The 51,175-nt window shown below is 47.6% G+C and overlaps 2 protein-coding genes across 3 annotated transcripts; one reads left to right on the top strand and one right to left on the bottom strand.

Moving 5' to 3' along the window:
* Positions 1-6,966: 6,966 nt before the first annotated feature.
* MARVELD3 (MARVEL domain containing 3) lies at positions 6,967-27,477 on the bottom strand. The gene is made up of 4 exons (XM_044269579.1): positions 27,353-27,477; positions 21,047-21,605; positions 19,305-19,414; positions 6,967-7,699 (listed from the first exon to the last, which is right to left on the bottom strand). Exons 2-4 carry the CDS (start codon positions 21,595-21,597, stop codon positions 7,089-7,091), a joined length of 1,272 nt encoding a protein of 423 aa, XP_044125514.1. The 5' UTR covers positions 21,598-21,605; positions 27,353-27,477; the 3' UTR covers positions 6,967-7,088.
* Positions 27,478-27,623: 146 nt separating this feature from the next.
* TINF2 (TERF1 interacting nuclear factor 2) lies at positions 27,624-47,311 on the top strand. Of its 2 annotated transcripts, XM_044269978.1 has the most exons (7): positions 27,624-27,734; positions 39,809-39,993; positions 41,183-41,281; positions 44,065-44,166; positions 44,534-44,641; positions 45,596-45,674; positions 46,224-47,311. In XM_044269978.1, exons 1-7 carry the CDS (start codon positions 27,716-27,718, stop codon positions 47,069-47,071), a joined length of 1,440 nt encoding a protein of 479 aa, XP_044125913.1. In that variant the 5' UTR covers positions 27,624-27,715; the 3' UTR covers positions 47,072-47,311. The 2 variants fall into 2 exon arrangements, with proteins under 2 accessions (XP_044125913.1, XP_044125914.1); XM_044269979.1 differs by lacking the exon at positions 44,065-44,166.
* Positions 47,312-51,175: the final 3,864 nt, after the last annotated feature.

The following is a 51,175-nucleotide window of genomic DNA, read 5'->3' as shown; positions in this document are numbered from 1 at the left end:
CAAAGAGCTGAATAGAGCAGCAGGGTGCATGCTCGACCTATCACCCCATCAGGATGGGAGAATGGGACCACCTTTCTTGAGACTGGTGGGGAATCGAGGAGTCGGGCCCTGGCCAGTGCCTTAGTTCTGTCCCACGATATCTGCCTGGAGAGAGTCAGCACTGCCTCTACCAATGCATGGTCACCTTATCTGTACTCTGCAGGGTAAATTTATGAAACTGGTCTAAAATAAAAACTTGCCCATAGCAACCAATCACTGTGCGGCCTTCATTCTTCAATGGAAAATACCAAATGAAAGCTGTGCTGTGACTGGTTGCTACATCTGCCAGTCTGATGGACAAGCCTGGTGTTGTTGGTGAATGCCAGGTGAATGTTACCTGTTTGGTGGTGGAGGGGTAATGCTATGGAGGTGTTCTTTAAGAGGTTGGCCTAGGTTCCTTAATTCCAGTGAAGGGAAACCAAGACATCGTGGACAGTTGTAAGCTTCCAGCTTCGTGGGAAGAGTTTGGGGAAGGTCCTTTTCAGTTCCAGCATGAATGTGCCACAATGCAAGGTGGGGGGAGTTTGGTGTAGAAGAACTTGACCTCAAGCCTAGCCAACACCTTTAGGATGAACTAGAACAGGCATGCTCAACCTGCTGCAAAACTACAACTCCCAGCATGCTCCAACAGCCTACAGCAGGTCATTGTGGGAGTTGTAGTTTTACAACAGCTGGAGGGCCACAGGTTGAGCATGCCTGAACTAGAACATAGAGTGTGGCCAGGCCCTCTCCTCCAAGATCAGCATCTGACCTCCACAAATGCTCTTCTGGATGAATGGGCAAAAATTCAGAAGAGCCAAGGGTGGTGGGGTAAAACTCCATATTAATGTGTATGGATTTAGAATACTTTTCTCCAGGACAAGACCATTTTTCTTTTAGACATTTTGGGTGTTCATCTCTCTACATTGATTAATTTGTGTGAAAGGGGCCTCAGACTGGGGGTGAATATATCATCGGATGTACGCAGTTTACTGGCATACAAACATAATTATTGTGCAAATTTTTGGATTTTTTTTTTAAGCTATGTGGGGGAGGTCCTCCCGAGCGCAGCAGATACTGGTATAGCTCACCTCTACACCAGATCGCTAGCTTTTTTAGTGCATGGACAACGCCTCTCAATATATTGCATTAGACATATGGCGTAGCTGTGGAAATACCTGTACCTTTCTTATATTTCCAATTCTGGCTCAGCTCCATGTTCTTATAACCAGATTTGCCCCAGACAAGGGCCGCAGCACGTCCAACTGATGTCGACCCCCGACTAATCCATCCATGGCTATATGCGCTCTCCCAGAGCATGCGCAGTAGAAACTTACCTAATCCACTACCTCCCTATCTATTGAGCAGCCAGGACAATTTATCAGCGCATGCGCAGTGTTTTGGGGCTTACTCTTACTGCACTTGTGCCAATATTTCATCCTAAATGGACGGGGGCGGCAGTGGATTATGTAGGTTTCTACTGTGCATGACCCTGGTCCCTGGATTTGGGCCTTGTGCATAAGAGACAGAGGAGCAGGAGCGTACATTCAGTCATGGACAGGTTGGTCAGGTGACCCATCTAGGACATGACATCACTTGGACATGGGCTTATCAGGAGAAATCTGATTGTTTACGTCCAGGGCAGCAAACAGAGAACATGAAACTGTGCTGGAATTGAACCTTAGGAAATAAACAGGTTTTTCCACTTCTACAATAGACGTCTGATGCAGTATATTTATAGGAAAGGGGCCAACCCCTCTAAGTTGTCATTTTCGCTTTCTTTACTTCACCCCATGCTCTCATCCTTGCCTGTTTTTATTAGGAAAACACTGTTAGGAGGACAGTTTTTTTTTATTTTTTCAGACTAAACTTTGGGTGAAACCAGCAGTACTTTACCATTTTTTAGAACAAATTACAACAGTTTCATCACAGTACATTTTGTGGTACTACACATTTAATCCTTAGCGTACACCTATATCACAGGCATGTGGTGGATAGAGCCGAGTCCGCTCCATACACCCTAATTGCGAACTGTGTTAGACAGTTAACGCCCTCACAAAGTCCAGGATCGGAGATAACACCAATCCCAGATGTATAATGCAGTCAATAGCAACCGTGGCATCTGAGCAGTTAGACATGGAGGGGTCTCCATTTGTCCCCCAGACATCTCAATGCAATCATTGGGGGACGATGACAGAGGTTGACATGGCAGCCAGGGACCTAGTCAATGTCCCTTCCCCAGACGTGCCATCTTTGTACTCCCATTATAGAAGTCATTATATGTTCAAGTCCCCTAAGGGGGCTAAAAGAAAAAAAAAAAAAGTGTCTTTTTAAATTATAATAAACAGATTTATTAAGAAAATTTAAAAAGTTTCACATATTAAACATAAAAAAATCAACTTAATTGGAATCAAAATGTCTGAAACATACAGTACAACTTTATTTATCCTGCAAAGTGAACGCCATGAAAAAAAAAATACCAGAATTGCTGTTTTTGAGGTCACCTCCCCAAAATAATGAAATGTAAAATAATAAAATCAAAAAGACATTCACCCCTCAATGGTACCAATAAAAAACTACAACTCGCACCACAAAGGACAAGCCCTCACAAGGCTTCATCCACTGAAATAAGTTAGACAGCAACAGCATTTTTTTTTAAAGGCTTTTAATTAAACTATATAAATTTGTTGTCGTCTTAAATCATACTGACTCAATTAACTATGTAAAAAAAGTAAAATAATGGCAGAATCTCTTATTTTGTGGACCGACATGAACACTGCTGTGCCATTCAGGGAGGGGACTCCTCGTTCTCTTGGTCAGACCCTCACAATCTGTAATTTATTATTTATCCCGTGGAATAGTTTTTATAGGATAACCCCTAATAAAAAGGGTGCTGCCTTCTCTTTGTTCAGGCTTTCACTATGTGGTTGTCTCGTCAGGGAAGCAAATCCATCATGTAGAAGTACCCTTCCTTCTAAGACTTCTGTATGTAGAGGAAGACTTCCTGTGATAGTCACCTAGTGGGAAGTCACTAGTGTGGCTCCACCTACTTTCCCACCCCTGCAGATCTGAAATTTGTGTCACCTTTATTATTCAATGGTTGGGTACTTCCACCTGTTTGTCCAAAGAGGGTTTTAGGAGAAAGTGTGGACTTCTGTCCCCTACTGCATTTTTTGAGCACTGCATAAAAGGCGTTAATACATTTCATCGTGATTATATCATGGGATAGGCATTAAACTGCCTTCCCTGCTGCACAAAGCATGAATTTAGCAAAGGACTGAAACCAAGCTTTATAAGCATCTCGATCCCTTCTGAATAGTGTAGATTTGTAAGCAGAAACAGGTTTATGAAATGCGTCTGATCTTGCACTGGTGGGGGTTCTTTTTACAGACACTGCCCCCTGGGGGAAGCCAAAGAAATTACAACCTCTAAAGCCATTATTTGTACATTTTTATTTTAGCAAAAGCAATAATGTATATATGTACAAGTTTTAATTTACACATTTCTTGATTTTTGGCTTTGCTGGTGTTGAAGAAAAAACAAAAAACAACATTTTCCCAGTTTTCCCTGAAATGTCAAATATATGCTCTTTCCCCAAAATAAACCGCTGTTCATTCTGTTCTGAAAATCTCTTCAAAATGATGTTGTAATTAAAGCGGAATCTGCTGTCTGAAGTTTCCTGTGTCAAGTTATACCTCCGAAATAGGGAGCCAGGTAAACAGTAGTGCAATGGAGTATAAAGAGGAAAGCCAGCAATCAGCATCCTCGGGGGAGGTGGCAGATAGTTAGAGGCTTGGAGCTGAGCATGTAGAGGGGGTGCTTGACTTCTTCAGTAGTGGTTGGGGTGCTCCATTGGGTCCCTTTCAATTACAAAATCAAGATAGCGGTCAAAGCAAACAACCCCCATCAGTGTTTTCCCTTCAATGTCTGTAGGCAGGGGGCTCTGTAAAATATTCTTGTATATTTCTGTATATAGGGGGTGGTATTATTGCAGCTATACTTCTGTACAATGCGGGCGGTATTAGTGTAGTTAACGTTTTGTACATTGGGGGCGTAATTAGTGTAGTTATATTCTTTGAAATAAGGGACAGTATTATAAAAAATTTCTTGTACATAGGAGGAGTATTATAGTAGTTATATTCTTGTACAATGTGGGCGGTATTACTGTTAAATTTCTCTACATTGTGGGGCATTGTTAGTGGAGTTAGAGTACTTTCACACTAGCATTATTCTTTTCCAGTATTGAGTTCCGTCACAGGGGCTCAATACCGGAAAAAAACGCTTCCGTTTTATCCTAATGCATTCTGAATGGAAAGCGTTCCATTCAGTATGCATCAGGATGTCTTCAGTTCAGTCCCTTTACGGTATTTGGCCGGAGAAAATACCGCAGCATGCCCTTGCCAGAATGCCGGCTCCTATTGAAATGTATTAATGCCAGATCTGGTACCAAGTGTTCCGGAAAATCGGACCCGGTTTCCCAGTCTGCGCATGCGCAGACATTTAAAAATGCAAAAAAAAAATAAAAAAAAAATACCGGATACGGAATTTCAATGCATTTGTCAGACGGATCCGCATCTGGATCAGTCTACAAATGATATCCGTTTGCATACGGATTTCCAGTTCCGGCAACGGAACTGCCTCCTGGATCCTCACAACGCAAGTGTGAAAGTAGCCTTAGTCTAACAAATACAAACAGTATTAAAATAATGTTCTTATATCTACTTGTACATGGGGGGGGCAGCATTATGGTAGTTATATACTTGTCATTAGGGGGGCGGTATCAGGGTAATCATATTCTTGTAAATAGGACAGTATTATAGTAGTTATATTCTTCTACATGGGGGCGGTAGTGTACTATAGTAGTTAGTTTTATCCATAGAGCCAGCACTTCAGTAAGTTATATTCTTCTACATGGGGGCGGTAGTGTACTATAGTAGTTAGTTTTATCCATAGAGCCAGCACTTCAGTAAGTTATATTCTTGTCCATAGGACGCAGTATTGTAGTGGTGATATTCTTCTCCGTGGGGGGCGGTATTACCTAGTGCTGGTTTACTAAGCATACTATCCTTGCAGGAGTGAACCCGTCTGCAAATAAAGTGCGTTAGAAGTGACAGCGATGTACTTGGAGCAGTTGTCCAAACACAAAGTGCGTTATTCTGCAGGGGCCACCAAAGAGCACAGGTTAAATGTTAAAGGAAATCTGTGTGCCGTCACTTGACATGATGGGAGTGATATTCATGATACAACATTTTTAAATGTCTTTATGAAGAGTGACAAAAATTGCCCTCAAGGAGCAGGTAGCACATTGCATACTACATATCTATTTTATAGTATATGTTGTACACTATGGATTTTGGCTGCATTTTCCTTTATAAGTGTTATATATATAATTTCAGATTAGTAGACGTCATCCTTTTGTCTGGGTGTGCGGAGTGACAGGTGGTGACATAAAGTTCACAGTAGTATTGCAGATGACTGCTGTAGAGCCGCCTTTTCCTTGTATGCCCGGGCCGCCAGCACAACGCTGACACCATATAATATAATCAGTATGATGGCAAAGGTTGCTGCTCCCCCGTCGGTCCCAGCCAGATAACAGTTCATCCAGGTGAGTCCATTTCTGGCGTACAACCTCTCTCGCCTCTTGCACACGTCTGTGGAATTTATTTGGAGAGCGAAATGTAGAAACACCCCCACCGCAGCTCCATAGCCCAGTGACGCCACCGCGCTGAAAGCAGCCTCAATCAGGAGCCATTTCTTAGATAGATCCAGTAGGTGCCTGGATCCGTGAGCCAGGATGGCAAGTGTCAAGGTCCCCATCAGCAGACACACCGTCAGGCCTCCGTATATCAACGGAGCGCGCAGGAGTGTGAATTCCTGGTCCAACTGACGCACATCCTGCAGCTCCTGACCCTCAAAGGGGTAATAACCGCCTCCGAACCCACCACTTGCCATGCCGGCACTGAACCCAGATAGGGTGAAATGGGAGGAGACTACACAAATCAGAACCAGAGCGTTGAGGATCACCTCCAACATCTGCAGAACACCTGAGTGAGAAAGAGAAGAGGCTGAGAACCCGCTTTCCATGTCTTTCACCAAGAAATACCTTGAGAAGGCCAAGAGCTTGGCAGAGGAAGGAAGATGATTTGTAGACACCAGTAAAGTTCTGTTTAATATTCATTTTATACACATGAACCAATCTGCACCACCCTTGAGGTTCTTAGAAAACCTCCAATCCTTTAAGGGAAGGTTCATCTTCTAAAAAATTTTTACAATTTTTTGTTCCAATACATCCAAAATGAAAAATAAAGCAACTTTGCAAACAGTCTTTAGTTAAAAATCTACCACCATTTTGTGTCTGCTGCATCTATGGTCACACTTCCATCTGTCCCTCTTAGGACTGATGCACATGGCCGTTCCGTGTATTGGGGACCGCAATTTGCATGGGCACCATCCGTGCGGCGGCTGCAACGGATCCAGACTCATTCAACTTGAATGGGTCCGTGATCTGTCCGCACCGCAAAAAAATAGAACACGTTCTATTTTTTTTGCAGTGCGGAGGCACGGAAAGAAACCCCACGGAAGCACTACGGGTCCCGTGCCTCCATTCCACACCGACCTTCCGGATTGCGGACCCATTCAAGCGGGCCGCAATACGGGCACGGCCGAACAGCGGCCCTGTGAACGAGCCCTTATATGCGTACATTTAGCTGGTTAGCAAGAAGTAGGGACAGATGGATGGCGGTATGACTGGAGGACCAGACTACGCAAGATTTGTTTGTAGTCTGTTACCGTGGAGACAAACAGGTAGCAGAATTTTAATTTAGACTATGGGCAAAGTCGTTTCCTTTTTCTGTAAGCGGGACCCCCTACAATCAGCCGGAGGGAGCAGATCTGCATAAATGACACCTTATTTAAAATGCAGTTTTCACTCTTTAGATTAATAATCATTGTATGTAAGTTTTTATTTTATACAGATTCTTAAAAACAAAGCTGCACAATACACCGTATAACATGTAACATGTATTTACAAGACTTAGACAACAAGGTGTGGGGGGTAAAAGAGACATGGACTAGAATTCAAGGGGGTTTACTGGCTTCTTTTTCTGGCGGCGGACTCTTCGGAAACCCTTAATGGCGAGCACAGCGCTCATGAAAAAGGCTATGATGGCCATGCAAGAAAAGAGGGCGGCAGCAATGTCAGCCCCATGTAAGGCGCAGCTAAAGCCTTGGTAGCCCTTGCCGCTATACAGAGCCTCGCGGTCTTTGCAAACCTGAGAATTATAAGCGTCCTGTAGGTGCTTGAAGTAGAAATACAGGGCCGGCATGTAGCCCACAGCAATGACAATGTCCAACCCGCACTCCACCAACAGCCATATTGGCCAGTGCCACGGGACTCTGAGAACACCAAGGAGGACCATGAGGCAACTGAAAGCCATTAATGCGCCCCCAAAGGCCATGGAAGCAGTGACTGTGGGAAGCTTCAGATTGTAAAACTGGACGTCTAGCTCCTGAGCCCTATCTCCATCTGCACCGCTAAAGCCGCTATAGGCCCCCCCAAACTGGTAATAATAAATTCCTCCCAGGTTAGTGATCCCAGTGTAGCCCCCGGTGGAGTTGTAGGACACGGAGCAGCATATCAGGATCAGCATGTTGAGCAGAACTTCCACAAGCTGACAGCAAGCTGAAAAGATGGAGAGCAGACGAAGACACATTAGATCGGGGAGAATTAACACATATTAATGCATCAGGTAAAGAGGCTCTCCGCTAAGCGCACTTTCACACTAGCGTTTTTCTTTTCCGGCACAGAGTTCCGTCAAAAGGGCTCAATGCCGGAAAAGGACTGATCAGGATTATCCTAATGCATTCTGAATGGAGAGTAATCCGTTCCGGATGCATCAGGACGTCTTCAGTTCAGTCTTTTTGACTGATCAGGCAAAAGATAAAACCGCAGCATGCTACGGTTTTATCTCCGGCGAAATAAACTGAAGACTTGCCTGAATGCCGGATCCAGCATTTTTTTTTCCATAGGAATGTATTAGTGCCGGATTCGGCATTCAAAATACCGGAATGCTGGATCAGTTCTTCCGGATGACACCGGAAAGACGGATCCGGCATTTCAATGCATTTTTTGGACTAATCAGGGACTAATGCCATCGGTTGGCATACGTTTTGCCGGAACTGCTTGCCGGATCACTCTGCCGCAAGTGTCAAAGTAGCCTAAAATGTATCATCAAAAAAATCAGATTAATACTGCAGGCTACTAAGATGTATCTTAAAAAAAACAACTGAGTAGTAGCCTGCAGTATTAGGCCTCTTTCACACGGGCGTGTGCGCCTCGTTGCCGTATTGCGGATCCGCAATACACGGGTGCCGTTCCGTGGGCATTCTGCATCACGGATGTGGACCCATTCACTTAAATGGGTCCGCAAATCCGGAGATGCGGAACGGAACCCTATGGAAGCACTACGGAGTGCTTCCGTGGGGTTTCATCCTGCAAAAAGATAGAACATGTCTTATCTTTTTGCGGAACGGCCGGATCGCAGACCCATTCAAGTGAATGGGTCCGCAATCCGTTGCGGCTGCCCCACGGACTGTAATCGTGCATTGCGGCCCGCATTTTGCGGGCCGGGGCACACACGCACGTGTGAAAGAGGCCTTAATCAGATTTTTGGAAGATACATTTTTATTCTGCATGTATCTCCACAAAAATCTAATACTACGGGCTAGTAAAAAGTATAAAAAAATCTAAAGTGGTTATCCTGGTCAATATAATGATGACTGATGCTCCGATCAGAGGTTTAAGAGAACCGCCGTGCTCACAGGAGCTCTGGCGAGTACAGCGGTCTCCCGGAAGCTTTATAAGCACAGCGCCGTACATTGTATAGTGGTTGTGCTTGGTATTGCAGCTTAGCCCTATTCACTTCAATGGGGTTGAGCTGCAACTAGACCATGTGACCGATGTACAGCGACGGCACATGGCCTAGGAAGAGGCATCGGCATGCATAGAGCAGCGCCTCTTCTAACAATAGATCAGTGGGGGTCCCGGGTGTCAGACCCCTATAGGTTATCCGTTAATACTAATTAACAGATAACCCCTTTTTGGGTCCATTCACACGTCAGTAGTGTATTGCGGATCCGCAATACACCCGGCCGGCACCCCCATAGAACTGCCTATTCTTATCCGCAATTGCGGACAAGAATAGGACATGTTCTATTTTTTTCCGGGGCAGAGGACTGGAAGATCAGGGGCGCACTCCGGAAATGCGGATGCGGACAGCGCAATGTGTGCTGTCCGCATTCATTCCTGCCCCTTAGAGAATGAATGGGTCCGCACCCGTTCCGCAATTCGTGGACCCATTCTGCGGACAGGTGAAGTATCGTCACAAAAATCTGATTAATACTGCAGGCTGAGCCAGGCAATGGTATAGCATCAGAGCCAGGCTGGTTACTATTAATACACTGCTTAGCAACCACACTCCTTACAATGGCGTTGTCAAGCAGCACATGCCTAGCAACGAACTTAGGGCAAAGACTTGGCAGGACATGAACTGCTGCTGTTCCCATCTTTCAGGGCAACATTAAACATTTTGGTATAAATATATTTTGGGGGAGAATCCCTTTAAGAGCTGAAGGTTTTCTTACTTGAACCTTAAAGGGGTTGTGTCACTCCAGCAAGTGGCATTTATGTTGTAAAGAACGTTAATGCAAACTGCTGACCAGGGGCGTTGCTAGGTTAAAACATTCAGGGCCTGCGCCCCTGATGTTTTATCCCAGGCCCTGAATGTCCTGCCTGCCAGCTAGATACAACTGTATTGTGGTCCTCGGGAGGCAATACAATTGAATCTAATGCCCTGCAAGAGCCGAAGGACCTGTGATGACATCACAGTCCATGTGATCAGTTCTTAATGCAGTAGCTGAAAAGGACCTGCGATGATGTCACCATCATGTGACCAGTGCAGGAGAGGACAGCAGTGAAGAGGAGAAGAAGCTGTGGTGAGGTCTGCTACATGAGGAGAGGTAAGTGAAGAGAGAGGCAGAGCAATGCTGGGAGTTGTAGTTATTTAACTGGGACTGTATGTTAGGGCTGAAGGGAAGGAAGTTATTTACATAAGTCAGTAGGGTGGAGTGATGTAAATTACATGGGACTGAAAGTTGAGGGGGTGATGTTATTTACATGGGAATGCATGTTGGAGGTGGCTGGGGCAGGGTGATGTTATTTACATGGGACTATATGTTGAAGGCAGCTGTGGGAGGGAGTGATATTTACATGGGACTGAATGTTGAGGGGTAATGTTATTTACATGGGACTGCATGTTGGAGGTGACTGGGGAGGGGGTGATTTTATTTACATGGGACTGTATGTTGAAGGTGTCTGGGGGAGTGATGTTATTTACATGGGACAGAATATTAAGGGGGTGATGTTGAAGGTGGCTGGGAAGGGGGTGAGGTTCTTTACACGGGACTGTATGTTGAAGGCGGCCAGGGAGGAGGTGATGTTATTTACGTGGGACTGTATATTGGAGGGGGCTGGAGAGGTGGTGTGATGATATTTACATGGGACTCTATGGCGGAGGGAGGGAAATAATGTTATTTACATGGGACTGTATGGTGGATGGGCTGAGGAATTCTAATTTCTGAGGACACTAATCTGAGGAATATAAATACTGGAGGCACTTCAGGGCGAGCATTATAACAGTAGGGGGCATTATAAATACTGGGGGCACTGTGTGGGCATTATAACAGTAGGGGGCATTATAAATACTGGGGGCACGGTGTGGGCATTATAACATTAGGGGGCATTATAAATACTGGGGGCACTGTGTGGGCATTATAACATTAGGGGGCATTATAAATACTGGGGGCACTGTGTGGGCATTATAACATTAGGGGGCATTATAAATACTGGGGGCACTGTGTGGGCATTATAACATTAGGGGGCATTATAAATACTGGGGGCACTGTGTGGGCATTATAAGAGTAGGGGGCGATATAAATACTGGAGGGACATTTTAAATCCAGGTGACATTAGGCGTTCTTACTACTACTGGGGGCTCTATAGGAGGGACTTATAGATTCGCATTATTTCTACTAACAGCACTATGGGGGCCTTATTACTACTGAGGGGTCTGCAGAGAGCTTTATTACCACTGGGGGAACAATAGGGGGCCTTATTTCTACTGGGGGCTCTGTGAGGGTATTATTGAATACTGGAGGGCTCTTCTACTAATAGGTGCACTCTTGGGGAGCGTTATCACTGTTGAGGGCACTGTAGGGGGCAGTATTACTAATGAGGGCATTCTAGAAGGGAAATACTATTGGTGGGACTATGAGAAGTACTGTTACTATGGGGAAGATTATCTGTATGGCACTCATTTTTCTTCAGGATAGTATTTGGGGGTATAGAAAAGTGAGGAAGCTAAGATGTCCGTGTGTCACACTCTGCAGAGACGAGGCGGCTGAGAGAAGTTATACAAACCTAATGGAGAAGATGATGACAGAGAAGACGTCACCTGGAGGCCCTGGATGTGAGAGGTATGTGCTGCTGTATGGCAAGTACAGCAAAATGTCTTCAGTGCTAGTGTTTGCGGGGGGAAGGGGGTTGGTTGACTTTTGAGACCCTAGCAACGCCCCTGCTGCTGACTAATGTATTGTGATTCTCCACATTGCTTCCTTTGCTGGCTGGATTCATTTTTCCATCACATTATACACTGCTCATTTCCATGGTTACGACCACCCTGCAAATGCCATGCTTGCATACTATAGGAAAAAGTGCCAGCTTCTCTGGTGGCAGAGACCGCCTTTTCTGGTGGCTGGTGCCTTTTCCTAGAGTGTGCAAACACGGCCACTGCTGCTGGTTTGCAGGGTCGTCGTAACCATGGAAACGAGCAGTGTTTAATGTGATGGAAAAATGAATCCTGCCAGCAAAGGAGGAGGCAATATGGAGAATCCCAATACATTAGTAAGTGTCTTGTATTCATTTTCTCTACATGATAAATGCTATTTGTTGAAGTGACACAACCCCTTTAGGGGAATTGTCAGTTAAGCAATTCCCTAATACAATCATTGCAATGGATCTTCTACATTACAACTTATCGTCTTACTCACAGGTCGACAGTGCACATACACCGACTGATTACGCTAACGGTGGTTGGTCCCTTCACATTTTTTTCCTGCAGGATGGAGCAATACAATTGTACAGGCACATTATAAATATTACAGGCCTCTAAAGTTGCCTGCTGGTGGAAATCGCCATTTGTCACCTACACACTATGGCATCACTAAAAGGGGTTGTCCACATTTAGAAGAACATGGCTCCTCGCTTCACAAAAAAACAAAACAGCGCCACCCCTGTCACAGGTTGTAGGTGGTATTGCAGCCAATTCTCATTCACTTTAATGGATCCCAGCGGCAGTAGTAGACACATGGACAGGTGGCGCTCTTTCTGGAAGTAGTCAGCCATATTTTTGTAATCCTGGATAACTTCTACATTGCCTCCGTGTGCAGGTGACGGGTTCATAGCCCCACTTGCCTTGTTCACCCTTAGAGTACTTTCTCAGGTAAGTAACGCTTATCATTTGTGTATCAAAGGATTCAAATATTCCTTCTCGTTTTCAAGATATCTGCTTGCTGTCAATAAACAGATTTCATGGTTATGACCACCCTGCAGTCCATCAGTGGAGGTCGTGCTTAGACACTATAGGAAAAAGCACCAGCCTATATGCGCTCCCACGTTCCCGGCCACCAGAGAGGCCGGCACTTTTTCCTGTAGTGTGCAAGCACGACCACTGCTGCTTGATAGCAGGGTGGTCGTAACCATGGAAACAAGCAGTGTATAATGTGATGAAAAAAATGAATCAAGCCAGCAAAGGAGGAGGCAATATGGACAATCACAATACATTAGTGAGTGCCTTATATTCACTGCATCTACATCATAAATACCACTTGCTGAAGTGATGCACGTCCGCATGAATGAGTCCACATCCGTTCCGCAATTTTGCGTGACGGGTGTGGACCCATTCACACCGTGTACTGTCCGCATCGGTAGTTCCGTTCTACGACCCCGCAATAAAGATAGAGCATGTCTGTGTTCTGCAGATCCGCAATTTGAGGACGTCTGAATGAACCCTAATTCTTACTTTTTTTGTCAAGTTGGCTAATAGAAGAAATGGAAAAGGAAGACCGAAGACTTTGGCTTCACGCACACGACCGTATACATTTTGTGGTCCGCAAAATACGAAATGAAGTCCGCGTGCCGCCTGTAATTTTTTGCAGATCCATTGACTTCAATGGGTCCTCAGTCCACATTTTGTGTACATGTTCTATCCTTTTGCGGAACAGACATATGGATGCAGAAACCAGATGCGTGATCCATGTGGCTTCTGCATCCATATGTCCGTTCCATAAAAAGATAGACTATGTCCTATGCTGGGCTACAAAATGTGGATGTAATGTGGACGGTATCCATATTTTGAAAACCGTAAAATAGATGTGTGTGCATGAGGCCCGACTAGGAATTTTCTGATGTTAAGGGAAAAACAACAAAAGAAGAAAACATGAACAACCTTGATTTGAAAGCTACAGGGATCGGGGGATTTTTTTAAATTATTATTGAATTTTACTCCTTTTGGGCTAAAAATCATTTTTTCAGGTATTTATTATTAAAAATGTTCCAGTTTTCCCTCCACAGCTTTCACTTTTGGGCATCTGCAGACTTTTTTCTGCTTCACAGTGAATCCGTCAGGGAGCTGCTCTGACAGCTCGATCTATAGCCCTTATCTCTGAACTCCTGACAGCTCATAAACACTCATTTAAGCTTAAAGGGGTCCTCTCACTTCAGCAAATAGCATTTTGTATGTAGAGAAAGTTAATACAAGCCACTTACTAATGTATTGTGATTCTTCATATTGCCTCCTTTGCTGGCAGGATTAATTTTTCTATCACATTTTACACTGCTCGTTTCCATGGTTACAACCACCTTGGAACTATAGGAAAAAGCACTAGCCTGTGCGCAGTCCCACCCACCAGAGGTGCCAGCGCTCTTTCCTATAGTGTGCAAGCACGACCACCACAGATGGATTATAGGGTGGTCGTAGCCATGGAAACGAGCATTGTAAAATGTGATGGAAAAATTAATCCAGCCAGGCAATATAGATAATAACAATACATTAGTAAGTGGCTTGTAGTAACTTTCGCTACATAATATATGCTATTTGCTGAAGTGGGAGGACCCCTTAATTATCATCCAACAGATAGGAATTTGGCTATCATGAGTGTTTATGAGCTGTTAGGAAATATAAAGGCTCGGCCGTCAGAGCAGCTCCCTGATGGATTCACTGTGAACAGGAAGCAGCAGATGCACAAAAGTGAAAGCTGTAGAAGAAAAACTGTTCAACATTATTAATAATAAACAATTGAAAAACTGTTTTAAATTTTTCTTTTACCAAAGTGAGCGATAAAAATAACCAACGATAAAAAATGCCCCCAAAAGCGATTTAGGCCTTTAAAGGAGCTGTTCAGAATTAGAAAAATGGCTGCTTCCTCCCAAAACCACACCTGTCTATGGGTTGTGCTTTGTGTTGCAGCTGTATCGAGAAGAGAGGTGTCGCTTCTGCTGCAGTTCTCTCCCTATCACAGCTATGGGGCCATGTCCATTCTGCTGCAGTTCTCTCCCTATCACAGCTATGGGGCCATGTCCATTCTGCTGCAGTTCTCTCCCTATCACATCTCAGGGAAGCATGTCCTTTCTGCTGCAGTTCTCTCCCTATCACATCTATGGGAGCATGTCCATTCTGCTGCAGTTCTCTCCCTATCACAGCTATGGGAGCATGTCCATTCTGCTGCAGTTCTCTCCCTATCACAGCTATGGGGCCATGTCCATTCTGCTGCAGTTCTCTCCCTATCACAGCTATGGGGCCATGTCCATTCTGCTGCAGTTCTCTCCCTATCACAGCTATGGGGCCATGTCCATTCTGCTGCAGTTCTCTCCCTATCACAGCTATGGGGCCATGTCCCTTCTGCTGCAGTTCTCTCCCTATCACAGCTATAGGGCCATGTCCCTTCTGCTGCAGTTCTCTCCCTATCACAGCTATGGGGCCATGTCGCTTCTGCTGCAGTTCTCTCCCTATCACAGCTATGGGAGCATGTCCATTCTGCTGCAGTTCTCTCCCTATCACATCTCAGGGAAGCATGTCCTTTCTGCTGCAGTTCTCTCCCTATCACATCTATGGGAGCATGTCCATTCTGCTGCAGTTCTCTCCCTATCACAGCTATGGGAGCATGTCCATTCTGCTGCAGTTCTCTCCCTATCACAGCTATGGGGCCATGTCCATTCTGCTGCAGTTCTCTCCCTATCACAGCTATGGGGCCATGTCCATTCTGCTGCAGTTCTCTCCCTATCACAGCTATGGGGCCATGTCCATTCTGCTGCAGTTCTCTCCCTATCACAGCTATGGGGCCATGTCCCTTCTGCTGCAGTTCTCTCCCTATCACAGCTATGGGGCCATGTCCCTTCTGCTGCAGTTCTCTCCCTATCACAGCTATAGGGCCATGTCGCTTCTGCTGCAGTTCTCTCCCTATCACAGCTATAGGGCCATGTCGCTTCTGCTGCAGTTCTCTTCCTATCACAGCTATGGGAGCATGTCCATTCTGCTGCAGTTCTCTCCCTATCACATCTATGGGGCCATGTCCATTCTGCTGCAGTTCTCTCCCTATCACAGCTATGGGGCCATGTCGCCTCTGCTGCAGTTCTCTTCCTATCACATCTATGGGGGAATGTCCCTTCTGCTGCAGTTCTCTCCCTATCACAGCTCAGGGAAGCATGTCCATTCTGCTGCAGCTCTATCCCTATCACAGCCCCGGGGTGTGCTGTTTTAGCTGCAGCTCTCTCCCCATCACAGCTCAGGAGACGTGTCCGTCCTGCTGCAGCTCTGTCCCTATCAAATCTTAGGGTGTGTCCTTGCCGATGTAACGATCACAGCTTCTAACAGTAGATAGAGCTGGTGGCAGTTGAAGGATGAGCATGTGACCACCTCAGCGAGGTGGACAGAGAAATTGGGAAAAGAACAAACAGCAGGTGGCGCTATAAAGATGCATTTATTGAATAACCCAGTGGCTAGACTAATTTTATTTTTTAACATGCAAGTACAGAAGCATTGAGATCCAGGTGCTGGTTTGAAAAACTTTGAATATTTTTCATGGGACAACCCCTTTAAATATAGGATGTCCTGTGGCTCTTTGGCAGTTGCAAAACTACAACTCTCCTGTTGGAGCATGATGGGAGTTGTAGTTTTAGAACAGCTGTATAGCCACAGGTAGGAAAACTGGTATAACTGCACATTTCTTCTCTTATCTTTACAATAACACCCAATTATGAGTCTTCACATACAAATAAAAATACCTGCGCCCACGCAATAAACCGAGATTAAGAGCTGAAGGTGCGAAGTTCAAGGTGGAAGGTTCAGGAACTGGCAGCAATCACCGAATTGTAAAAATATAAAAATAAATTGAAACTCCCAATAGAGCAAGGAAGGAGATGCCAGAAACAAGGTGCGTCAATGGAGGCATGCTGGAAGTAGTAGTTACACGACGCACACATACTGGGGCGTCATCTATCAGAACGCTCTTGGGCTCTGTTCACATTAGCGTCATTCTCCACGTTGTCAGATTTCTGCAGGATTTAGCTGGCAAGAATAGCTTAGTCCGCAGTGCTATTTCCGTCAAAAAAGTGGAAGTCCGATGGAACCCATTATGAGAGGGTTTAACAAGGCTGTGACGGCTCCATTAAAGGGGTTATCCACCGTTTACAGACTGATGATCCATCCTCTGGATAGGTCATCAGTATCTGATTGGTGGGGGTCCGTCAATCCGCTGTTTATAAAGGCAGCGGGGCTCGCAGTAGCGCTGCTTCACGTAGGCCAGTGACGACACGACTACAGGTCACATGCCCCACAGAAGTGAGTGAGGCCGAGCTGCGTCTAAGGCACGTGACGTCACCGGCCTAGGGGAAGCCGGAGTGCCGCTGCCTCCTGAAACAGCTGATCAGCACGAGTCCTGGGTTTCGGACCTCTTCAGATCAGATACTGATAACCTATTCATCAGCATAAATTAATTGGAAAACCCCTTTAAGGGTGTAGTCATACAGAGCAGAATACGGTATACTTCTGAATATCGCTCACAGAAATCCCTGCACCGGCCGCACAACAAAAAATTTACTTTTTTTTTTTTTTTTTTTTTTTACATGTATGGACCTAAATTTTCACAGAAATTTCTGCAACTGTGTGTGAATATATATATATAAAAAAACAGTTTTGCCTCCACTACTGGTTTTAACGCCAAATTACCGATATCGCCCCCGCACTTGTACGAATCCGGTCTAATTTTTTTACTTTTTTGTAAACCTCAAACCGCACAGACTGTGGCCGATCCTGGATGATAAATCCGGTGCACCGTTAGACTGTCCTGCCTTAGCTTAGTTGGCCTACTGTAGGCCATGCCCCTTGAATGTTAAGCCACACCCTCTCGACTAGCGCAGACGAAACGGTGTCTAAGACAATCCGCAGCAGAGTCAAGGAGCTTTTCACAAATGTCACCCACACGCTGCAGAGATTCTCCTCGTATAAATCTGCACACACCTTGACCTGCGGCGTGCATTTTAAATCGCCAGCATGTCAGTTGTGGGTTGGGGACTTCTGTCAGGGAATGCACATTTGCAAGGCAGAGGGTAAAATATGCAGCAAATACGCCAAAAAATAAATAAAAAAATCAGCCCCATTCTGTTGCTGTGGATTCCTGCCGGAAACGCTACAGTATATAGACAGATACTATATAAATAAATAAATAAATAAAAACATTGTTATTTTACTGCTGCTGCGAGGGGAAAGATGTTATCTGATAGTAGAATAGTAGATCAGTAGAATTTAGGATAACAGTATAAAAATTCCAATGACAGGCCTAGATAAAGATGCACTTTTAAGTGTAATGTGTGACCCCTCTAATTCAGTCACCCCCACCCCATTCCCTCACTGGTCACAGTGATAGTCTGAAGGGGAGTTAAACGGAAGAAATTTAAGAAGGACATTGGATAACCCCCTGAAATAAGGAACCGCTGAGCACTAACGGACAGGGCACGTGTTGCTGCTCTGGTTCTCACCGCCAGACTTTATTTATCACGTCTACAAAAGGCGTGCCTGCTGCAACCAATCACTGGCCTCGTCGGATGCAACACTGAGGCCAGCGACTGGCTGCAGCAGTCACGTATTATCGACATGTTCTTTATTTCAGGTGGATTCCCGAGGTTGTCTGGTTTTCTCCGGACAACCCCTTGTCTGCTGTGCTAAAAATCTGAATAAAGAAGGACGTAGAGTACATGAAGTGATTTAAAGAAGTATATCCATAGTGTCCCTTTAATCCTGCGCCCGTGTCCACTGCCGCATGTATGGTGAGGAATACTACCCCAGAACAGGCACATGTGTAATTAGACGGAGGAGCCGCTGTCCTCTGTGCCTCAATATCCTGAGATCAGCGGGACACAAATACGAATGAAGCTGCGCCGTCAGCACAGGAAATTTCCTCTGTTTTCCTTGGGAGAACAATGAAGACAAAAAGAGCCGGGGCCCCCGATGCAGGAGCCCGCGGTGACGAGTAATTCTTTTCTTACTTTTTCAACTCAGCTTGAAGAACAGGAAAAATGACTTTAAAATAACAGAGTTGACTTGTGTTTTCCTTTCTGGGACTGTATCCAAACCGCACTGTGTCCTACACAACGGATTCTGTGTCTGGAGGGCGGTGGGGGGTGCAGGAGCCACAGGATTATCGCCCGTATACACAATATTTATAAAACCCACATCTAATGGACGATCTATACACCACTCACATCCAGAGCTGCATTCAAAATTCTTATGTTATAAGTGCTCAGGCTGTGTGACCCGGTAGCTTACTGCCGCCCCCTGCTGGATAAGCGTTTGCACAGAGTGATTTATGAGGTGTCGTAATGCGGTTTACATTATAATGTCTCATACCATGTACCAGTGGGCAATACCGCAAGCTGGACGGTATTACAGGAGTCATACACGGTGGAGTCTATTACACGATGGAAGTAATGAGGGGTACAGCAATCAATAGAATTCAGAAAGCAGCTTCGGATGTAACTGGAGCATAATGTAACCAAATCAGAACAAAATAACATAGTATTTGACAGGTTACACAATATTACATGAAGAACGATTGCCGTTTGTTTTTGTTTTTTATTACAACCTGTTGTACATAACCTTATATGAAAGGTAACTTACCACGTCCGGTGCACAGATATTTGCATTTGTGACAATCCAAGATCCCACCTTCCGGTTCTGCTTCATAATACTCCAGGTCCGGCAGCTCGGCACCAGGTGTAGGGAATGACCTATGGGGTAATGGAAATCAGTTTTAGCAATTCCTAAAAAGGACAAATTGAGAAAAACACAAAGATGGAGAACGGAATAAATAAGGGTGACAAGCAAAACAGGTACAGGTAATGTTGTATGATAATAGGATCCAAAAATATACATATGGAAATAAAAATAATGTTTATATAGCACTGACATAATCTGCAGGTCTTTACAACTGGGGAGATGACAAATTATATGTAATCCACACTAATGACTATAATTCCACCTCCCTATGTACAAGAACTACTATAATACTGCTCCTATGTACAGGAATATAACTACTATAATACTGCTCCTATGTACAGGAATATAACTACTATAATACTGCTCCTATGTACAGGAATATAACTACTATAATACTGCTGCTATGTACAAGAATATAATTACTATAATACTGCCTCCTATGTACAAGAATATAACTACTATAATACTGCCTCCTATGTACAAGAATATAACTACTATAATACTGCCTCCTATGTACAAGAATATAACTACTATAATACTGCCTCCTATGTACAAGAATATAACTACTATAATACTGCCTCCTATGTACAAGAATATAACTACTATAATACTGCCTCCTATGTACAAGAATATAACTACTATAATACTGCCTCCTATGTACAAGAATATAACTACTATAATACTGCCTCCTATGTACAAGAATATAACTACTATAATACTGCCTCCTATGTACAAGAATATAACTACTATAATACTGCCTCCTATGTACAAGAATATAACTACTATAATACTGCTCCTATGTACAAGAATATAACTACTATAATACTGCGCCCTATGTACAAGAATATAACTACTATAATACTGCCTCCTATGTACAAGAATATAACTACTATAATACTGCCTCATATGTACAAGAATGTAACTACTATAATACTGCTCCTATGTACAAGAATATAACTACTATAATACTGCTCCTATGTACAAGAATATAACTACTATAATACTGCTCCTATGTACAGGAATATAACTACTATAATACTGCTCCTATGTACAAGAATATAACTACTATAATACTGCTCCTATGTACAAGAATATAACTACTATAATACTGCTCCTATGTACAAGAATATAACTACTATAATACTGCTCCTATGTACAGGAATATAACTACTATAATACTGCTCCTATGTACAGGAATATAACTACTATAATACTGCTCCTATATACAAGAATATAACTACTATAATACTACCTCCTATGTACAAGAATATAACTACTATAATACTACCTCCTATGTACAAGAATATAACTACTATAATACTGCTCCTATGTACAAGAATATAACTACTATAATACTGCTCCTATGTACAAGAATATAACTACTATAATACTGCTCCTATGTACAAGAATATAACTACTATAATACTGCTCCTATGTACAAGAATATAACTACTATAATACTGCTCCTATGTACAGGAATATAACTACTATAATACTGCTCCTATGTACAAGAATATAACTACTATAATACTGCTCCTATGTACAGGAATATAACTACTATAATACTGCCTCATATGTACAGGAATATAACTACTATAATACTGCCTCATATGTACAAGAATATACTGTAATACCGTACTTACCTCTCAGATGAATAGTAATTTTCTGGCTGTTTTTTGTTCATTGGAAGTCCCTGTCGGTCCACACTTTGCAAGTAACGCTCTTGACGTCTTTCCTGTTCATCGGAACGGTTTCGGCTTCTCTCTTTGTATTGATGGTCTCTTTCCTCATATGGGGGGAGACTGCTCTCTTTGTAATAGCCGTCTCTTTCCTCGTAGTGATTCCGGCTCCTGTCAGCTTCATATCTGCTGTGCTTATCCCTCTCCTTATATCTCTCTCTGCTCTTGTCCTGCTCCTTGTCCCTATAGTGCTCCTCCCTTTCCCGATACTGGTCCCGATTCCTGTCTTCCCGGTGCCTGTCTTGCCTCCTGTCTCCATGATGGTCGTCTCTTTCTCGGGGCCGATGTTTGCTACGCTCATGGTGGCCCCTGCTTGGAGCCCTCTCATTGTGATAGCCGTTCTGAACGTCGGAGTGACTGTCCCGTGTGTTGGGACGACTACTGCGCTGCTCGGATTTGTGTTTCCTTGGTGCACGGCTCTCCCCATCACTGGGATAGGGACCAGGATCCCCCATTCTCAGACCTGAAAGAAGAAGCACATTACATGAGCTCAAGACATCAAGGGTATCCTTAAAATGAGCTAAACGAGCATCTCCCCTTTAAAACAATACATTTCAAGAGCTCATTAAAGGGGTAGTCCCATGTGTGATGACTTTAGTGCTGCACCCTCTTCTAAGTTTTCCCTGCAGAGCAGCGCTCTCTTTTGGCTGCCCGAATGCGCAGAGAACTGCTGCCAGACCCATTCACTTGAATGTAGGGGTAGTGCGGTGTGGCTGGGGTGCTGCTGTGAAGGGGAAGACTTAAGGGGCCGCAGTACATCCTCATTATGAGAATGGGCGGGGGTCTCCGGGGTCGGCACCCCACCATTCATTAAAGGGGTTATGCCACAGAATAGGTGATAAATATAAGAACACTGGGACCCCCTGCAATCCTGAGAATGGAGGCTCCTCCAATGGAGCAGCAGTGCACAGGGACCCTCTGTTCTCGGGATTGTTGGGAGTCCCAACTGTTGAACCCCTGCAATCTGATATTTACCACCTACCCTGTGGATAGGTGACACTCTTCATGGGCTAACCCTTTTAAGTGAAGGCATCATTGCTTGAGATGGGAATACCCCTTGACAGTAAATTAGACCAATCTGCAATACCAGACACAGCCTACAGACCGGAGTGGCGCTGTTACTGGAAAAAACAAAAAAGGAAAGTGGAGCATTTGGCAAATTATCATCTACGCAGGGGTACTCAACTGCGGTTGCCAGCTGTCCGGACCCCTGCATGCACCCGGGTGCCAGAGTCCAGAAGCAATGAACGCTTCCATTAATACAGATAGAAGAGCTCATTGCTGGAGCGTAGGGAGCTGGGTCCGGTCACTCACCGCTCAGCTCCCCGCGCTCCTCCCCTCCTTCAGGCCGGCGGCGCACAGAATGGTGAAGCAGGAAGACTTCTCCCCGCTCCACCATTCAGCACGGATCGCGCTGCCAGCCTGTGTGGGCAGGGCCTAAAGCCTGGAAATCTGCATAAGCTCCGCCCACGCAGTGCTGCAGAGCGATCTGTGTCTGCAGGGGAGAGAGCACTGTGAGCTTCAGGAGCGGGACAAGGCGAGTAGGCACTGTGGTGGTGTTTTTTTTAACACAGAGGAGGAACAATGGGCATTTCTACTCTTGAGGGGGCACAATGGGCATTGCAAATGTGAATGCACAATGGGCATTTCTACTCTTGAGGGGGCGCAATGGGCATTTCTACTCTTGAGGGGGCGCAATGGGCATTTCTACTCTTGAGGGGGCGCAATGGGCATTTCTACTCTTGAGGGGGCGCAATGGGCATTTCTACTCTTGAGGGGGCGCAATGGGCATTTCTACTCTTGAGGGGACGCAATGGGCATTTCTACTCTTGAGGGGGCGCAATGGCATTTCTACTCTTGAGGGGGCGCAATGGGCATTTCTACTCTTGAGGGGGCGCAATGGGCATTTCTACTCTTGAGGGGGCGCAATGGGCATTTCTACTCTTGAGGGGGCGCAATGGGCATTTCTACTCTTGAGGGGGCGCAATGGGCATTTCTACTCTTGAGGGGGCGCAATGGGCATTTCTACTCTTGAGGGGGCGCAATGGGCATTTCTACTCTTGAGGGGGCGCAATGGGCATTTCTACTCTTGAGGGGGCGCAATGGGCATTTCTACTCTTGAGGGGGCGCAATGGGCATTTCTACTCTTGAGGGGGCGCAATGGGCATTTCTACTCTTGAGGGGGCGCAATGGGCATTTCTACTCTTGAGGGGGCGCAATGGCATTTCTACTCTTGAGGGGGCGCAATGGGCATTGCAAATGTGAAGGAGGCACAATGGGCATTTCTACTCTTGAGGGGGCGCAATGGGCATTCCTACTCTTGAGGGGGCGCAATGGGCATTTCTACTCTTGAGGGGGCGCAATGGGCATTTCTACTCTTGAGGGGGCGCAATGGGCATTTCTACTCTTGAGGGGGCGCAATGGGCATTTCTACTCTTGAGGGGGCGCAATGGGCATTTCTACTCTTGAGGGGGCGCAATGGGCATTTCTACTCTTGAGGGGGCGCAATGGGCATTTCTACTCTTGAGGGGGCGCAATGGGCATTTCTACTCCTGAGGGGGCGCAATGGGCATTTCTACTCCTGAGGGGGCGCAATGGGCATTGCAAATGTGAAGGGGGCGCAATGGGCATTTCTACTTTGGAGGGGGCACAATGGGCATTGCTAATGTGAAGGGGATACAATGGGCATTTATACTGTGCAGGGGGCACAGTGCACAGAGGGCATTACTACTATGAAGGGGGCACAATTAGAATTTTAACTATGGAGGGGGCACAGAGGGCATTACTACTGTTAAGGGGCACAATGGGCATTATTACTGTGAAGGGGGCACAATGGGCATTACTACTGTGAAGGTGGGCACAATAGGCATTACTACTGTGAAGGGGGCACAATGGGCATTACTACTATTAAGAGGTACAATGGGCATTATTTTTTTGAAGGGGGTACAATGGGGATCATTACTGTGAAGGGGGCACAGAGAGGGCATTACTAGTAAGGGGGCACTTAGGGGTATCATACTCTGTGGGGAGGAACTAAGGAGGCATCGCAATGTGTCAGGGGCACTAAGGGATCACCCTGCTGTGAGGGTGCACTTAGGGGTAGCATACTCTGTTGAGCACTAAAGGGCCATCATACTGTCCGAGGGGCATTAAAGGGGCATCATTATTGTAAGGGGGCACTGAAAGGACATTCTTAGTGTTTGGTCGGCAGAAAGGAGATTAGATGGGCTTGGAGGTGTGGATTATTGTAAAAATAAAATAATAATGCAGCGCTCCATGCCAATGGTGTTGTCCCTCATATTTTTGTTTTATAGCTCGGACCTTCATCCTACAGCAGACTCCGGTATGTGGACCTTTACAAAAAGGTACTTGAGTACCCCTGATCTACGGTGTATTGAAGGTTCATGGGATCACACAATGGAATTGCCCAATGTAAATACCCATTAGGGAGAAATTCAAAGTTTTAGTAAACTACACCCCCCAAACTCACTGGGAGCTGCTGCCCAGTTACAGCTTAACATGGCAAACCAGTCTGATCACCAGTGCTGCCAGTGCAAAGGTCACTGAGAATTATAGGGGCTGTCCAGGATCCCCTAGGTTTTCAGTTAGCCCCCCTTGCGTGGTTTTCCTAATACACGGATCACACTCCACTGGTGCCTATCCCTCCGCTCCGGCACCCTGGCTGCGTTCGGCGACCTTCCATTCCCAGGCTTCTTGATTTCGGGCTAGGTTGTGGATGGGGTCACGGACGCCGCTGCAACCAATGACCGGCCACAGGGGTGACATGTCTCCAAGCAGCACATCACTGATGAGGCCAGTCATTTGCTGCAGCGGAGTCAGTGACCCGTCGGAAATCAACAAAGCCTGGGACCGGAAGATCATCGGATGTGGCCACGGGTGCAGGACTGGGGCAGCAGGGACCAGGGGATTCTTGTATAACCGAGGGGATCCTGGACAACCCCTTTAAGGGTACGTCCACGCAGGACGGGCTTTCTGCTGCGGATTTCACCTTCTGCACTGCAAAGGGAGAACTCCGCAGAATGAAACAGACATTTATTTGGTGGGGGATCTCATCCACTTTGTCGCTAGCGTACTACGCGGTGGGAAATCCGCACGATATGTGCTCCGTGTGGCCCTATCCTCTCTGTAATACTACGCGGGAGAAGATGGGCGCCGGTGCTGGGTTTTAGGTTTAAAAAAAAAAAATTACAAAGTGAAGGAGACTTTAGTCCTCCACCGTCCCCAAAAAAATACCTTCAAGTCACTAAATCTCTTGGCAATCGTCACCGTGTCCATTAGTCTGAACGCGTCCAACCCTGACAACAGGGACGCGCTAGTAATACCCGGAGGAAGGAGATCATGAGTGTCATCTACTGAGTGGAGATTATCTGATGACCGGAGATTTATACCCTGAGTAATAGAAGTAGTAACAGTACTATAGACAGTAAGTCTAGAATCCACAGTAAAGAGAACCATTGAGTGGAGCCTGTACTCTGCAGGCGGCGGAATACAGAGCCGGAGGAGCCGAGCAGACTGATGGGAAAATATTCAGCACATTGTAAATTATACATATCAACCCTCTGCTCTTTCTAGGCTTAGGAGTCATGTGGGCGGTCCCATCGGTGCCAGACCGCTAACCGCATGCCTGAGCATACACCGACGGGTCCGCCCACATGACTCCAAAGCATGGATTTTAAGGGGTGTTCCAGTATGAGATTATCCGCTATCCACAGGATAGAGCATTACTATTAGATTGTTGCCCCCCCCCCCCCCCCCCTCAAAACAAATGGAGTGGGAGGTCGGGCATCCTGCAGCCACTCCATTCATTTCCGGAGACAGCTAATTACAGCGCTCACCCATCTCCATCACTCCCGACTGGCCTTTCCATTCATTTCAGGGGGCTCCACGGGGTCCCAGCAGCAGGACCCCCACCGGCCTAATAGTTACCCCCTATAGGGGATAACGTCATATAACCGGGATACCCCTTTAAATGTATAAATTACTAGTATTACCGAATAAAACTCCATAGAAACGTTGGACTGAGGACGATGGGCTCCTCAGTAGTCAGACCCCCCCACAGCACAAGTGATGCACTATCCCTGCGCTACAATTTCTCACTATTTACAAGATCTCTGCTTGCTGTCTGTGGATAGAAGCATTCTGCTTTACATCCAAAGGGTTAAAGGTTATATGCTCATGTGACACCGGTGACTCAGACTATGGGACAAGCCGGGTTCCCAAGAGTGTAACATGCGTGCATTTCTGCGTCAGTATTACGGTCCCAAGTCACGGCCGCGTCCCAGTTCGGACTGGAACTTACACCCATAATACGGATGCATCAACGCATTCGGAGCTACTTTTAGATGAAACCGGCCGTAAAGTCAAGTCTTAGTCCGGTCAGGCTTCGTTCAGAAGCCTGTGGTGCAGATTACGGAAGCTTGACAACACGGCGCAGCCCGCTGCGTTATCCTAGCCAGTAAAACGGTGGACGCCATAACGGAAACCGGACAGATCCCATCGCAGTCAGCGGTGCAGAGGCGCAGTTGCCCCTAGCAACCAATCAGATTCCACCTTTCATTTGTCAGAGCTGCTTTGGAAAATGAAAGGATCGATCCGATTGGTTGCGAGGGGCAACTAAACCAGTTTTCCCTCTAGGTCACCTTTGATAAATCTCCCCCGGTGGGTGCTGCCAATGTGACCGATTCGTCTTTGGCTTCCATTTCCTTTTTGTTTCTAAGTGTGAAGCCTAAACAAAAAAAAATTCCATTCACTGTCTGCAAGCAGTGGTCTAAAAACACTGTGAAAAAATGAAAAAGTAAAAACTGCAGTCGTTTTCATTGTACGGAGCTGAGCTGACATAACACCACACAAAATGTCTTCATATAGATTTTGGTAACTGCTACCGTGGTAACCATAGCAACCTGCAACTTTTTCCTAAATTTTTAGGCACTGCTTATAAAATGCAAGTTATCACACTTGATTTAGTAACAGTTTGGTTAAAAATTTGCTTTGCAATAGTTGAAAAAACAACAACAACAAAAAACACTCTCCCTGAAAGGAAATGAGAACTTCAGCCACACTCGGAAAGACCCCCATTATGCTGCCCGCCCCCCCCAATGAGAATGCACCTGCCCCAGAGCAGCCCCCTCAGAACCCCGGCTCCTGCCCCTAATAATTACATATTCCCAGGATTTATTCCCCTTTACTCACCCAAATTCTCTTCCCAGCGTTTGCTGTACGGAGAAAAACAGCCGGAACCGAAACTCACACTAGAAAGCGCGCCCCCGACGCAGCAACACACCTGAGCTCGCTTCAGACGAGCCCCAGAGGGCGCGCGCCCGACGCCTGGAACGCAGAAGAATGCGCGCCGCGCGCGTTTGGAACGCACAGGGGGACGCGCGCACACTGATTGGTAGAAGCCGATGAAGAGGTGATTGGGCAGACAATGTTGACAGCGCTGTGATTGGTCGCAGATTACAGAGTGCGCTGTGGTTGGCCGGGAGGGGGCGCGGGCGGCTCTGTGATTGGCGGGTTTGCGGAGACGCGTTTGGACATGTACTGGAGGCGGTGGAGATGAGCAAGCAACCGTCAGGTGAATCCTCCGGGTGATGTGGAGGCTGCGCTGTCCTGTGTGGACTGTTATTAGGGTGTTACTGTTGGTCTGCAGGATTGCATATTGACAGTATACACTCCTGTACTTGGGGGGAGGGGAGGGGAGGGGGATATATGGAGATGTTCTATAGACTGGGGGTATGTGGGGATCCTCTATAGACTGGAGGTCAGGGAGGTATGTGGGGATCCTCTATAGACAGGAGGTCTGGGAGGTATGTGGGGATCCTCTATAGACTGGGGGTCAGGGAGGTATGTGGGGAGCCTCTATAGACTGGAGGTCAGGGAGGTATGTGGGGATCCTCTATAGACTGGAGGTCAGGGAGGTATGTGGGGATCCTCTATAGACTGGAGGTCAGGGAGGTATGTGGGGATCCTCTATAGACTGGAGGTCAGGGAGGTATGTGGGGATCCTCTATAGACTGGGGGTCAGGGAGGTATGTGGGGAGCCTCTATAGACTGGGGGTCAGGGAGGTATGTGGGGATCCTCTATAGACAGGAGGTCTGGGAGGTATGTGGGGATCCTCTATAGACTGGAGGTCAGGGAGGTATGTGGGGATCCTCTATAGACTGGAGGTCTGGGAGGTGTGAGGGGATCCTCTATAGACAGGAGGTCAGGGAGGTATGTGGGGATCCTCTATAGACTGGAGGTAAGGGAGGTATGTGGGGATCCTCTATAGACTGGGGGTCAGGGAGGTATGTGGGGGTCCTATAGACTGGAGGTCAGGGAGGTATGTGGGGATCCTCTATAGACAGGAGGTCAGGGAGGTATGTGGGGATCCTCTATAGACTGGAGGTAAGGGAGGTATGTGGGGATCCTCTATAGACTGGGGGTCAGGGAGGTATGTGGGGGTCCTCTATAGACTGGAGGTCAGGGAGGTATGTGGGGATCCTCTATAGACTGGGGGTCAGGGAGGTATGTGGGGATCCTCTATAGACAGGAGGTCAGGGAGGTATGTGGGGATCCTCTATAGACTGGGGGTCAGGGAGGTATGTGGGGATCCTCTATAGACAGGAGGTCAGGGAGGTATGTGGGGATCCTCTACAGACTGGAGGTCAGGGAGGTATGTGGGGATCCTCTATAGACTGGGGGTCAGGGAGGTATGTGGGGATCCTCTACAGACTGGAGGTCAGGGAGGTATGTGGGGATCCTCTATGGACTGGGGGTCAGGGAGGTATGTGGGGAGCCTCTATGGACTGGAGGTCAGGGAGGTATGTGAGGGTCCTCTATAGACTGGAGGTCAGGGAGGTATGTGGGGATCCTCTATAGACTGGAGGTCTGAGAGGTATGTGGGGAGCCTCTATAGACTGGGGGTCAGAGAGGTATGTGGGGAGCCTCTATAGACTGGAGGTCAGGGAGGTATGTGGGGATCCTCTATAGACTGGGGGTCAGGGAGGTATGTGGGGATCCTCTATGGACTGGGGGTCAGGGAGGTATGTGGGGATCCTCTATAGACTGGAGGTCAGGGAGGTATGTGGGGATCCTCTATAGACTGGGGGTCAGGGAGGTATGTGGGGATCCTCTATAGACAGGAGGTCTGGGAGGTATGTGGGGATCCTCTATAGACTGGAGGTCAGGGAGGTATGTGGGGATCCTCTATAGACAGGAGGTCTGGGAGGTATGTGGGGATCCTCTATAGACTGGAGGTCAGGGAGGTATGTGGGGATCCTCTATAGACTGGGGGTCAGGGAGGTATGTGGGGAGCCTCTATAGACTGGGGGTCAGGGAGGTATGTGGGGATCCTCTATAGACAGGAGGTCTGGGAGGTATGTGGGGATCCTCTATAGACTGGAGGTCAGGGAGGTATGTGGGGATCCTCTATAGACAGGAGGTCTGGGAGGTATGTGGGGATCCTCTATAGACTGGAGGTCAGGGAGGTATGTGGGGATCCTCTATAGACTGGGGGTCAGGGAGGTATGTGGGGAGCCTCTATAGACTGGGGGTCAGGGAGGTATGTGGGGATCCTCTATAGACAGGAGGTCTGGGAGGTATGTGGGGATCCTCTATAGACTGGAGGTCAGGGAGGTATGTGGGGATCCTCTATAGACTGGAGGTCTGGGAGGTGTGAGGGGATCCTCTATAGACAGGAGGTCAGGGAGGTATGTGGGGATCCTCTATAGACTGGAGGTAAGGGAGGTATGTGGGGATCCTCTATAGACTGGGGGTCAGGGAGGTATGTGGGGGTCCTCTATAGACTGGAGGTCAGGGAGGTATGTGGGGATCCTCTATAGACAGGAGGTCAGGGAGGTATGTGGGGATCCTCTATAGACTGGAGGTAAGGGGGGTATGTGGGGATCCTCTATAGACTGGGGGTCAGGGAGGTATGTGGGGGTCCTCTATAGACTGGAGGTCAGGGAGGTATGTGGGGATCCTCTATAGACTGGGGGTCAGGGAGGTATGTGGGGATCCTCTATAGACAGGAGGTCAGGGAGGTATGTGTGGATCCTCTATAGACTGGGGGTCAGGGAGGTATGTGGGGATCCTCTATAGACAGGAGGTCAGGGAGGTATGTGGGGATCCTCTACAGACTGGAGGTCAGGGAGGTATGTGGGGATCCTCTATAGACTGGGGGTCAGGGAGGTATGTGGGGATCCTCTACAGACTGGAGGTCAGGGAGGTATGTGGGGATCCTCTATAGACTGGGGGTCAGGGAGGTATGTGGGGAGCCTCTATAGACTGGAGGTCAGGGAGGTATGTGGTGAGCCTCTATAGACTGGGGGTCAGGGAGGTATGTGGGGATCCTCTATAGACTGGAGGTCTGGGAGGTATGTGGGGATTCTCTATAGACAGGAGGTCAGGGAGGTATGTGGGGATCCTCTATAGACAGGAGGTCAGGGAGGTATGTGGGGATCCTCTATAGACTGGGGGTCAGGGAGGTATGTGGGGATCCTCTATAGACTGGAGGTCTGGGAGGTATGTGGGGATCCTCTATAGACAGGAGGTCAGGGAGGTATGTGGGGATCCTCTATAGACAGGAGGTCAGGGAGGTATGTGGGGATCCTCTATAGACTGGAGGTCAGGGAGGTATGTGGGGATTCTCTATAGACTGGGGGTCAGGGAGGTATGTGGGGATCCTCTATAGACAGGAGGTCAGGGAGGTATGTGGGGATCCTCTACAGACTGGAGGTCAGGGAGGTATGTGGGGATCCTCTATAGACTGGGGGTCAGGGAGGTATGTGGGGATCCTCTATAGACAGGAGGTCAGGGAGGTATGTGGGGATCCTCTATAGACAGGAGGTCAGGGAGGTATGTGGGGATCCTCTATAGACAGGAGGTCAGGGAGGTATGTGGGGATTCTCTATAGACTGGAAGTCAGGGAGGTATGTGGGGGTCCTCTATAGACTGGAGGTCAGGGAGGTATGTGGGGATCCTCTATAGACTGGAGGTCAGGGAGGTATGTGGGGATCCTCTATAGACAGGAGGTCTGGGAGGTATGTGGGGATTCTCTATAGACTGGAGGTCAGGGAGGTATGTGGGGATCCTCTATAGACTGGAGGTCAGGGAGGTATGTGGGGATCCTCTATAGACTGGAGGTCAGGGAGGTATGTGGGGATCCTCTATAGACTGGAGGTCAGGGAGGTATGTGGGGATCCTCTATAGACTGGAGGTCAGGGAGGTATGTGGGGATCCTCTATAGACTGAAGGTCAGGGAGGTATGTGGAGATCCTCTATAGACTGGGGGTCAGGGAGGTATGTGAGGATCCTCTATAGACTGGGGGTCAGGGAGGTATGTGGGGAGCCTCTATAGACTGGGGGTCAGGGAGGTATGTGGGGAGCCTCTATAGACTGGGGGTCAGGGAGGTATGTGGGGATCCTCTACAGACTGGAGGTCAGGGAGGTATGTGGGGATCCTCTATGGACTGGGGGTCAGGGAGGTATGTGGGGAGCCTCTATGGACTGGAGGTCAGGGAGGTATGTGAGGGTCCTCTATAGACTGGAGGTCAGGGAGGTATGTGGGGATCCTCTATAGACTGGAGGTCTGAGAGGTATGTGGGGAGCCTCTATAGACTGGGGGTCAGAGAGGTATGTGGGGAGCCTCTATAGACTGGAGGTCAGGGAGGTATGTGGGGATCCTCTATAGACTGGGGGTCAGGGAGGTATGTGGGGATCCTCTATGGACTGGGGGTCAGGGAGGTATGTGGGGATCCTCTATAGACTGGAGGTCAGGGAGGTATGTGGGGATCCTCTATAGACTGGGGGTCAGGGAGGTATGTGGGGATCCTCTATAGACAGGAGGTCTGGGAGGTATGTGGGGATCCTCTATAGACTGGAGGTCAGGGAGGTATGTGGGGATCCTCTATAGACTGGGGGTCAGGGAGGTATGTGGGGAGCCTCTATAGACTGGGGGTCAGGGAGGTATGTGGGGATCCTCTATAGACAGGAGGTCTGGGAGGTATGTGGGGATCCTCTATAGACTGGAGGTCAGGGAGGTATGTGGGGATCCTCTATAGACAGGAGGTCTGGGAGGTATGTGGGGATCCTCTATAGACTGGAGGTCAGGGAGGTATGTGGGGATCCTCTATAGACTGGGGGTCAGGGAGGTATGTGGGGAGCCTCTATAGACTGGGGGTCAGGGAGGTATGTGGGGATCCTCTATAGACAGGAGGTCTGGGAGGTATGTGGGGATCCTCTATAGACTGGAGGTCAGGGAGGTATGTGGGGATCCTCTATAGACAGGAGGTCTGGGAGGTATGTGGGGATCCTCTATAGACTGGAGGTCAGGGAGGTATGTGGGGATCCTCTATAGACTGGGGGTCAGGGAGGTATGTGGGGAGCCTCTATAGACTGGGGGTCAGGGAGTATGTGGGGGATCCTCTATAGACAGGAGGTCTGGGAGGTATGTGGGGATCCTCTATAGACTGGAGGTCAGGGAGGTATGTGGGGATCCTCTATAGACTGGAGGTCAGGGAGGTGTGAGGGGATCCTCTATAGACAGGAGGTCAGGGAGGTATGTGGGGATCCTCTATAGACTGGAGGTAAGGGAGGTATGTGGGGATCCTCTATAGACTGGGGGTCAGGGAGGTATGTGGGGGTCCTCTATAGACTGGAGGTCAGGGAGGTATGTGGGGATCCTCTATAGACAGGAGGTCAGGGAGGTATGTGGGGATCCTCTATAGACTGGAGGTAAGGGAGGTATGTGGGGATCCTCTATAGACAGGAGGTCAGGGAGGTATGTGTGGATCCTCTATAGACTGGGGGTCAGGGAGGTATGTGGGGATCCTCTATAGACAGGAGGTCAGGGAGGTATGTGGGGATCCTCTAAAGACTGGAGGTCAGGGAGGTATGTGGGGATCCTCTATAGACTGGGGGTCAGGGAGGTATGTGGGGATCCTCTACAGACTGGAGGTCAGGGAGGTATGTGGGGATCCTCTATGGACTGGGGGTCAGGGAGGTATGTGGGGAGCCTCTATGGACTGGAGGTCAGGGAGGTATGTGAGGGTCCTCTATAGACTGGAGGTCAGGGAGGTATGTGGGGATCCTCTATAGACTGGAGGTCTGAGAGGTATGTGGGGAGCCTCTATAGACTGGGGTGTCAGAGAGGTATGTGGGGAGCCTCTATAGACTGGAGGTCAGGGAGGTATGTGGGATCCTCTATAGACTGGGGGTCAGGGAGGTATGTGGGGATCCTCTATGGACTGGGGGTCAGGGAGGTATGTGGGGATCCTCTATAGACTGGAGGTCAGGGAGGTATGTGGGGATCCTCTATAGACTGGAGGTCAGGGAGGTATGTGGGGATCCTCTATAGACTGGAGGTCAGGGAGGTATGTGGTGAGCCTCTATAGACTGGGGGTCAGGGAGGTATGTGGGGATCCTCTATAGACTGGAGGTCAGGGAGGTATGTGGGGATTCTCTATAGACAGGAGGTCAGGGAGGTATGTGGGGATCCTCTATAGACAGGAGGTCAGGGAGGTATGTGGGGATCCTCTATAGACTGGGGGTCAGGGAGGTATGTGGGGATCCTCTATAGACTGGAGGTCTGGGAGGTATGTGGGGATCCTCTATAGACAGGAGGTCAGGGAGGTATGTGGGGATCCTCTATAGACAGGAGGTCAGGGAGGTATGTGGGGATCCTCTATAGACTGGAGGTCAGGGAGGTATGTGGGGATTCTCTATAGACTGGGGGTCAGGGAGGTATGTGGGGATCCTCTATAGACAGGAGGTCAGGGAGGTATGTGGGGATCCTCTACAGACTGGAGGTCAGGGAGGTATGTGGGGATCCTCTATAGACTGGGGGTCAGGGAGGTATGTGGGCATCCTCTATAGACAGGAGGTCAGGGAGGTATGTGGGGATCCTCTATAGACAGGAGGTCAGGGAGGTATGTGTGGATCCTCTATAGACTGGACGTCAGGGAGGTATGTGGGGATCCTCTATAGACTGGGGGTCAGGAAGGTATGTGGGGATCCTCTATAGACTGAAGGTCAGGGAGGTATGTGGAGATCCTCTATAGACTGGGGGTCAGGGAGGTATGTGAGGATCCTCTATAGACTGGGGGTCAGGGAGGTATGTGGGGAGCCTCTATAGACTGGGGGTCAGGGAGGTATGTGGGGAGCCTCTATAGACTGGGGGTCAGGGAGGTATGTGGGGAGCCTCTATAGACTGGGGGTCAGGGAGGTATGTGGAGATCCTCTATAGACTGGAGGTCAGGGAGGTATGTGAGGATCCTCTTTAGACTGGAGGTCTGAGAGGTATGTGGGGAGCCTCTATAGACTGGGGGTCAGGGAGGTATGTGGGGAGCCTCTATAGACTGGGGGTCAGGGAGGTATGTGGGGATCCTCTACAGACTGGAGGTCAGGGAGGTATGTGGGGATCCTCTATAGACTGGGGGTCAGGGAGGTATGTGGGGATCCTCTATAGACTGGGGGTCAGGGAGGTATGTGGGGATCCTCTATAGACTGGGGGTCAGGGAGGTATGTGGGGATCCTCTATAGACTGGGGGTCAGGGAGGTATGTGGGGATCCTCTATAGACTGGGGGTCAGGGAGGTATGTGGGGATCCTCTATAGACTGGAGGTCAGGGAGGTATGTGGGGATCCTCTATAGACAGGAGGTCAGGGAGGTATGTGTGGATTCTCTATAGACTGGAAGTCAGGGAGGTATGTGGGGATCCTCTATAGACTGGGGGTCAGGAAGGTATGTGGGGATCCTCTATAGACTGAAGGTCAGGGAGGTATGTGGAGATCCTCTATAGACTGGGGGTCAGGGAGGTATGTGAGGATCCTCTATAGACTGGGGGTCAGGGAGGTATGTGGGGAGCCTCTATAGACTGGGGGTCAGGGAGGTATGTGGGGAGCCTCTATAGACTGGGGGTCAGGGAGGTATGTGGGGAGCCTCTATAGACTGGGGGTCAGGGAGGTATGTGGAGATCCTCTATAGACTGGAGGTCAGGGAGGTATGTGAGGATCCTCTTTAGACTGGAGGTCTGAGAGGTATGTGGGGAGCCTCTATAGACTGGGGGTCAGGGAGGTATGTGGGGAGCCTCTATAGACTGGGGGTCAGGGAGGTATGTGGGGATCCTCTACAGACTGGAGGTCAGGGAGGTATGTGGGGATCCTCTATAGACTGGGGGTCAGGGAGGTATGTGGGGATCCTCTATAGACTGGGGGTCAGGGAGGTATGTGGGGATCCTCTATAGACTGGGGGTCAGGAGGAGGTATGTGGGGATCCTCTATAGACTGGGGGTCAGGGAGGTATGTGGGGATCCTCTATAGACTGGGGGTCAGGGAGGTATGTGGGGATCCTCTATAGACTGGAGGTCAGGGAGGTATGTGGGGATCCTCTATAGACTGGAGGTCAGGGAGGTATGTGGGGATACTCTATAGACTGGAGGTCAGGGAGGTATGTGGGGATCCTCTATAGACTGGAGGTCAGGGAGGTATGTGGGGATTCTCTATAGACTGGAGGTCAGGGAGGTATGTGGGGATCCTCTATAGACTGGGGGTCAGGGAGGTATGTGGGGAGCCTCTATAGACTGGGGGTCAGGGAGGTATGTGGAGATCCTCTATAGACTGGAGGTCAGGGAGGTATGTGAGGATCCTCTTTAGACTGGAGGTCTGAGAGGTATGTGGGGAGCCTCTATAGACTGGGGGTCAGGGAGGTATGTGGGGAGCCTCTATAGACTGGGGGTCAGGGAGGTATGTGGGGATCCTCTACAGACTGGAGGTCAGGGAGGTATGTGGGGATCCTCTATAGACTGGGGGTCAGGGAGGTATGTGGGGATCCTCTATAGACTGGGGGTCAGGGAGGTATGTGAGGATCCTCTATAGACTGGGGGTCAGGGAGGTATGTGGGGATCCTCTATAGACTGGGGGTCAGGGAGGTATGTGGGGATCCTCTATAGACTGGGGGTCAGGGAGGTATGTGGGGATCCTCTATAGACTGGGGGTCAGGGAGGTATGTGGGGATCCTCTATAGACTGGAGGTCAGGGAGGTATGTGGGGATCCTCTATAGACTGGAGGTCAGGGAGGTATGTGGGGATTCTCTATAGACTGGAGGTCAGGGAGGTATGTGGGGATCCTCTATAGACTGGAGGTCAGGGAGGTATGTGGGGATTCTCTATAGACTGGAGGTCAGGGAGGTATGTGGGGATCCTCTATAGACTGGAGGTCAGGGAGGTATGTGGGGATCCTCTATAGACTGGGGGTCAGGGAGGTATGTGGGGATCCTCTATAGACTGGAGGTCAGGGAGGTACAGTACAGACCAAAAGTTTGGACACACCTTCTCATTCAAAGAGTTTTCTTTATTTTCATGACTATGAAAATTGTAGATTCTCACTGAAGGCATCAAAACTATGAATTAACACATGTGGAATTATATACATAACAAAAAAGTGTGAAACAACTGAAAATATGTCATATTCTAGGTTCTTCAAAGTAGCCACCTTTTGCTTTGATTACTGCTTTGCACACTCTTGGCATTCTCTTGATGAGCTTCAATAGGTAGTCACCTGAAATGGTCTTCACTTCACAGGTGTGCCCTGTCAGGTTTAATAAGTGGGATTTCTTGCCTTATAAATGGGGTTGGGACCAACAGTTGCGTTGTGGAGAAGTGAGGTGGATACACAGCTGATAGTCCTACTGAATAGACTGTTAGAATTTGTATTATGGCAAGAAAAAAGCAGCTAAGTAAAGAAAAACGAGTGGCCACCATTACTTTAAGAAATGAAGGTCAGTCAGTCCGAGAAATTGGGAAAACTTTGAAAGTGTCCCCAAGTGCAGTCACAAAAACCATCAAGCGCTACAAAGAAACTGGCTCACATGTGGACCGCCCCAGGAAAGGAAGACCAAGAGTCACCTCTGCGGAGGAGGATAAGTTCATCCGAGTCACCAGCCTCAGAAATCGCAGGTTAACAGCAGCTCAGATTAGAGACCAGGTCAATGCCACACAGAGTTCTAGCAGCAGACACATCTCTAGAACAACTGTTAAAGGGGTTGTCCGGGTTCAGAGCTGAACCCGGACATACCCTTATTTTCACCCCGGCAGCCCTCCTGAGCCTGGCATCGGAGCATCTCATGCTCCGATGCGCTCCTGTGCCCTGCGCTAGATCGCGCAGGGCACAGGCTCTTGTGTTTTCAATAACACACTGCCGGGCGGTAACTTCCGCCCAGCAGTGTGTTCGGTGACGTCACCGGCTCTGAGGGGCGGGCTTTAGCTCTGCCCTAGCTGTTTTACTGGCTAGGGCAGAGCCAAATCCCGCCCATCAGTGCCGGTGACGTCACCGGGCTGCCTGTCAGCCCCATAGAGAGCCCGGTATGTCACCGGAACTCAGAAAAATGCCTTTGCCCTGCGCGATTTAGCGCAGGGCAAAGGAGAGCATCGGAGCATGAACTGCTCCGATGCTCATGTCAGGGGGGCTGCCGGGGTGAAAATGGAGGGATGTCCAGGTTCAGCTCTGAACCTGGACAACTCCTTTAAGAGGAGACTGTGTGAATCAGGCCTTCATGGTAGAAGATCTGCTAGGAAACCACTGCTAAGGACAGGCAACAAGCAGAAGAGACTTGTTTGGGCTAAAGAACACAAGGAATGGACATTAGACCAGTGGAAATCTGTGCTTTGGTCTGAAGAGTCCAAATTTGAGATCTTTGGTTCCAACCACCGTGTCTTTGTGCGACGCAGAAAAGGTGAACGGATGGACTCTACATGCCTGGTTCCCACCGTGAAGCATGGAGGAGGAGGTGTGATGGTGTGGGGGGGCTTTGCTGGTGACACTGTTGGGGATTTATTCAAAATTGAAGGCATACTGAACCAGCATGGCTACCACAGCATCTTGCAGCGGCATGCTATTCCATCCGGTTTGCGTTTAGTTGGACCATCATTTATTTTTCAACAGGACAATGACCCCAAACACACCTCCAGGCTGTGTAAGGGCTATTTGACCATGAAGGAGAGTGATGGGGTGCTGCGCCAGATGACCTGGCCTCCACAGTCACCGGACCTGAACCCAATCGAGATGGTTTGGGGTGAGCTGGACCGCAGAGTGAAGGCAAAAGGGCCAACAAGTGCTAAGCATCTCTGGGAACTCCTTCAAGACTGTTGGAAGACCATTTCAGGTGACTACCTCTTGAAGCTCATCAAGAGAATGCCAAGAGTGTGCAAAGCAGTAATCAAAGCAAAAGGTGGCTACTTTGAAGAACCTAGAATATGACATATTTTCAGTTGTTTCACACTTTTTTGATAAGTATATAATTCCACATGTGTTAATTCATAGTTTTGATGCCTTCAGTGTGAATCTACAATTTTCATAGTCATGAAAATAAAGAAAACTCTTTGAATGAGAAGGTGTGTCCAAACTTTTGGTCTGTACTGTATGTGTAGACCCTCTATAGACTGGAGGTCAGGGAGGTATGTGGGGATCCTCTATAGACTGGAGGTCAGGGAGGTATGTGAGGATCCTCTATAGACAGGAGGTCAGGGAGGTATGTGAGGATCCTCTATAGTCTGGGGGTCAGGGAGGTATGTGGGGATCCTCTATAGACAGGAGGTCAGGGAGGTATGTGAGGATCCTCTATAGTCTGGAGGTCTGGGAGGTATGTGGGGATCCTCTATAGACTGGAGGTCAGGGAGGTATGTGGGGATCCTCTATAGACTGGGGGTCAGGGAGGTATGTGAGGATCCTCTATAGACTGGAGGCCAGGGAGGTATTTGGGGGATCTTCTAAGGACTGGTGATCAGAGAGGCATTTAGGTAAGGCAGGTACAGTAAGTAGGAATCTCTGTAGATCTGTGTCTCCATGGTAACAGACTACACACAGCATGTAGTCAGCCATATGTTCCTCTTCCACCCACTTCCTGCTGCCGTTATGTAGAAGAGGGTACAGATAGACCGGAGTATGACTGCAGGACAGGACCATACTTCTTCAACACGTCCATGTTTAAAGGGGTCGTGCTAAATTTTGGGTTATTCCCTGTTGAAAACTTGGCACAATGGAATCTGTCACCACTTACCTGTAACTAAAACCAGCTGCATGGTCTGATGTGCACTTGTCGGCATATTGCAATGCCATTTGTCCCATCCATATCCATGCCCCTAATTCGCCCCTTGGTGCAATGAAGGAGTTTCCTTTGCACCCTTATGCGCCTCATTTTACTTGCTGGCTGCGCCCCCACTGCTTTGACTGACAGAACAGGGCAGCATAGATGTATTCACACCTGGCCCTGAAGCCTCACGGCAGAACATGCAGCGCATGCGCAGCACATGGAGTAGAGATCGCCAGGCAGATTGATTCTCTCTGTGACAGATTCCCTTTAAGAAACATAGGTCTGCATAGGAGCTGCATACACAAAATAGTATCAGTGCTGTTAACCAACTTTATTAGCTTATGTTGGGTGCAGTAATAAATTGTTGCAAAAGTCTACATACCCCCTTTTTAAATTGCTTGCTGTTTAACAGGTGTGGGTGCAGTTGGTCATCGTACTCCCTGCGCCATCTAGTGGAGAAGTGCTGCTTTTATTTTACATTCAAAAGTAAAAAAGTTCCAGGAAATGCTCCATTATTCCGCTGCAGATACGTAGTAGCAGCGATTCACTGATGTAGTGTTGTGTTCCTCTCATCTTATAGGGCCCCATGTAGACACCAGATCGTCCCTTCCTGTGCTGGTCAAGGCTATATGGCTGGTGATGAAGACGAGGGATGTTCAGAACTACGGGAGAATTGTAGAATTCTTGGAATTAACCCACGAACAGGTTCCTGCTCTGCTCTGCTACATGCACCATGCTAAGCTCAGTACCGGTCTGATGGGGAAGGTGAGCTCCTGAAAGCTATTACAGTACGTGAGAGGGCTCCCAAACGCTATGATAGTGCGGGGATGGTCTCCAGAAAGCTTTTACAGTGCAAAGTGGGGGGCTCTAAAAGCTATTACTGCATAGGCCCGAGCACCCGAAAGCTATTACGGCGCAGTCATGGGCTCCCAAAAGCTATTATGGTGCAGGCTCCTGACGGCATGGACACCTGAAAGCTATTACGGCGCAGGCTCCTGAAGGCATGGGCACCTGAAAGCTATTACGGTGCATGCTCCTGAAAGCATGGGCACCTGAAAGCTATTACGGCGCAGGCTCCTGAAAACATGGGCACCTGAAAGCTATTACGGCGCAGGCTCCTGAAAGCATGGGCACCTGAAAGCTATTACGGCGCAGGCTCCTGAAGGCATGGGCACCTGAAAGCTATTACGGCGCATGCTCCTGAAAGCATGGGCACCTGAAAGCTATTACGGCGCATGCTCCTGAAAGCATGGGCACCTGAAAGCTATTACGGCGCAGGCTCCTGAAGGCATGGGCACCTGAAAGCTATTACGGCGCAGGCTCCTGAAGGCATGGGCACCTGAAAGCTATTACGGCGCAGGCTCCTGAAGGCATGGGCACCTGAAAGCTATTACGGCGCATGCTCCTGAAAGCATGGGCACCTGAAAGCTATTACGGCGCATGCTCCTGAAAGCATGGGCACCTGAAAGCTATTACGGCGCAGGCTCCTGAAGGCATGGGCACCTGAAAGCTATTACGGCGCATGCTCCTGAAGGCATGGGCTCCCAAAAGCTATTACGGCGCAAGTATGGGCTCCCAAACGCTATTATGGCGCAGGCTCCCGAAGGCATGGGCACATGAAAGCTATTACGGCGCTGGCTCCTGAAGGCATGTGCTCCCAAAAGCTGATATGGTGCAGGGGTAGGCTCCCCAATTCTATTAGGGCACAGGTTTGGGGGTCCAAAAACTGTTACGGCACAGGCATGGGCAACCAAAAGCGGTTATGGGAGCAATCAGAAAATCAGCTAGGGGCTGTGATTTCTGCACAACAATCACGATCTGTCCCGTTTAACAGCAGACCCCATAGAATCTAGATTTCCCATTGCAGCTGAAAAATATTTAGGTGCACGTCACCCCTTGTTCTCCAGCTGTATAAGGCTGGAAGAACCGATCGGTATGTCCTTTATTTGCACAGATCGTGCTCCACATGATTGAAGACAAGAAACCTCTGCTGGATATTCTCACAGCGCTGAACCGTTACTTCCCTCCTGTCTTTCCGGATGATTCCTCAGAGGTAAGAGTTGTCACCTTTGTCATTCATTTGCTGCGCGTCCAGCGTCTGACTCCCCCCCCAATCATCCTATTTCGCCTTCACACACTGTAGCCCCCCAGCTCCTGAGCTTCTTGTGCTATGCAAGATACGTTTAAGATGGCACTATTATAAATGTTACCACTAGGTGGCTCTAGTGTGACTTTTTTGTTTTTGTTTTGACCTAACGGTGCCCTGTGCTAATACGCAGTAGATTTAACAAGCATCAGTCTCCCCTCCTGCCGCCCCCCTCTGAAAACACACACCTCCCCTTATGTTTAACGCTGGTCATAACCTCCCTCAGTGAGTCAGCACATTCTGCACACACAAGGCATGACCTGGGCCTGTTTTTCACTGGGTTTTTTTCTCGGAGAGCTCCAGCAAACGCTGCAAAAATGACCATCTTGGTCACCAGAGATGTCGAAAAAACTGTTCCCTCTAAGATAGTGAGCGGGGCAGTTTGAGAACCATATCAAATATCATCATAGTTAGTAATTAGCTAGAAAGAAGCCAGATATACACTGAACAAAGATATAAACCATCACTTTCGGTTTTGCTCCATTTTGCATGAGCTGAACTCAAAGATCTGAAACATTTTCTACAGACACAAAAGACCCGTTACTCTCAAATATTGTTCACAAATCTGTCTAATCTGTGTTAGGGAGCGCTTCTCCTTTGCCGAGATAATCCATCCCACCTCACAGGTGTGGCATATCAAGGTGCTGATTAGACAGCATGAATATTGCACAGGTGTCCCTTAGACTGCCCACAATAAAAGACCACTCGGAAATGTGCACAGTTTGCCTTACTGGGGTGGTCAGAAAACCAGTCCGTATCTGGTGTGGTCACCATTTGCCTCCCGCAGTGCAACACATCTCCGTCGTATAGAGTTGCTCAGGTTGTTGATTGTGGCCTGTGGAATGTTGGTCCACTCCTCTTCTGTGTGAAGTTGCAGAATATTGTCAGGAACTGGAGCACGCTGTCGTATACGCCGATCCGGAACATCCCAAACATGCTCAATGGGTGATATGTCCGGTGAGTATGCTGGCCATGCAAGAACTGGGATGTTTTCAGCTTCCAGGAATTGTGTACAGATCCCTGCAATATGGGGCCAGGCATTATTATGCTGCAACATGAGGTGATGGTCGTGGATGAACGGCACAACAATGGGCCTCAGGATCTCGTCACGGTGTCTCTGTGCATTCAAAATGCCATCAATAAAATGCACCTGTGTTCGTTGTCCAGAACATACGCCTGCCCATACCATAACCCCACCGCCACCATGGGCCACTCGATCCACAACGTTGACATCAGCAAACCGCTCACCCACACAACGCCACACACGCCGTCTGCCATCTGCCCTGAACATTGAAAACCGGGACTCATCCGTGAACAGAACGCCTCTCCAACGTGCCAAACGCCATCAAATGTGAGCAGTTCGTCCAGACCCCGATGAGGACGACGAGCATGCAGATGAGCTTCCGTGAGATGGTTTCTGACAGTTTGTGCAGAAATTCTTTGGTTATGCAAACCGATTGTTGCTGCAGCTGTCCAGGTGGCTGGTCTCAGACGATCATGGAGGTGAACATGCTGGACGTGGAGGTCCTGGGCTGGTGTGGTTACACGTGGTCTGCGGTTGCGAGTCCGGTTGGAGATGTGCTGCTAAATTCTCTGAAATTGGCGCCTTATGGTAGAGAAATGAACATTCATTGCACGGGCAACAGCTCTGATAGACATTCCTGCAGTCAGCATGCCAATTGCACACTCCCTCAAACGTTGCAACATCTGTGCCATTGTGCTGTGTGATCAAACTGCACATTTCAGAGTGGACTTTTATTGTGGGCAGTCTAAGGCACACCTGTGCAATAAAACTAAATGCCACATGAATTACACATTAGATCCACTGCCAACCCATCCAGGTGCAAGTGCAATGTAGTATCTACAGCCTGGTGATCTAGGGCAGTGAGGGGTTAATGCGGCATGTCTGGTGGTCTGTGGCAGTGAAGGTGTCAGAACCTCTGGTGATCTAGGGCTGTAATAGGGTGGATATCGGTATGCCTTCTGGTCAGGTTAATGCCAGGAACCCAGGGGGTTCTGGTGCAGTCAAATGGTTAATTTAAGATCTCCCTTGGAAAAGTTAAACAGGTTGTCCGGGATTAAATCAGTCACTTTCTTCCAGAAACTGTGGACAGGTGCGGGGCTGGTTTTGCTTTTTACGAAAGCAGCCATGTTTTTTTATAAAATCTACGTTGCCGAGGGTCCGCCTCCCCAGGCCCCATCATTGTCCTGGGCTGTAACTGTTTGAGATTGAAGTGCAGAGAGGGGATAGAGAGGACTGTGCAACTGTAGTTGTAGGGCTGCATAGTTCTCTCTATGAACAGGCAGAAAGATTCAGGAGCTCAGCCACTAAAGGAAGAGCTCAGGGGGGTTAGCAACTCAAGGATTTCCATCTCAAGTGACCTCTAAATTCTGAATGAAGCCCCATTTGGTTGAATGTCCTTTGATTGATGGGAGTCTCCAAGCAACACCAGAATGGTTCTAGAATTCAGCCCAAGAGTTTAGGGTCCATAGACGCACCCCCATCAATTCTCCAAACTAAGGAGCTGCAGCTCTCGGAAAAGCCTAGTAACTTGAAGCTGTTTGGCCTCAGCGTAAAACCTATACCAGGACCCCCCCAGACTGTAGAGATCCTTTCTTTTGTGGTTTGCTAACCCTCATATTGGACCTTGCTGCCAAATTACCCCTGGCTCTCCTTTATGTGTTTTCAGGCCCAGGGCAAGGCGTTTAAGGTCCAGCAGAGTAAGATACATTTTCGGAAACTAGTCCTTCGGATGATCCGGGACGAAAAATTTCGGCAAAATTATGTAACGGTAAGAGTGAAATACTGATGTCCTCTGAACTCTTATCTATGCCTTGTCATGGAAAGGTCCGGCCTGCACGAAGAGGTGACATCTAGGCTGCATGCACCAATGCATGCATCCACATGTTAACCTGCGAAATTTGGCGTGGATTTTGATGCAGAACCGCTCTGGTTCTCACCCCTTTCAGACTTCCACCTGTGTTTTACAAAATGGGTCCAGAAATCAATGCATTGACTCCAATAGTTGTGCTCGTTTTCAGACCAAGGGCCCACGTTAGGAAAATAGTTTTGCCGCCTACAGGTGAAAAAATGTACTGCAGTGTAATTATTAGTAGTGCATGCATGTGTTCGTATCATATATACCTTTTCCTTAACAGAATACTCTGCAGCTAGAATATGGGGATGCGTACATGGCCGTTCTTGAGAAGCTGCTTTGGGAATTCCTGTGCAGGCTGCAGACTGTTCTCAATCACAGGTATCCAAGGGTAAGGATCCCGTGGGGGGGGGTTCGAAGTGCAAAAAATTTAAAGGCAATGTACAGCTTTGGGGGCATTTTTTTTTATTATTGCATTGTACTCATGTTGAGCTAAAAAAAAATTTTTCATTAGTTTTTTATTAAAAATGTTGAGCCACTGTCTTGGTGTAGCCCTGTGATTCTCTAGTAGCAGGATCTGAATTTTAACTCTGTTCCATCAGGCAGATCAGCTGACGGCTCTTGACCTGCCCTTATAAACTCTCATTATAGCTCAATCCTTCTGTTACTGATAATAAGTGTTTATGACCCTTCAGTAAGTTAGGGATGAGGTTTATTAGATGACCGGGGCACAAAGTGAAAGTAAAAAGTACCATTCACACAGCTGGAAACAAAAGAGTTAACCCTTTGTGACAAAACAGCTCAATATTTTTAATTAAAAAAAAATGATTTGTAGCCCGAAATGCAATCATAAAAAAAAAAAAAAATGTGCCCCCAAAGGTGCACATAGCCTTTTAAAGAGGTTTTCCGAGACTTTATTCCTTATGACGGATCGGTTGAGGTCCGACACCTGGGACCCCCGCCGATCCGCTGTTTGAGAAGGCAGTGGCGCCGCAGCCTTGTCACAGCTTTAGGCCATGTGATGTCACGTTCACTGGTCACGTGGCCTAGGCGCAGCTCAGCCCGTTGAAGTGAATTGGCCTGAGCTGCGACACCAAACACGGCTACTATACAATGTACTGCTGTTTTTGCTGGACTATTGGTGCCCTCCCAAACAGCTGATCAGCAGGGGTCCCAGGTGTCGGACCCCCACCAATCAGATACAGAAGATAGGTCGTAAGATTAATAAAAAAAATCTCAGAAAACCTTTTTTTAAGATTTGATGAATATTCTGAGAAATTCTGAGAACGTAACTGACAGTTCTTCTTAGCCATGCCATGACGGTCAATATGTTGTCTTTCCGCAGGTCCCACAAACCACAGCGCCGCCTGCTGTAGATGAGGAGCATCTCTCCAGCTCCCCCGATCACCGCAGTTCAGGACTGAGTAAGTTAAGGTTCAGCTCGTGAGGACCCCTCCATGAACCCGTTCCCATTCCCTCTAGGAGGTGTCCTCTTATGCTCTCGTGAGGAGATTGCACTTAGCCGTTCTTTTATACAATTCCTGTTTGTACATATGGATTTTAAATTTTTTATCAAGTTGTAGATTTACCTGTTTTTATTTATGCAATAAACGTTGTCAACTACAACTCTCATCCTCTTTCATAACTACTTGTTTGGCATGTTGAAAGGCCTATCAGTTCTTGTAACTCTGCAGTGGAGATAATAGGTGAGGCTCAGGATTGAAATCAATGGGTAGCCCTGTAATATGTGGTAGCCCCGAGTCCTCGGAAGTGGGGACCACCTATTAGCTCTGGCTTATAGAGGGGAGACCCCACCTCTGACATCCAGATGCCTACTAATGATGTTGCTCAACATGAAATGTCAGGGACTCCATACTGGTTGGCCGAGTCCACAAGCTCTGGCCTCCTTGGGCAGAATCATTGTACATTACCTTCCTCATCCATATACATGTTTTTTCTGGTTTTATTTTTAGATTTTTTTAAAATCCACGGTGGCGGAAGTACCATGGCGAAGAAGAAACGGACAAATCCCAGAACCCATAGTGTAGCCGCTGACGGGCCAGAAGAAAATCCCAGTGTTACAGCCCAGTATGAGGAACATCGAAATTTTACAAAGAATAAACCAGATTATTGGAAGTATGAAGGCAACAGACAAAGTACATCGCAAAGCTTGGTGCAGGACACCAACAGGAGGACGCTAGATTTAATCAGTAGTCCCCCCAGTGGTGGAAACCACATGGATGAACCTCAGCGGCCATATTTTGCGATTTTCGGACTCGACTGCAGTCAGACGTCTAAAGTCAATCACTGTGTAAACCTTTCTCCTCCAGATCCATTGCAATCTCAGGACCACGATCTTAACCTGGAGCGTACTTCAGATACGACAGGACATGGGTCGTGTACAGACATACAGGTCACAGATGTAGCTAAAGCAAGGAGGCAATCTCTAGTGTCCAGCCATGAACCAAAGTCTTCACAGGATGTGTCTAGAAGGAACAATGAAGGACAAGGTAGGGCCTTAGCTCAGGGACTGATGACAGGGAAGTGGCAGCCGAGGGTCCACCTAAGAAAACTACCTTTCAATATCATTGACAAGTATCAACATGAAGAAAATGTGACTCCTCAAGTAGCCGACTCTGAGTTGTCGCCAAGTGAGACTGTTCCAGAATCTGGTGGCTGGTCCTGGGTGTGTTCTGATCCCACGGACAATGACAGCAATGATCCTGACTACCGCCCCGGACACAGTTTTTTCCGTCCCGTTGGAGAGCAGATGTGCAGAATTCAACAAAAAAGAGGCCTCCGCTTTCCCTCTCTGCCATAGAAGTAAAGGTGGCCATATACATCAGATGAATGTTGGGCAAACCTGACAATGTTGGCGAGACCAGCTCCATCCAATATGCACGAGGGAACCCTGACTCTCGTCGTGTCCCATTACCTCTAGGAGGGGTGTTCTCATGCTCCGTTCTTTTACACAATCCGTTTGTACATGTTTTTTGATCGTTTTTATCATGTGGTAGCTTTACTTGTTCTTATTTATGTAATAAAATGGTTTGAACTACAATTCCCATCCTCTTAATTATTTGTTGCTTCATACGTTGACATGACTATCAATTATTGTAACTCTGCAGTGGAGATATTAGGCAAGGACCAGGATTGAAATCGGTGGGTAACCTTGAAAAATGGGGTAGGCCTGAGTCCTCAGACGTGGGGACCACCTTTAGCTGCACCTCTGTGCACCGGCTCATAAAGGGGGGCCCCCAGTCTATGATGTCCACATGCCTACTGATAATGCACTGCACAAAAAATAAAATGTGGATGGCACTGTTATGGGGGGATCTGTGGATGGCTGTCACGGATGGTGTTACAGAAAACTAGAAGACACAAATGAAGATCCGACTGACTTTATCCAAAACTAAGGAACAAAAAGGGTAAGCCCTGTAACAGCCCTAGCTCTCTCCCTCCTTACTGCTCAGCCTATGCAAAAATATCAATGGTAGAAAATTGCATACCCTCGTTCCTCGACTGTATGACACCTGAACACCCTATAATAGTGAGGGGACACGACCACCGGCTCCCTACACTTAATACGGAGGGAGTCAGGGTCACCTATGATCAAGCCAACAGGCAAACAGAAATAAAGAAAACAGACTTATCTTGTGGATGCAGCAGTAACAGCTTCTAGCATAAGCACAGTCCAGGAAGTTGTATAAACCGTAAAGTGATGCAGTATGGGAAGGGATTTAAAGGGATGCAATCAGTGCAACTAGATGACAGCTGAGAGAAGAAAACGAAAGCAAAACAAAAGAACCTCAGGCAGGAGGTTCTGAAGAACGTCTGTCAGAGCTTCTCAGATGTCTGGCGGTGACAGTACCCTTCCTTCTACGAGTGGACTCCGGACACTCAGAGCCCACCTTCTCAGGATGGGACCTATGGAAAGCCCTGATGAGACGAGTGGCCTTAATGTCCGTCACTGGGACCCACATCCTCTCCTCAGGACCATAACCCTCCCAATGAACGAGGTACTGGAGAGAACCGCAGACAACACGGGAATCCACAATCCTAGAGACCTGAAATTCAAGATTACCATCAACCACAATCGGAGGAGGTTACAGTGGGTTGGACATAAGGTTTTAATAGGGACTTGTGAAAAACATTATGGATCTTCCAAGTCTGAGGAAGATCAAGACGGTAGGCAACGGGATTGATGACGGACAAGATTTTGTAAGGCCCAATAAACTAGGACCCAACTTCCAGGAGGGAACCTTCAATTTGATATTCTTAGTAGACAACCATACCAGATCACCAACATTCAGGTCCGGACCAGGCACACGTCTCTTATCCGCCACACGCTAATATCTCTCACTCATGCTCTTTAGATTATCCTCAATCTTTTGCCAAACGAGATGACAAAACAAAAGCAAAACCAAAGAACCTCAGGCAGGAGGTTCTGAAGAATGTCTGTCAGAGCTTCTCAGATGTCTGGCGGTGACAATGGCACTGTTATGGGGGTGGATCTGTAGATGGCACTGTTATGGGGGGTGGATCTGTCGATGGCACTGTTATGGGGGGGTGATCTGTGAATGGCACTGTTATGGAGGGGGATCTGTGGATGGCACTGTTATGGGGGGTGGATCTGTAGATGGCACTGTTATGGGGGGTGGATCTGTAGATGGCACCTATAACAATAATTGAGATTCCACATGAGTCTTATTGTATCTTAGTTGTTACCTGTCATGTATACTTATTATCTAAACTGTTAACTTCCCCTTCTCCCAACCCTCAATTCCGGCATCAGCTGCTTCTTCTACCTGAGTTAGCGCCCATGCACCCATGCTAAGGTTCCCATAGTTTCTCAAATTTGCTGGGGCCACCTCTTTTCTTAAAAATGGCCTTTTCATATACAATCATAGTGTTGACTTTGCAGCTAAATTCCCCGATTGTGGGCGGCTCGGCCTGTATCCAGTGCTGAGCTATCCGCTTCCCGGCCACATACAGTAGTCTGCCTGTAGTCAGTTTGAACACGTGTTCAGTACCCAATGCTGAGACATAGCCTAAGACACACAGTCAGGACCGCGCACTTCCATAGCATGTGTATGAAGTCTGCAGGGGCCATATCACACCGACGAGGACACTTAGCATCTAATCTGTGACCGGTTCGGTGTAAAAACACTGGCGCCTTGTACACTCTGTGGATAATAAATAATTGAGAAAGCTTTCCACTTCTCACGCCTCTAATATATCAGCCTCATCTTTCGTGAGTTCACCCACATCTGTCTCCCATTTATGCACCCTATAAATGTTATATTTTAATAGTACAGGCATTTTCACACGCAACGATGCCCATGATGTGTTTTTTTTTTTTGTTTTTTCATTCGTTATGTATTTTCATTTTGGGGAAAGAGGGGTGATTTGAACTTTTATTTCTCTCTCTCTCTCTCTATATACAGACGTGGACAAAATTGTTGGTACCCTTTGGTCAATGAAAGAAAAAGTCACAATGGTCACAGAAATAACTTTAATCTGACAAAAGTAATAATAAATTAAAATTCTATAAATGTTAACCAATGAAAGTCAGACATTGTTTTTCAACCATGCTTCAACAGAATTATGTAAAAAAATAAACTCATGAAACAGGCATGGACAAAAATGATGGTACCCCTAACTTAATATTTTGTTGCGCAACCTTTTGAGGCAATCACTGCAATCAAACGCTTCCTGTAACTGTCAATGAGACATCTGCACCTCTCAGCAGGTATTTTGGCCCACTCCTCATGAGCAAACTGCTCCAGTTGTGTCCGGTTTGAAGGGTGCCTTTTCCAGACTGCATGTTTCAGCTCCTTCCAAAGATGCTCAATAGGATTGAGGTCAGGGCTCATAGAAGGCCACTTTAGAATAGTCCAATTTTTTCCTCTTAGCCATTCTTGGGTGTTTTTAGCGGTGTGTTTTGGGTCATTGTCCTGTTGCAAGACCCATGACCTGCGACTGAGACCAAGCTTTCTGACACTGGCTAGTACATTTCTCTCTAGAATTCCTTGATAGTCTTGAGATTTCATTGTACCCTGCACAGATTCAAGACACCCTGTGCCAGACGCAGCAAAGCAGCCCCAGAACATAACAGAGCCTCCTCCATGTTTCACAGTAGGGACAGTGTTCTTTTCTTGATATGCTTCATTTTTTCGTCTGTGAACATACAGCTGATGTGCCTTGGCAAAAACTTCGATTTTTGTCTCATCTGTCCACAGGACATTCTCCCAGAAGCTTTGTGGCTTGTCAACATGTAGTTTGGCATATTCCAGTCTTGCTTTTTTATGATTCGTTTTCAACAATGGTGTCCTCCTTGGTCGTCTCCCATGTAGTCCACTTTGGCTCAAACAACGACGGATGGTGCGATCTGACACTGATGTTCCTTGAGCATGAAGTTCACCTTGAATCTCTTTAGAAGTCTTTCTAGGCTCTTTTGTTACCATTCGGATTATCCGTCTCTTAGATTTGTCATCAATTTTCCTCCTGCGGCCACGTCCGGGGAGGTTGGCTACAGTCCCATGGATCTTAAACTTATGAATAATATGTGCAACTGTACTCACAGGAACATCTAGTTGCTTGGAGATGGTCTTATAGCCTTTACCTTTAACATGCTTGTCTATAATTTTCTTTCTGATCTCTTGAGACAGCTCTTTCCTTTGCTTCCTCTGGTCCATGTCGAGTGTGGTACACACCATATCACCAAACAACACAGTGATTACCTGGAGCCATATATATAGGCCCAATGGCTGATTACAAGGTTGTAGACACCTGTGATGCTAATTAGTGGACACACCTTGAATTAACATGTCCCTTTGGTCACATTATGTTCTGTGTTTTCTAGGGGTACCATCATTTTTGTCCATGCCTGTTTCATGAGTTTATTTTTTTACATAATTCTGTT

The sequence above is a fragment of the Bufo gargarizans genome, chromosome 10 (assembly GCF_014858855.1).
Source record: "Bufo gargarizans isolate SCDJY-AF-19 chromosome 10, ASM1485885v1, whole genome shotgun sequence".
Classification (NCBI taxonomy): Eukaryota; Metazoa; Chordata; class Amphibia; order Anura; family Bufonidae; genus Bufo; species Bufo gargarizans.
Note: the sequence above shows the minus strand (reverse complement) of the source record. Positions and strands in the feature narration are given on the sequence as shown.

Coding starts and splice junctions, on each gene's coding strand:
- MARVELD3 (XM_044269579.1), bottom strand. CDS start 21,597: ATGGGGGATCCTGGTCCCTATCCCAGTGATGGGGAGAGCCGTGCACCA. Junction 19,415..21,046: donor AATTACTATTCATCTGAGAG/GTAAGTACGGTA, acceptor ATTACCCCATAG/GTCATTCCCTACACCTGGTG. Junction 7,700..19,304: donor ATATCTGTGCACCGGACGTG/GTAAGTTACCTT, acceptor CCATCTTTTCAG/CTTGCTGTCAGCTTGTGGAA.
- TINF2 (XM_044269978.1), top strand. Junction 39,994..41,182: donor GTACCGGTCTGATGGGGAAG/GTGAGCTCCTGA, acceptor TTATTTGCACAG/ATCGTGCTCCACATGATTGA. Junction 44,642..45,595: donor TCAATCACAGGTATCCAAGG/GTAAGGATCCCG, acceptor GTCTTTCCGCAG/GTCCCACAAACCACAGCGCC.